This window comes from Moschus berezovskii, chromosome 25 (genome assembly GCF_049115385.1).
Source record: "Moschus berezovskii isolate FMDL1 chromosome 25, NW_MosBer_1.0, whole genome shotgun sequence".
Classification (NCBI taxonomy): domain Eukaryota; kingdom Metazoa; phylum Chordata; class Mammalia; order Artiodactyla; family Moschidae; genus Moschus; species Moschus berezovskii.
The window spans coordinates 2538868-2601618 of record NC_142484.1 but is presented as its reverse complement, the minus strand read 5'-3'; the positions used below and the strand labels follow the sequence as shown (position 1 = coordinate 2601618).

The 62751-nt window shown below is 53.9% G+C and overlaps 1 protein-coding gene across 2 annotated transcripts; it reads left to right on the top strand.

The window, feature by feature from the left end:
* Positions 1–8606: 8606 nt before the first annotated feature.
* NAP1L4 (nucleosome assembly protein 1 like 4) lies at positions 8607–56936 on the top strand. 2 transcript variants are annotated; one of them, XM_055415256.2, is made up of 15 exons: positions 8607–8741; positions 26876–26906; positions 27075–27133; positions 29290–29389; positions 34762–34903; positions 35138–35224; positions 36556–36687; positions 40622–40693; positions 44380–44519; positions 45589–45734; positions 47951–47973; positions 48307–48426; positions 50742–50771; positions 51168–51224; positions 55929–56936. In XM_055415256.2, the coding sequence occupies exons 1-15, from the start codon at positions 8651–8653 to the stop codon at positions 55965–55967; spliced, it is 1269 nt and encodes a 422-aa protein (XP_055271231.1). In that variant the 5' UTR covers positions 8607–8650; the 3' UTR covers positions 55968–56936. The 2 variants fall into 2 exon arrangements, with proteins under 2 accessions (XP_055271231.1, XP_055271230.2); XM_055415255.2 differs by lacking the exon at positions 8607–8741 and adding an exon at positions 52912–52949.
* Positions 56937–62751: the final 5815 nt, after the last annotated feature.

Genomic DNA, 62751 nt, shown 5'->3' with positions numbered 1-62751 from the left:
GCACACCTGCTGGGGCCGGGGGCCGGGGTGGGGGCTGACTAGAAAGGGCAGCAGGAGGGGTCTTCACGGTGGCGGGCGGTCTGGACCCCTCACCCCTCTGCCGCGGTGGTGGCTGCAGGAATCCACGCCCGAGGCCCTGTGCCCCCAGGGCTGGTCTCCAGGCGCTGATCTTGGGTGACATGTAAGCATTAGGAAATCACATGGAGGGCTCAGGGACCCTTCTGCTGCAGCTTCCTGGAGCCTCTTACTAATTCAAAGTCAAAAGCCTCAGCAGCCTCCCCCGGTCCAGCCTGGGAAGACCTGGGCACTGAAAAGAAGGAGCCGTTGAAATCCGGTGTCCACATTTGCCCTCTAGGGCACAGAAGACCAAGACGCCATGTCTGTCACACTGGAGGGGACATCTGGCCCGCAAAGTTGGTTTTCCTAAATGGGTGGCAGGATTAAACATCGCCGTCCCCCATGGACACTGCGCTTCAGGGCCCCCAGTGGCCACACTGTAAGGGGCAGCGGGCCAAGTGGATGGAGCAGAAGTGGACGGAACAGGGCAGTTGGACAGCCTCCATTCCCGGGCCCTGAGTGCGGCCCCGACTCAGGCCAGGGCCATCGGACACCGAGAGATTCCCCGAAAAGTTGGGAGCTGACGGTTCTCAACGATGGTGGAGCGTCATCCTGCGGGTGGCGGGGAGGTGACGGGGACCAGGAAAGGTGCGCCCGTCACAACGCCGAGCTCTGCCATCACCCCTCCCTGCATCTCTCAGTCTCCGCATCCCCGAGAGGGCCACGTGGGCCTGAGGGGTCCCCTGCGGGGAGAGCCCGGCTCAGCTGCACAGAGAGGTCTTGCCGCTGAGAACACAGTCAGCACTTAGGGAGGCTTCCGGACCCGTGCCGCCCAGGCAGACCCGGCTCAGACGTAGCTGAGGCCACACACGCACCGCCTCCAGTCCCCGGGGTGAGGCCCCTGCCCCTCCTGGAGCGGGGCGTCCGCCTCACGTCCTGCTCGCAGGCTGCACGGGGGAGCCAGGCGCAGGCAGGCAGGCGGTGCCCACGGAGGCGGCCGCACTCCTCCAGGAGGCGGGCCCGGGAAGCGCCGGCACCTCCAGCGCGCGGACCTTGACGGTGCCGAGCAGACCCGCCGCGGAGACCTCCGGGCACGTGCACGTGTGGACCGCGCGGGGCGTGACCGAGGGATCCTCAGTTCTGTTAGCGCGACCGTGCGGGCCGTGTCCTCGTGTCTTGGTTTACGACGGCGCCGTGTGAGGTCTGTCACGGATCGTCTTCAGCCGACACAGCAGATGAAGCCAATCAAGCACAGGCTCCTGGTCACATCTGAGCGACCGGGCATCTGTCCCCGAGGTCATCCTCTCTACCTTCCTGCGTTCCAGACTCTTCACGATCCGATATTCTTTGTAACATGCTGCCAGGGAACCCTCTCGTCTTTATTTATTTGCTTATTTTTTTGGCCGTGGCCGCACAGCATGCAGAGTCTTAGGTCCCTGACCACGGACTGAACCCATGCCCCCTGCATTGGAAGCATGGAGTCTTCACCACTGGACCGCCAGTGAGGTCCTTCACCCTCTTGTCTTTAGTGGAGAACATGAACCCTGCCCCGCAGCTGCAAAGGATGGGGTGGGGAGTGGGGGGAGCTGGCCTCGGCCAGGGTGCCTGCAGGGGGTGTGGGAGGCCCCAGGAGTTTCCCCACCCCACTGCTGCCTGGTCAGGACAGTCCTTGCTGTCCCCTTTGCATTTGGCTTTTATACCCTCACAAGCCACAGCAGAACCTTCTGGAACAAGATGGGGTGAAAAACTTTTTAATTTGGAAAATATCGATTCACCAATAAAATTTTCTCGTGTATGAAACCTTCAGCTTTAAGAGCCAGAATTGTCTTTCCGCATGGGTGTGTGCTCATCTGCTTCGTCACGTCCGACTCTGCGACTTTGTGGACCACAGCCCGCAGGCTCCTCTGTCCACAGGATTCCCCAGCAAGAACACTGGAGTGGGTTGCCATGCCCTCTTCCAGGGGATCTTCCCAACCTAGGGATCGAGCCCGCATGTCTCCCGTCTCTCGCACTGGCACCTGGGCTCTTTACCCCTGGCTCCACCGAGGAGATCGAGCCCGCATGTCTCCCGTCTCTTGCACTGGCACCTGGGCTCTTTACCCCTGGCTCCACCGGGGAAATCGAGCCCGCATGTCTCCCGTCTCTCACCTGGGCTCTTTACCCCTGGCTCCACCGGGGACACCCAGTCTTCCTGCTTCTCCCCAAGGAGAAATCTTTCACGTTTTCATTATTAAAAAAAAAAGTACAAATTCACAATTTAAAAATCAAATCATGGGACTTCCCTGGTGGTTCAGTGGTTAAGAATATGCCTTAATGCCAGGGGACGCGGGTTGGATCCCTGGCCAGGGAACCACGAGCCCGCGTCCTGCAGGGCGGCTGAGACCAGGACAGAACTCCTGAGGCTGCGCAGCACAACTGTAGAACCGATGCACCGCGACCGAAACCTGGCACGGCCGGATGGTCTTAAAAAACCAGATCGTGCAGAAAACCACCAGAATAAGATCGCGACCGAGTGTCTCCTCAAGGCCATTTCTGAGTGAGCTTGTAACACTTTGGGGACAAACTCCTGGCTTTCCCTCTGAGGGTGTGCGTTTACAGACACACCCCTCTCTCTGCATGGACTAGACGGGATGTTTTCTGATGTCAGCATACTGTGATTTTCCACTTCCTCCGCGTGCCCACGTGTCTGTGTCACGAGGGCATCGTGACCTGGGTGCCACCACCCTGGGGAGGCGCATGGGTGCTTCTGGGGACCTGTGCACCCTCTCCTACCAGCCCTGGGGGCTGTTCACTGAGCAGCGGCCCCCAAGAGGCGAGGGCCAGGGTCCGCTCCAGGGCCAGGTTGCTTAATTTAAATCCGTCTGTGGCTGTAATGTGGGGAGTGGGGCAGAAAATGCAGTCAGAGTGCAGGCAGGTGAGGATGGCTGCCTGATCTCACGAGAGACGTGAAGAGACCTGGTGCAGTCTCCAAAGGGCTGCTGCGGACAAGGCCAGCTGCAGGGGGTTCTGGTTCTTGCTTCTGTTGGGAAGTCCAAGACCCAGTGCCCAAGATCTGAGACGTCAGACCCAGGCAGGGGGCTTGGGATGGCAAGGCTGGCATCGCTCTGAGCCCAACATCTGCCCATCATGCCCACGGGCAGATGGGGACACGGCATGCTGCCTGGCCCAGCGAGCACCCCGGGGCACCGACCCAGGCTCACCTCCCAGTGGGACTCCCAGGCGCTATCTTTAGGGCCATGAGCCACCCTGAGCTATTTGCAGGTCCTGGAATGCAGCTGGGGTCATCAGAACAGACACTTGAACAAAATGTTTTCATATATTAATACCTTGCCTGCATTGAACTGTATCCCCTAGCATCACAGAACGTTAGTACTCAAAGGTTATCCGAAAGATCACTCACCTCCTTCAGTAGATGAGGAAACTACTGTCCAAGAAGGTGGAAGTCTTTCTCAAGATCATAAATCCAGGACAGGCTGACTCTGGATGGTTCACGATTTACAGGGAACAGAAGTCCCAATGTCAGCAGGGAGGACAAAAGTTTGGGGCCTCCCTGGTAACTCAGAAGGCAAAGAATCAGCCTGCAATGCAGGAGACTTGGGTTTCATCCCTGGGTCAGGAAGAACCCCTGGAGGAGTAAATGGCTTCCACTCTAGTATTCTTGCCTGGAGAATCCTATGGACAGAGGATCCTCCTGGGCTACAGTCCATAGGGTCGCACAGAGTTGGACAAAACTGAGCGACTTAACACTTTGAGGACAAAAGTTACACTGGACAGGACTTAAAATCACTCCTAATTGGAGAAGGCAATGGCAACCCACTCCAGTCCTCTTGCCTGGAGAATCCCATGGACAGAGGAGCCTGGTAGGCTATAGTCCATGGGGTCGCTAAGAGTTGGACACAACTTTGTGACTTCACTTTCACTTTTCACTTTCATGCATTGGAGAAGGAAATGGCAACCCACTCCAGTATTCTTGACTGGAGAATTCCAGGGACAGAGGAGCCTGTTGGGCTGCCGTCTATGGGGTCGCACAGAGTCGGACACGACTGACGCGACTTTGCAGCAGCAGCAACATGCAATATAGACACACAGCATCCCCATGTGAGTCCCAACAGAACATTTTCATCTAATAAGGAAACGCTGCTTTTTCTTCCATTGAATCCCAGATAAAACTATTGGCTTGTTTTTAAGGGACTAAGTTGCATGGGGGAATGGGGAGACAGAATAAGAAATACCTTTGACTGAAGGGACTTACACACACACACACTCACCCCTGGGTTGTGGGGAAGCAGCATTGATACGATCTTTGGATGTAAAAAGGGATTTGGCTAGCCCACCTTTCTTTTATACTTGTACTTGTCTCCTAGTTGTGTGCTTTTTTTTAAGGTGTTATGTGGGCCATTTTTTTTAAATACTAAATTTGTATAATACTGCTCCTGTTTTATGTTTTGGATTTTTGGCTGTGAGGCAGGTGGGAGCAAAGCTCCCTGACCAGGGCTTGAACCTGCCCCCTCTGTGGTGGAAGACGAAGTTGTAACCACTGGACCACTGGGGAGGTCTGTGATTTCCACTTTAATGTATTAATATCACATACAAGTTGCACAGTCCTTGTTGAGCTTGGTAATCTCTCTTATTGTCCCTGCTGTAGTTGATTCTGCTGATTATGTTATCAGTAAGTCTTCCCCTTAACCAAAAGCAGCCACAGCAAAACCAGGATCAACAGAAACGCCACACCCTAGGCTGTGCAAGAGTCTGAGCCAAAGAAGGAACTACTCATCAGACCTAAGATTTGGATAGTCATTTACACTTAACTGTATTCTGAGGGTATTGTGTTTGTTCCAAGGTAGCTCAGAAAGCTTTAAAAGTGCCCTTGGGGAAGTGGGAAAAACAATCTCATTGCAACAAGAGTATACACAGGGACTTCTCTGGTGGTGTGATGGACAAGTCCGCCGGCCACGGCAGGGGACGCGGTTCGAGCTACTGAGGGGGTGTGTGACAACTACTGAACCGGAGCCCTAGGGCCCACGAGCTACAGCTGCTGAAGACTGCCTGCCCTAGAGCCTGTGCTCCACAAGAGGAGCCACCGCAGCGAGAAACCTTCACCCTGCAATGAAGAGCAGCCACTGCTCACTGCAGCTCGAGCAAGCCTGTACACAGCAACCGAGGCCCAGCACGACCAACAATAAGTAACATTTAAAACAAGAATACATATACAGATGTGAAACAGGGAGATAGGGGATCTGGAAAACTGTGATGGTCCTCGCCTCTGGTAGCTGAAAATACAGAAACTATCTGCAAGAATAAGGGCACGAAAAGTCAGCACAAAGAACCCTTTAAATTCAATCATGATTTACTTTCCAAAACGGAATAGACTCAACTCCTAGCAGTTTTGCTTCTTAAGTGACATGGCCTCAAGAAAGCCAGTTCGCCGCCTCCTGTGGATTTATCCGTTACCTCCTACAGACGCTGCTGCTGCTGCTAAGTCACATCAGTCGTGTCCAACTCTGTGTGACCCCATAGACAGAAGCCCACCAGGCTCCCCCGTCCCTGGGATTCTCCAGGCAAGAACACTGGAGTGGGTTGCCATTTCCTTCTCCAATGTGTGAAAGTGAAAAGTGAAAGTGCAGTCGCTCAGTCATGTCCGACCCTTAGCGACCCCACGGACTGCAGCCTACCAGGCTCCTCCGTCCATGGGATTTTCCAGGCAGGGGACGCGAGAGACCCGGGTTCCATTCCTGGGTCAAGAAGATACCCTGGAGAAGGAAATGGCAACCTGCTCCAGTATTCTTGCCTGAGAAATTTCATGGACAGAGGAGCCTGGTGGGCTACAATCCACGGGGTCACAGAGTCGGAGGTGACTGAACACACATGCACGAATTGTATTTCTGAACTTGAGTAGGGATAATTTGAACTGTTTGGTCATATGTTAAGAGTACTGGAGTGGCTTGCCATTGCCTACAGACGCTACACCATGTTAATACAACTCTTTACTTCAGCAGTGACGACAGCAAGTTGGGTGTCCATCCTAGCACCTAAAACTCTGGACTAAAGTGTCCTAAGTAAAAAGTCATTAAAAAAAAAAAGTTTCATGTAAAGTTACCCAGGGACCCTAATGCAGAAGTAGTATTTGAATTCTTTAGACACAAATGCAGCAAAACGTGTCAGTAACTAAGTTGCATCCTTTGTAATTCTTTCGATTTTTTGTCTTTATATTTCAAAACAAAGTCCTTTGTTTAGCTTGTGAGCATAGTAATTAGATAATGTTTCAGATATCATTTTTGGAGCACAGGACTAAATAGCTAATGTATTATAAGGGACTGCTATGAGGGTACTGTTTTCCTAACTGGCTCAGTGGTAAAGTCCACCTGTCAATGCAGGAGACACAAGAGACCCGGGTTCCATTCCTGGGTCGAGAAGATACCCTGGAGAAGGAAATGGCAACCTGCTCCAGTATTCTTGCCTGAGAAATTTCATGGACAGAGGAGCCTGGTGGGCTACAATCCACGGGGTCACAGAGTCGGAGGTGACTGAACACACATGCACGAATTGTATTTCTGAACTTGAGTAGGGATAATTTGAACTGTTTGGTCATATGTTAAATAAAATATTTTGTGCTTTTAAAAAGATTGAAATGTTACCTATCTTTGAAATAAATATTTTCTTTTTCTAAAAAAAATAATAAAAAGATTCCTGATATTACTCAATTCTTTCTCATGAGCTCTAAATATAATTCTGACTTTATTTCTCAAAACGATCTTCATCTTCTTTTACTGGAAAATGTCACTTCATCAATCCATTAGCAATTAAACTCCTGCTTTGCCTTGATTTTATTTTTTAAAGAGGATCTATGGAGACAGAGAAGGCCATGAGGTGCAGCCACAGCCCGGAGCCCCTAGAAGCTGAAAGAGGCAGGAAGGATCCTCCCCGGGAATCCCCTGGAGGGAACAACCCCGTGACACCTTGATTTCTGCCTTCCAGCCTCCAGAACTGTGAGAGAACATGACGCTGTTGTGTTTTCTAAGCCCCGCAGTTTGTGTCCCTTCGTTGTGGCAGCCACACGCAGTTGGGACAACATTCTCAGTCCTGCTGACAGAAAAGCTTTGGACAAGGTCGTCTACCTTCCCACCAATTCACTAAAGTGACCTGGAGAAGGACAGGCTGCCTCATTGCAGCCAGTGGAGCAAGGACCAGGTCCAGTGGTCAGCCCACAGCCTGCCCAACCAACTAGTGCTGCTGTGGTGGGGCGGGGGGCGCTCCACCAGCTCCCTGCCACCTGCACCGACCCCCAAACATCTGGGCAGGGCCAGACCCGGTGGCCTCGTGAGTATGAGTCTTTATTAAACAGGAGGAGAAAGACCCCCACACCCGAAAATTCTGGGGTTCTCTTCTGTTGCAGCTTAAGCTTCCTCCCCCCGCTCTGCCCCACCCTTAGCAAAAGCAAAGCAAGGTCACCGAAGAAAAGTCAGAAAAGCCAAGTAAGTCTTGGGATCCCATACCCGCTCCCAATACAGATGCAGGTCCCCGCGTTGGGGGTCACACCTGGGCACCCGCTGGCCTCCCTGTTGTTACTGACTGTATATCCTTAATAGTCCCTCCGACAGGAGCCTCTAGATGGTTTCCAACTTTTGCCCCATGAAACTGGCTCAAAGTTAGAACCTGTTTCAGGAGCAGGCTCATTCAAAGACAGGAAAGTTTCGGGACGAAAAGCACCCCTCACCCCTCACCTGAAGAGCGCGCCCAGAGGCACACTCAGAAGCCCTGGCCTCTGGCCTGTGGCCTGTGGCTTTCCGCCTGTCATCTCATCTCGCTCAAGCGCTTTTTAAGTTTTCCGGGAACTGTGTGGTGGGGAGGCTGGGGTCGGTAGCCCGAGGCCAGCGGCCCAGCCCTGCCTCTGGTCGGGGAGGTCAGCCAGGCCAGAACCAGTCTGAGACGCTGGGCACGCGGGCCTGGGCGCTGCCCTGGGAGCGCCCGTGAGTGTGCGGGGTAGGGTGGGGAAGGAAGGGGGGGCTCCACGCGCCAAGCCCTGCAGGCAGGACGGGCCTGGGGACCTGAGCGGGTAGGCCTGGGCCAGGGGATCGCGGAGGTCGGCGGGTCGGCGCGCGTTCCTGGGAGTGGAGCTCAATCCGGGGTCCCAGGGGGCGCGGGCGGAATCCGAGACTTCGCCCGAACCCCCGGGGGCTGGGCAGGGGAGAGGCGTGCGCCCGGGTCGGGGTCGGGGCTGCACAGGCCAGGGCTTGGGCGACTGGGGTGGGGCACGCGCTGCGCGGGCGCGGGGGGCGAGCGGGGCGCGGGCGGGCGCGGGGGGCGGGCGGGCGGAAGCGGCGGCGCCCGGCTGCACAGAGGGGCGCGCAGCCGCCGGCTTCCTCCACGCGGGCCCCGCGCGCTCCCGCCCCCGAGGCGGTGGACGGAGCGCGGGCGCGCGCCCGGTGACGTCACACGTCCTCGTTCGCCGGCGCGCGCGGGGCTCGGCGCCGCGTCCCCGGGGCGGCCTCCGATTGGCCGTCGCCGGCGGCGCCGAAGCGCAGCGGCCTTGCGCCGCGCCGGCCCAATAGGAGCCCGCTTTGCTGGAGGAGGGCGGTGACGGCGGGCTCGGCCAATGGGCGGCGGCGTTGCTGGCGGCCCCGGCGGCGCAGTCCCGGAGCGAGCGAAGCCCAGACGGCTGCCGCTGCTGCCGCGGGAGGCGAGAGGTGCGGCGGCGGGGGCTCGGCCGGTGGCGCTTGAGTGCGGGCGGCGCGGGGGGCCGGGGCTGGGCCGGGGCGGCGGGCGGGCGGCGGGGCCGGGCCGGGGCGGGCGGGCGCGGGGCCGGGGCGGCGGGAGCGGCGCAGGGGTCGGCGCGGCCCGGGCGCAGCCGCGCTTTGTTCCCGCGCGGCCTCCGCCGGCCCTGCGGCGCCCCGGGGCCTCCGTGTCCGGCGCCGGAGCGCTTCCCCGGGGCGGGCTGACCGCGATCGCCGCCGCCGCGGGCTCCGGGCCCGGGTGTGCCGGCGCGGCGGCTCTTGGAGCGGCCCCGGCCGTCGTCGTGGCCGGGCGGCGCCGCGAGCGGACGGGCCGGGCGGCCGTCCCCCCTGCCGGCGGGGAAGCGCGGCCGCAGCGGTGGGCCTGTCGCTGCCCGTCCGCGTTCGCCTCCCGCCCCAGGCCTCGGTTGCCCGAGTGCTGTCTGTGCGCCCGAGCGCAGGGCCGCCGCGTCGCGGTCAGACTTCGCACCGTCCGCAGCGACTCCGGGTCTGGGTCCAGCGTGCAGCCTCTGGGCCCCGAGGAAGGCGCGCCCATGCCTCCCTTGTCTGCGGGCCTGTGCTTCGTGTGCCCCCCACCTTACCTGTCCCGGTGGTTCAGGGGTGAAGAACCCGCCTGTCCGTGCAGCAGGCCCCGGTTCGATCCCTGGTCCGGAAGATCCCCCGGAGAAGGAAACGGAAACGCCCCTCCAGGTTTCTCATCTGGGAAATCCCACGGTCAGGGGGGCCTGGTGGGCCACAGTCCACGGGGCTGCAAAGAGTAGGGCACGACCGAGCCACTGAACTATACAGCAACGCTGTGAAGTGTAAGAATAGGCGCCTAAAAGTTCTCAGAATGAGTCGTTGAACTTAAAAGTTCTCTTTAAAATTGCTGTCTTGTCTGTCTTTTTTTTTTTTTAAATAACTGTTCCTCTTAAGTGATTAATAATTGTCCTACACACCAGGACCTCTGATAGTCTCCTGGCCTGCGTTGACTCATTTCAAAAGTCTAATGACTTGAGATAACCACTGTTGTTTTCCCTGTAACCACTCAGGAAGCTTGAGGCCCTGAGAGGGTTAACTAAAGTGGTGTTTCCAGGTTGACAGAACTTGAGTTAAATAAGCAAGCAGTTTTGTTTTAAATTTTTAAAAATTTATTTATTTAGGCCTGCAGGGTCTTCATTGCTGCACGAGGGCTTTCTCTAGTGAGGGGGTTGGGGGGCTTCTTCCTGCAGTGGCTTCTTTTGCTGTGGAGCTGGGGCTCTTGGGCACACGGGCTTCGGAAGTTGAGCTTCCCAGGCTCTAGAGCACAGGCTCAATAGTTGTGGCACACGGGCTTAGTTGCCTCACGACATGTGGGATCTTCCCAGACCAGGGATTGAATCCGTGTCACCTGCATTGGCAGGTGAATTCTTTACCAGTGAGCCACCTGGTAACTTTGCAGTTTCTCTGTAGAGACGATGAAAAGTTTTAATGAGAAGTTGCTTTTATCATTGCAGTGAGCCTAACTGCCGAGAAGGCAATGGCAGTCCACTCCAGTGTTCTTGCCTGGAGAATCCCAGGGACAGGGGAACCTGGTGGACTGCCATCTATGGGGTCGCATGGAGTCGGACACGACTGAAGCGACTTAGCAGCAGCAGAGCCTAACTGAAGTCTAGCTTTTGAGGATTTGAGCTGGTTGATAATTTCCACCGAATGCTAAGTGCTCTCCGTAGTAGAATCTGGAAATGATTATAGACAGTGATTAATGATAGCTAGTGGCATAAATAATATGCTAACATAAAAAAGACTTTCCAAGAAAGAAAGGTGGTGTTACGAATAGGAATATGTTTAAAAGATTGAGTGAGTGCTAAAGTGGAGGAAGGTGGCCTAAAAGTTAGTGTTATCTATTAGTGGTTAACTTGTTAAGGTAGAGTTGATAGGAGAAGAAAATGCTGGAAAATGAATTTTCTCAATTTATTAACTGCTGTTTTTCTTAACTTGTGACAGGGAAAGTTTTTTCTTTCATCTTTCGAAGGTAAAGTATTCTGAGATTTGGAAGGATTGATTGAAGACTTGGTCAATAAAAATACCGTTGCAAGACTTAATTTTCTATAGAATTATAGTGACAAAGGAAGATTGTTTTATAGATAAATTGTGACTGTTTTAAGTTTATTTAGGAAAGCTGTCACTGGAAGTTTGAGGTCTCTTCTCATGGAATGATGAGAATAATTATTCTCAGAATAGTTGTTCATAGTTACATAAAAGAATCTCAGCACTGTAGTGCTCTCTTACACCAGTTACTACTTTGTAGTCTTTTTTTGACCCATGTTACTAATTCAGAATGTCCACTGTTATATGTGCCTCTGTTTCAAATTAACATCTAAATACTTTTGTGACTTTTGCATTATTTTTGAAAATACTGCATAGAATAGTGATTGGAGAAATTGAATTCTTTGCAGTAGTTGATTTTATCACTTTTGGTTTGATAGCTTTAGTAAACCGAATTCTGGAAAGGATACTTATGTTTTAGGATTGTTGTCCTCTAAACGTGTACAGATACTGTAGTTTTGTTAATTGACCGTTTAGATTATCAGACCCTTCTGTGATGTTTTCTGTTGAGAGATTTTAATCTGAGATCATGATTTTATAGAAATAGAGGGCTTAGAGTTGGTATGTGTTCATCAGTGCATTTACAGCCTGTGAATTCTTGCTTGAATCTTTAGTTAGACTATTTCCATTAAGCTGTCAGGATTTTTACCAGCTTCTTAATATTGAAAGTGTTGTTAATTCCCGTGTCTGCAGCTTCTGGCCAACTAGGATTGAAATTGAAGTCCTTTCCTTTTTTTTTGAGCAAGTGGATAGTCTTGTAGCGTCAGGAGGTGTGACCGCAAATGGAAATGCGCACGCGGGCTGATGGAGCTCAGACTCACCGACATCTGCTTGCTTCTCTTCCTTTGCTCATCGTCCACGGTGTAAAATGGTTTAAGGGTGTTTCGGCGGTGGTGTACTTTTTGAAAGTTTGGCTAGAGAAGCAAGCGTGGTTTTTTTTGTTTTTTTAATGTGGATGGTGTCCGTGGCCTGTGGGTGGTTTGCACTCCCAAAGCCCTGAAGGGCCGTCGGCTGCATGAGCTGGGAGCACTGGTGCTCTGAGCGACGGTGTGTGTGAATCACGAGCGTGTTGAGGAGCGTGCTGGGAGAGTGGTCTGGGACTGCTGTTTGGGGACTGCTTCCTTTGTTGGTTTTTAACGGAAGAGGTGTTTAGGTGGCCAGAGTATTAGGCTGGTGCAAAAGTTATTATGGTTTAATATTAGGCTGGTGCAAAAGTAATTATGGTTTCCATTTTTAACTTTGCTGTTTGATACTGGTATGCGTTTTAAAATGTGGTAATGTTATACGTCATTTTAATGTGCATTTCTTGCTTTATGTGTTTTGCTAATGACTTATTACTTGTGGTTTATTTTACATTTCAGTTCAGTTCAGTCGCTCAGTCACATCCGACTCTTTGCGACCCCATGAATCACAGCATGCCAGGCTTCCCTGTCCATCACCAACTCCCGGAGTTCACTCAAACTCATGTCCATCGAGTCGGTGATGCCATCCAGCCATCTCATTCTCTGTCGTCCCCTTCTCTCGCCCCCAATCCCTCCCAGCATCAGAGTCTTTTCCAGTGAGTCAACTCTTCGCACGAGGTGGCCAAAGTATTGGAGTTTCAGCTTTAGCATCAGTCCTTCCAATGAACACCCAGGATTGATTTTCCCCAGAGTGGACTGGTTGGATCTCCTTGCAGTCCAAGGGACTCTCAAGAGTCTTCTCCAACACTGCAGTTCAAAAGCATCAATTCTTCAGCGATGAGCTTTCTTCACAGTCCAACTCTCACATCCATACATGACCACAGGAAAAACCGTAGCCTTGACTAGAGGGACCTTTGTTGGCAAAGTAACATCTCTGCTTTTTAATATGCTATCTAGGTTGGTCATAACTTTCCTTCCAAGGAGTAAGCGTCTTTTAATTTCATGGCTGCAATCAGCATCCGCAGTGATTTTGGAGCCAAAAAAATAAAGTTTGACACTGTTTCCCCATCTATTTCCCATGAAGTGATGGGACCAGATGCCATGATCTTTGTTTTCTGAATGTTGAGCTTCAGGCCAACCTTTTCACTCTCCTCTTTCACTTTCATCAAGAGACTTTTGAGTTCCTCTTCACTTTCTGCCATAAGGGTGGTGTCATCTGCATATCTGAGGTTATTGATATTTCTCCCAGCAATCTTGATTCCAGCTTGTGCTTCTTCCAGCTCAGCGTCTGTCATGATGTACTCTGCATATAAGTTAAATAAGCAGGGTTACAATATACAACCTTGACGTACTCCTTTTCCTATTTGGAACCAGTCTGTTGTTCCATGTCCAGTTCTAACTGTTGCTTCCTGACCTGCATACAGGTTTCTCAAGAGGCAGGTCAGGTGGTCTGGTATTCCCATCTCTTTGAGAATTTTCCAAAGTTTATTGTGATCCACACAGTCAAAGGATTTGGCATAGTCAATGAAGCAGAAATAGATGTTTTTCTGGAACTCTCTTGCTTTTTCCATGATCCAGCGGATGTTGGCAGTTTGATCTCTGATGCCTCTGCCTTTTCTAAAACCTGTTTGAACATCTGGGAGTTCACGGTTCACGTATTGCTGAAGCCTGGCTTGCAGAATTTTGAGCACGACTTAACTAGCGTGTGAGATGAGTGCAGTTGTGTGGTAGTTTGAGCATTCTTTGGCATTGCCTTTCTTTGGGATTGGAATGAAAACTGACCTTTTCCAGTCCTGTGGCCACTGCTGAGTTTTCCAAATTTGCTGTCATATTGAGTGCAGCTTTCACAGCATCATCTTTCAGAATTTGAAATAGCTCAACTGGAATTATATCACCTCCACCAGCTTTGTTTGTAGTGATGCTTCCTAAGGCCCACTTGACTTCACATGCCAAGATGTCTGGCTCTAGGTGAGTGATCACACCATCGTGATTATCTTAGCCGTGAAGATCTTTTTTGTACAGTTCTTCTGTGTATTCTTGCCACCTCTTCTTAATATCTTCTGCATTTAGACTGTAGAAATATTAGATAAAAAGCAAATTTGAGAGTTTTTTTAAAATGACTTCAAATGGGCTGTGAAGCAGCAGAGACAACTTGCAGTATCAACAGCACATCAGCAACTAGGAAGTGCTAATGAGTACAGTGCATTGGTGGCTCAAGAAGTTGTGCAGAGGACACCAGCGCCTTGAAGATGAGTGTGGTGGCTGGCTGTTGGAAGTTGGCGACTGCGGTTGAGAGCATCACTGAGGCTGTTCCTCTTGCATCTACACGGGAAGTCGCTGAAGAACCCAGCATCGCGCATACTGTAGTCATTCGGCATTGGAAGCAAATTGGGGAGGTGAAGAAGCTCGTTAAGTGGGTGCCTCTTGAGCTGGTTGCAAATCAGAAAAATCGCAATTTCGATGTGTTATCTTCTCTTGGAATGTAGCATCAACAAGCATTCTTGACCAGATTGTGATGAGATGAAAAGTGGATTTTATGCAACTGCTGGCGATGACCAGCTCAATTGGTGAACCGAGAAGAAGCTCCAGAGCACTTCCCAGAGTCAAACTCGTACCAAACAAAGGTCATGGTCACTGGTGGTCTGCTAATCCGCTACAGCTTTCTGAATCCCGATGAAACCATTACATCTGAGAAGTACACTCAGCAAATTGATGAGAGGCACCAAAAGCTGCAATGCCTACAGCTGGCATTGGTCAACAGAACGAGCCCAGTTCTTCTCCACAACAACTTCTGACTTGGTGTTACACGACCAGCACTTCAGAAGTTGAGTGAATTGGGCCACGAAGTTTTGCCTCATCCGCCATATTCACCTGACCTCCTGCCAACTGACTGCCACTTCAAACATCTGGACAGCTTTTTGCAGGGAAAGCGCTTCCACAACCAGCAGGAGGCAGAAAATGCTTTCCAAGAGTTGATTAAATCCTAAACACAGATTCTTTTACTCTGGAGAAAAACCACCTTATTTCTCGTTGGCAAAAATGAGTTGGTTGTAATAGTTCCTGTTTTGATTAGTAAAGATGTGTTTGAGCCTAGTTAGAATGATTTAAAATTCAGGATACAAAACAGCCATTACTTTTGTGCCAACCTAATGAAAGGCTGATACTGCTTACTTAGACTGCTCTGCCACTGGGGGCGTTCAGAAGTAGAAGGCAGCTGGCGCAGGGTTACTGCAGGAAGCCGCGCTCCTCCAGCTTCACTTAATTTGCTCTGTCTCCTGGCTCAGTGAACACTTGCCTTCCTAAACTGCACCTGTGATATTTTTTTTCTTGCGCACTACCCTTACTAACAGGTAGTGAAGAATTCTGTGTTAGACTGTTAATGGAGTTTTCAAGAAGTAGTTTATGATGCTGTGTATTTGTTTTTGTTTGACAGTCTTTGGTTTTCTACCCTGTCCTCTTCAGAGAAAGCAGGGGTGCTTTATGTTGTTTGCCATTGAATTTTAAATTTTCATGAGTATTTAGTAATAGAGCCAGTGTATTTCTATAGGAACAAAACTACAAAAGATCACTTCATGAACTCTGCCTTTGGATCTTGGCAATTCACTGTGTAGCCTTAATTTTCCTCTTAAAAATATACTTTGTCAGCTGTTACGAAAGGTGCTCCCATTCTGGATCTCTGGGACCTTTTTTTTTTTTTAAATTAACGATAAAGAATCTGGCTGCGATGCAGGAGACCAGCGTTTGATCCCTGGATTGGGAAATTCATCTGGAGAGGGGAATGGCAGTCCACTCAGTATTCTTGCCTGGAGAATTCCACGGGCAGAGGAGTCTGGTGAGCTGCAGTCTGTGGGTCACAAAGAGTCGGACGCAGCGGAGCGACCAACAGGAACGCGCACTGCATTTTATTCTCCTTCCCAAAAGCCTGTTCAAAAACGGGCTAAGATGATTTCTGTGTAATAGCTGTGTGGTGCGGTAGAGAGCAACTGTACGATTTAAATATGTGCACGGGTTTTAAGAAGGAAGTTGGGGATGCTGTAATTTAAAACATTAGTACTTGTTTATCCAGCTTCCCAGGTGGCTCAGTGGTAAAGAATCTGCCTGCCAATGCAAGAGATACGGGTTTGATCCCTGGGTCAGGAAGATACCCTGGAGAAGGAAATGGCAACTCAACCCACTCCGGTATTCTTGCTTGGGAAATCTCATGGACAGAGGAGCCTGGCAGGCCATAGTCCATGGCGTCACAGCAGAGTTGGACCCCGACTTAGGCAGCAAACGGCAACGACAGCCAGTGCTGTTCACCAGTTACCGCGAAGGAGCTTTCCATGGTTTGCATCTGTTTGTTCGGCCGTGAATACCATCTCTGCTAGGTAGTTTTAGGGTTCTAGATCCTGGGGTATTTTATTGAACAAAACAGATGAAAGACCTTGCCCTCATGTATTTCCACAGTGGGAGACAGTTGAGTTAGATAGGGGTCGGTGCGTTTGAAAACAGGAGTAGATGGAAGGAATCTGGACTTGGGTGTTTGCAGTTTGAAATAGAGGAGACAGTCTTACTGACAAGGTGACAAGACCTTGGATTAAGAAAACTTTGAAATGTTTGACTCATTCAGTCATATACAAAGAATTGCAGAGAAGAGAGAGTGGAGGAGGAAATGGGAGCTATAGCAATGAAGAACCACTGTGTCTCCAGTAAAAATAGACTGTTTTGGTTAAGGAAAGGAAACTTTTTTACTTTCTTTGTGAAAACTGAGGGCTTGGTCTGGAGCAAGCTTCTGAAGAGACAGTCTGCCCTTGTCTCGTGGACAGAGGTAACTTCCTGTGTGTCTTCAGAACCTGCCTAGGAGAGGCTTCGAGTGTGAAGGGTCCCTGATGTCGTGCTGTACACAGGCGACTCGTGGGCAAACTCCTCAGCAGTGGGGGCTGGTTGAGTGCAGCGGGCTGCCTGCTCCTTGTCTCCTGCCTCGTCCTGTGCTGGACCCACGATGGCTGCGTTGAGCAGGTAGATAGACCTCTGCCTTCATGGAACTTAGTCTTCAGTGGGGAGGCAGACATGGGGCACGTGTCAGCCGCTGAGTCTTGTCCGGCTCTTTGCAGCCCCACAGACTGCAGCTCACCAGGCTCCCCGGTCCTTCACTGCCTCCGGGAGTTTGCTCAAGTTCGTGTTCTTTGAGTCAGTGATGCCATCTAACCATCTCATCCTCTGTCATCCTCTTCTCCTGCCCTCAGTCTTTCCCAGTATCAGAGTCTTTTCCAAGGAGTTGTCTCTGCATCAGGTGACCAGAGTACTGGAGCTTCAGCTACATTGAATCATTTATCCGTTCTTTTAAAAAACATGCAAATAAAAAGCTTCAAACATATACAGAAGTTGTGGTTCCCCCATACATAAGTAACACTTGGCGACATAAATTAACTACTTGCCAGTTTTAGTTCATCTGTAAACATGTAATGCATATGATTTTTTAAATAATTTTTTTATCATGACAAAAGAAAAAGCGCATGTGAGATTGTCAGTCATTACACATGTTTGAAACCAGTTTGAACATAATTTTAAGACTAGTTGTATGGGTTTAGGACATGGACAGTTTTTTTTTTAATTGCTAAGAGATTACAAGTATGTTGAAGAGTCTGTTGATTTACACAGACATTTTCTGTTGTTGCAGCTATTTACATTAGTGATCTGATTGTTTACTCTAGGTGTGTTTTCACTCACCGACTGGCATAGTGAGTCCAACACAGTTAACTCCCTGAACTAAGCAGTGCAGGGACAGAGACTCTCCTGATCAGGCTCTGTACAGGGGCCAGGGTTTGTGGGTGGAGGTGTCGGGACGTCCTGGGGGTAGTATCCTGATTCCTTCTTGGAGTAGAATGGCTTCTCTGCCCTGGGCCAGAATGTGGCCCGGTAATCTTGGAGGACTGATCCGGTTCCTCCTTAGGTGGGTAGAGCAGGGTCACCAGCCCTCAGACTTTTATGTGAACCAAGTGATAGACTCTGTTGAAATTCTGGTCTTACAGAAACATATTGACTACATTTAATTTCATTTTAATCATTTAGTTATCTTATGGGAAGATATGGAGGACCTTTGATTTAAGATAAGTAATACATGTATAAACAGGTTTGGTTATGTGAGGGCTGACCATATTCCCCAGTTCACACCTTGTCTCTTGAGAGTGGTCCAGTTTTTGAAATTACGGAATTACTTTCTAACTATGGGCTAAAAGTTTTCAGTTAAAAATTAAGAATTTAAAGTTATATTGGATAATTTACAACCAAAATATTTTCCCCTATGAAAAGTTTGGGGTAAAAAAATAAGTTTAACCCATAAATAGAATTGTGACGTGTTTTATATAAATAGCAACACATTCATTTGTGTAATCATGAAAATTTGCTTGCCAATCTAGATTTAGAGTTAGAGGCTCAAGGTTTTTGTTTGACCCTGGAAGGGAAACTGAACTGCTATGTTCATTTGAAATTTTAGAATATTCTGTTGCCTGGTATTCCTTTCGTATTTCGACTTAATTGCCTTTTAAAAGTAAGAGATCCTTTTGATGAGATTTGGAACTGTGTTTTCATAAAATTAATATTAAACTCAGTATGCTAACATTTAAAACAAATGGATGGTTATATTAAACCTGCAAATTTGGTAGTTCCTTTTAACTTTCTATTTTAAGAAAGTTTTGTTAAAATAGTGGTGATGAAGCTTGACTAACTGAACTCCCGCTTGTTTGTAATACGTCATCAGGCTAGGTTATCGTTTCTTAGATAAGGGTAGCCATGTTCACACTAACCCGGTTTGTAGTTTTATGGCAAGCGATAAATAGGATCTAACAGCACATTGTAGTTGTAACAGCAGAGAGAGGCCTGGAGTCGATCGTGCAGTGGGCCCTTCTAAGGTGTTTCATCCCATCTTCAAGGCCGCCTCTCAGGTAGGCCCTGGTCATGGATGTTGAAACTGACGTTACACAGCTAGGAAATTACAGGAATGGTTTTCAAACTCAGATCAAAACCAGATTACTGTGTGTGTGCTTTGTATTCGGTGTTGAGGTCTGGGTTTGTGTTGTTTTGACCTCGAAGTAGTTTCCATTTTTTAAACTCATCATCTGGTTTGTTTTTCTTTCCTGGATTTAGCACCTCCTGGGAGTATGGGGAATGTTTTGTTGTGTTTAATTTTAACTGCTTTGTTGATGTGTCACCCGGAATAGAATCTCTGTATCAGCGTGGTGTCACGTTGGAGTGGTGGCGTCCTGTGGGGAGGTGAACCTCTTTGGCCTCTGTCCCGCAGGAGGGCGTTTGTCCATTACCAGATATTTATCGTCAGCTGCTGTTTCAGTCCTTGCGACTACCCCGTGGTGACCAGGCCGGGGGCATGGCCAGCAGGACCAGGGGAGTGTTTCACACTCCGTTTGTGGACGGGGGTGTCTTGGGGAGCTGCTGCACTGCTGGCCCCGACCCTGACTGAGCGGTGGATTGTCACCTGTTCCAGCAGTGGCTGCAGCCATGTTGAATTGAGCGGTGGGAGTGGCAGCAGGAAGTGAAGTGAGCTGTGTGGTAGGGAAAGGTCACCAGGGTCTGAATTTGAGATCTGCAAGGATTGTCATCTAAAATGCAGTCGAAGGATACAAACGGGAAAGTCGTGCTTGCGCCCTCAGGAAGATGGAAGTTAAAGACTGTGAGACGGATTTCCCGAAGTTGCCCGATTCACAGAAGATGGAGCCTTATGCCCTCACCAGCCGGCATCTGCCGACACTCTGTCCATCTTCACGCCAGTGACCTGGCTGCACGGCTCCTCACTGGATTTTCCCTTTCGCACCCTGTGCCCATAGAAGCAGCCTGCCCTCAGCCTTCAGACTCGCCTGTCGCCCACTTCAGCTTGCGTGTGCCACGTGCAGTTCCTCTGCTCTCCCAAATAAACTCGATTTCTGGTAACTTGAGCTGGCCTCAGTTTGCCTCCTTTCTTGTAGGTTGTCATTGCATGGTGTGAGCAGTGGGCTCCAGGACAGACACCCGCCAAGGAACAGCCCCTCCCGGTGAGCAGGGGCCCCAGCGAGCCCGGTGCCCTTCCTCCCCAGGCCGCCGTGACTGCGTCTGGGAAGGCTCCTCTCAGATCCCAGGCCCCTCCTTTTGGATGAGCTCTCTGACTGTGTTTGGGGACTGGGTAGGGACAGGTTGTCTGGTGAGCGCCGTTTCATTGTGAACCCAACAGCGGGATCCTGGTCATCTGAAGGCTATAAAGGTGGCCCCTTCAGGACCTCTGATGTGTTTAAGGGTCTTTCCACTTACAAGCGTGCAGATTTTTAACTAAATGGATCTGTCTTACTAAGGATGACTGAATTCCAAGGAACCTCTGATCTCCCCAAACTTGTGTTTCTCCAAACCAAGTTAGAAAACCGCCGGATGAAGCCATCCACGTGGAGTAGTTACTGTCATTGTTCTCCGGAGCCCTCTCAGTGTGATCAGGATCATAAAGTTGCCTCCTTACCAAATACTGTTTCCAAATGGAACCTGGTGAACAACAAGAGGTGGATCTGTGACAGGTCGGAGGCCTCTTCCTTGGTGTAGCTGAGGGCCTTCCTGCCCCTGCTGCTCCATCTCTGCCTCTCTGTGCTTAAGTGCTCAGTCGGGTCCGACTCTGTGAGCCCGTGGGCTGGAGCCCAGCAGGCTCCGCTGACCATGGGATTTTCCAGGCAAGAGCACTGCAGTGGGTGGCCATCTCCTCCAGTGCCTCTCTTTGCTGCCTCCTTATCGCCGCCCCCCCTTTACCCGACCTTCCTTTCTTTCCTGTCACTGAAACCTCACCAGCCAAGCCCATTAAAACTTTCCCTTTCAGAATCAGACCTGAGGATTCCCCTAAATGATAGCGCGTTTCCTGCACCGCGTGGGCAGAGGTCAGGCTTAGGGCGGCATGGACTTACCCGGGGTTACAGCGCCCTCAGACCTGGGGAGGAAGTCAGTCCTGTGTCCCCGGTTCGCCAGCCTGGCCCCTCCGGCCTCTGGCGGTCAGTCCGTGTGCTTGTCTCGGACACGCCAGGCCTCAGGCAGCCCGCTGAGCAAACCCTCAACGGTCCCTGAAGCTTAAGTGAAACCACCTCCCGGCCCTTTGATGTGAGCAAGCTGCGGTACTGCCGAAACGTGCACGGAGCCTGGGCTGGAGTGCGAGGCAGGCGTGCGCCCAGAGGCCTGCCGTGTCCGTGTACCTGTCACAGCAGGTTCCAGGTGGTTCTCGGGGGAAGTCAGGCTTCTCTGTGCTGCTGCTGAGTCCACAGAGGCTCCTAATTTCGTGTCTGTAAGCGGCCTAAGCAGAGACTTAGCCTGTTGGAGCAGCCTGTGTAGAATTGGAGACAGTGTCTTCCTTGGTCTTGTTGGTCTGGCCAGTCAGTTGGCCTGGATCCCTGAAAATGACTCCAAAGAAAGGCAGCACCGGCAGATAGAGACTTATGGCGGGTCTGGCCTCGGAGAACCCACAGCCAAACCCGCCTGTGCCGCGCCTCAGAGGACGCACGCACGGGCTGCTGCGTCCTGCCGGTGAGGAGGCAGGGGAGACAGGGCCTTCCCATGTTGGTTGGCCCAGGGCGGCTCTGTCGGTGCTCAGCAGCTCCCCCTCACAGAGGTGCGAGCGTTCCAGCAGGACCCGGTTCTGTCCCAGACTGGGCCGGGCTGGGCCGCGCACTCGTCCTTGTCGTGCCCGTTGACCTGCCAGAAAGCCGACTGCCCAGGTGGGGGGTGTGTCCAGGGCCTTGGGCAGCGAGCAGCGTTGTGACTCCCTGTTGTCCCTAACCCCACGTGCTGTTGGTGTTCATCTCTACTGGAAGCAACTTTTTCACTGTGGGCAACTTATGTAATTTTTTTTTTTTTTTTGTATTCCTGTTGATAAATGTAACTTCCTGCCTTTACTTGGGAAGGACAGTTTACCTGGACAGCCGTGCACTGGGGGCTTTACTGAGGTTCCCTTTTTCACATTTTTTTTTAAGGCGTTTAGAGAACTTGCTTTTTGGCTGTGCTGGGTCTCTGTTGCCGCTCACAGGCTTTCTCCGGTGCCCGTGGCCAGGCTTCCCCTCTTGTGGTGGTGCAGGGGCTTCATGCCACGGCAGCGTCTCTCGTGGCGCCTGGGCTCTGGGCTCGGGGACTCTGGGGCGCAGGCTCCGTGGTTACAGCCAGAGGCACCGGAGCATGGGCTCGGTGGCCGTGGTGGCAGACTGAGCTGCCTTGTGGCGTCTTCCCAGTCCAGGGATGGATCTCGTATCTCCTTCTTTGGCAGGCAGATTCCTAACCTCTGGACCACCAGGGAAGCCCTTCTCACAGGTTTTGAAGGCTTGCTTAAATGATATAGAGTTCTCTGGAGGTACCACCTTACTGCAGTATATAGATGGTTTGCTTATTTGCTCGCCCTCCCAGAATTTCCACAAAAAGACATTGTTCACCGGTTTAAAATCTTAGCCATTAAGGGATGTAAGGTCTCAGAGGAAAAACTGCAGTTTGTCCAAACACATTTGATATCGAGGACATTTAATCTCAGAGCACAGAATACACCTAGATCCTGATAGACCTCAAGGCATTTTAAACTCTCAAGACTCTTCAAGTGTCAATTACGGGGTTTCCTTTGGCTAGTGGGTTATTGTTGCAGTTGGATTCCAAACTTCTCTTTAATGACTGTGCCCCTGTATGCCTTTTTGGGTGGGGGACAGGAAGGGGGCTTCACCATGCAGTTTGCAGGATCTTAGTCCTCTGACCAGGAATCAAACCCACACCCTCTGCAGTGGAAGTGTACAGTCTTAACCACTGGACTGCCAGGGAAGTCCTTTATGCCTTTCTAAAGAGCAACAAATCTGACCTTGTTTGGGATGACCAGGATAGTTTTGTTGTTCAGCTGCTCATGTCTGACTCTTTGTGACCCCATGGACTGCAGCACATCAGGCTTCCCTGTCCATCACTATTTCCTGGAGCTTGCTCAAACTCATCTCCATTGAGTTGGTGATGCCATCCAACCATCTCATCCTGTGTCATCCCCTTCTCCTCCTGCCTTCAATCTTTCCAAGCATCAGGGTCTTTTCTAACGAGTTGGCTCTTCGCATCAGGCGGCCAAAGTATTGGAGCTTCAGCTTCAGCATCAGTCCTTCCAATGAATATTCAGGGTTCATGTCCTTTAGGATGGACTGGTTGGATCTCCTTGCAGTCTAAGGGACTCTCAAGAGTCTTCTCCAACACCAGTTAGCCTTTGAAGGAAAGTTTAATAAACCCACTGAGCCTCGGATACCCAGATTATCAGCTACCCCTTTTCCTTATTGTGAGTGAGAAGGAAGGGAATGCCCTCGGGATGTTTATCCAAAACTGACCCCTGGGTTCCTGACGCCCACAGTTAGACCCCTGGCCTGAGGATGCTGCGTGTCTGAGAGCGGTGCCTGCTGCCTCCCTCTTAGGAAAGGCTGCCGTCTTCGCATCTGACACCACTGAGGCTGTGTGGCGTTGCCCTCCGTGGCCCAGCTTTCAGCGGGCCGTGTCACCCTCTGAAGTCTTCTCTGTTTCTGCATGCGTCACTCTCAATGTGGCGGTCTCAGCCTGCTCCCCACCTTCCCTCCTCTGGTGAAGTTCCTGTGACTTGACTCGGATGGTCTCACAGTGACACGTCATAACTACTTACAAGAAATCTAAACGAGTCTTGATCTTGTCTCGTTTGCTAACTAACTAATGGCTCTTGACTGAAGCGTGAAGGTCGTGTTGACTGCATCAGGCTGCGCCCCTGGGACCTGGGTCGTTTGTGACCTCTTAAGTGTGGGCGGCTGGGTAGACAGGTTGGGAAGTCCATCCCGGTCAATGGCTTTCAGTGGGGCTCTGGCCCTGGGTGAGTCCACGGAGGCAAATGTCTGGTTTGTAGCAGCAGTCTCTCTTCTAGGTGTATGTGCAAAACAAAGTCATTTTTCCCATCTGCAGCTGCAATGTAAAGGCGTATCCTGAAGCTCAGCTGACCATGGAAACTGAACCGACCATTTCAGAGGAACATAACCCTTCTCAGTTGTTCCAGTGTTGAAGTGAGGCCATGTATCTGCTTGCCGTGGGGTGAAGCATCTGGGGGTCCTCAGCTCGGAAGGACACACAGTCCACTTGCAGCTAACGGTGCCTCTGACCTGACCGAGTGAGATGCCCACACAGGAATGCTTTCTCGGCAAGTTTGGTGAAAAGGAGGCGTGTGGAAGGGTTTTACTCTCAAATGGAGCCGAAAGTTGTGAGATGGAGATTCGTGTGGGCCTGCCCCTCAGAAAACAGTGAGGATGGTGGGACTAGTTTCAGCATTTTAAACGCGAGTTCAGCGTTTATCCAGCCAGTGAGCGTCTGCCAGGACGTCCACCAGCAGTCTCTCCCCATCCTGGAACCACGTGCTGCACGGCCCCCCATCCTGGAACCACATGCTGCACGGCCCCTGGTTGGGTTTTCCCCTCAAGCGCTCTGCCTGTTGGAGCAGCCCACCCAAGTCTGGAGCATGCTCCCCTGTAGCTCCCTTCAGCACGTGCATCCTGAGCTGCGGTTCCCCTGCTCTTCCCGGACAGACTGTTTCTGGTGACTCGAACTTGCCTCAGTTTACCTCCTGTTGTAGGAAAGGGGACCCCTTCCAGGGCCCGAAACTGGGCTCTTGTCTAACACTCGGAAATGAATTGTCCGAGGAGACACATGTGATGACAAAGCAAGAGACTTTATTGGGAAAGGGCGCCCGGGTGGAGAGCAGGAGGGTGAGGGAACCCAGGAGGGCAGCTCTGCCGCGTGGCTCGCAGTCTCGGGTTTTTTGATGGGATTAGCTTCCGGGTTGTCCTCGGCCAATCATCTGACTCAGAGTCCCTCCCGGGGGTGCACGCATCGCTCCACCAAGATTGATGCCAGCGAAAAGGATTCTGGGAGGTGGTCGGACAGCAGTGTCTCCTTTTGAGCTGTCCCGAATTCTTTCGGTTGACGGTGGCCTATTAGTCAGTGTTCCTTAGCAGGACCTCTTGTGAAGCAGCTCATGCAGATGTGACTGTGGCGCCCGGCCTGGTGGACCCCTCGCACTTCTAGATGGACAGAGACACGCGTGCCAGCCACGTGGCCTCGGGTCAGGCACCTCACCCTTCCCTTCCTCGGCATCCTCTGTGCCGTGGGGAGGCTCCTCAGTGTGTCCCTCGCCCGCCCGGATGGGGTTGGCATCAGGGGTGTGGCCTGACTGGGTGGTGACAGTGGGGCCGCGTCTGTTCAGCCGGCAGTGAGGCTGCTACAGCGGGCGCGGGTGCTGAGTGTGGGCTGCACAGGAGGTGCCGGTGCATGCATTTGTCAGGCGGTGCAGGGTTTACTTACGCAGCCGAGTGATCGTTGGTTTCAGTGAGTAAGCAGCGTGGCAGCAGGTGTCAGAATCCTTTCCTAGTCTTTGGCCCAGGAATCCTGCAGTCACAATCTCCTATTGCTGTGTGAAGAGTAACCTGGGAAGGGGGAAACCTAAACAGATGTCTTCATGTAGACACTACCAGAGGTACATACTGGGGGAAAAGGCTTTGGTATCTAATGACTGGTAAAAAGCTTAGTGTGTTAGCTTTTAACATGTTGTCATCAGACATCGTTTTGAAGGCCTGCCTGTCTGGTGTTTTGCGTTTATAGCATGTGAAACGGCAGAATATAAGCCTGGGAACGTCCTGGGTGCGGCTGTGTGCATGCAGCCGCCTGCAGGGCAGCTGAGCTGGGAAGCACGGGGACTCGGGTTTCTCTGTGGGGTGACTCTGGACTCAGCAGGAGGTGCTGGGGACCCTTGGAGAGTGTTTTTCCACTGCTGGTTTTCATTTGCTTAAATCACTTAGCTTTTTGAAGCAGATGATGTAACATTTCTGTACTGTTTTCAGTTCTTAAAATAGGTGGTAGTAGTTTAGTTGCTCAGTCGTGTCCGACTTTGCGACCCCGTGGACCCACCAGGCTCATCTGTCCCTCGGAGTTTCCAGGCAAGAATACTGGAGTGGGTCGCCATTTCTTTTTCCAGGTGATATTCCCGACCCAGGGATCGAACCCACGTCGCCTGCATTGCAGGCAGATTCTTTACCAACTGAGCTACCGAGATTTAGCATGCTTTATTTTGAAACAAGATGCAGTTAAAATAGTTGTAGCTCATAATTCCAATTGGAGCTCTTTTTCCTAACTAGGAAGGGTTATTGTTCTCTTCGACCCCGGGGCACTCATTAAGGGGTTTCTGCTTTGTTCAGATGCCCAGGAAGGAGATATCCACCAGCTGTCAACCTGAAAATGCCCCTTGGGGCCCCGGGGTGGGTGGGAGGTCGCTACTCGCAGGACTAGGGAAGCTTGATCACCAAGCCTGACCCTTTTTACCTGTGCATTTGGATAGGGTTAATATCAAGGTCTCTAAGGAGTAAGTGTCCTAGAACCCGCCTTTCGTGGGCAGACAGCCCCTGATCTGGAGGTAGTCTTCCTTTTGTGTCTCTTGTAAGAGTGGGGTCATACTGTTACATGGTAGTCTCACACAAGCACTGCATCTGCAGTGTGGAAGTCATAGATTCAGGCCCAGACGTTTTCAGATTGTGACTCTGAGGAAGTTCCTCAGCCTTTTTACGCCTGTAGCGGTGGTACCTATTTTACAGAGTGGTTCTGAGTAAGTACTAAAAGACCATCCGAAATAAATGTGCCTTGCCAGGAAAAAAAAAAAGACCATACAGAATAAACAGAATTTTAAACTTATCATGTGAGTTACAGTTTTAAAAACAATATGAACACCAGTAAATGTTTTGAATTGCTCTAAAATAATTGGCTACCATAAATAAGTGTTCTTGTTTCTAAAATTTGCTATAAACACAAGTTAAAATTGATTGTCATTATTCCGAAATCTGGTCATTTTAGTGTCAACAAGAGAAATGTTTTATGAGTGAAATGTGCTTGCACTAAAATGTATATAGTTTGTATAATTTGATGAGTTTTGACAAGTGTATGTATCCAGGTAACCAGTACCCCATTCAAGGTCTGGAACATTCCCAGCACCCCAGAGCATTCCCTCCTGCCCCTCCTTGGGAGGTCCTCATCCTCATCTCAGAAAATCACTGTTAGAAGAACACATTTGAAATGTTTTTGTTTGTGAATATTTAGTAATGTTCATTCTTTTTTAATTTGTAGGAGATAAAGACATTCAGATGGCAGATAACAGGTAAGGCAGAATGGACTCTGCTTGCTGGAGTGTACACTTCAGTTGGCGAGCCGGAGCCAAGTGTCGTGAGTTGCTCCACCTGGCGGCTCTCGTTAGATAAGAAAAATGGCCCGTGTTGTCTCTCTTGAAACTTTGTGGAGACTAATACTTTTAAATATATGATCTTAGTTTTTCAGATGGAGTTCCTTCAGATTCTTTGGAAGCTGCTAAAAATGCAAGTAATACAGGTTAGTGCTGCATGTGGGAGGGTCAGCCTCTGGGGACCTTGCATGCAGAGCAGGGGCTCCTACTCTTGAACCTTTTAGTAAAATAGAGCAAAGAATTCAAATTTGGGTTACTGTACTTCAGAGGCTTTAGCAGAGTTAGAATGATTAAAATGAAGGCCAGTGCTTCACTCAGACCCGGCAGAAGTCAGGTGACCAGCAGGCCTCAGGCTGCTGTCACCGAGCTGTGGGCTCTTCCGCCTGGGCCTTTTCTTCTGCCCACCCCCCACCCACCCCGATTATTCAGAAGCAAGTCCCAGATACCAGGAATTCCTAATGTGTTACTTTTACTCCGTTTTGTGGCCTATATATCTCTACTTGTTTCCTTCTCTGAACCATTTGAAAGTATATTGTGGATATTCTGGCTCTTTTCTTAAAACAAGTTAGTGTAAGTTTCCTAAAAGCTATTAATAGGATAAATTCACGTACCCACAATGCCATTACTGCAAGCAAGAAAGTCAGTGTTGATCCAGCGCCATTAGCTAATGTACAGTCATGTTCCTGTCTGCTGGCTTTCTCAGCAGCTTACACCACTGTCCCCCATGCCCACATCCCGGCCTGGCATCGGACCGCGTGTCGAGCTGAAGTCTGCCCCTTGTATTCTAGAATTATCCCCACCTGTTCACCCTTCTGGCCGGTACACACACAGGCTGTGGGCCCCCGTTGCCGTGGGGAAAGCCCACACTCTGGGCAGGTCTGGTGGTTCCCTCTCCGTTAGATTCAGAGTAAATGTTGGCAAGATGAGCACGTAGGCGGCCTGATCGGGTGGAAGTGCGGCTCGGTGGGGTGCTGCCGGGGGACGCAGTGTCCGCCAGTCTCTCCACTGACAGGGGCCTTGTAGTCAGCAAGCTGTCGGACACCTCGTGCTGCAGGCCTCTTGTGTTCCCTGAGACGCTCACATGGGGATTCGCACACCACTGATGGTCCTAGCTGGATCGGGGATGACCTTGGTGGTCAGCAGAGGGTGTTTTCCTGTTTCTGTCAATCTGACAGATAACACCCGTTACAGAAGCACTTCCCGCTGTCCCTTGCTAACATTGCTGTGGACTCGTGGGTTCACTTTTGATTCGGTGTTTTATTGTCTGCCATCATTGTTCTTTCCGGTGTGCAGACTGTCTGGTGGGGCCCGTGGGGGCCCCTCCCAGCTGGCGTCTGTGTCTCTGTGCTTTGTCTCCGTCCATTCGGGGTCCTCCCTGCCTTCGTGGCACAGGGGATCTTCTATGGCTCTTGAGCTTTCCTTGCCGCAGACCTGAAGTCTACATTTATGCAAGGAGCCCTGCGTCTTTTAGTGGGAGAGAGATTTAGAAACCAGAACACGCATGCTGTCGTCTGTAGGCCTTTCGGTGGCTGGAGCCAGAGCCGTGAGTGTGTCAGCGTTTGCACTCTGCGTGTGCATACAGTTCTGCATGTGCAGTTCCATGCGTTTTCCATGCACGCACAGTGCTTCGTGCTAGCCTTGGTGCTTGAGGTAAATGTTCCCAGTGAGCACCTGCTGGTGTATCAGTTTGCCATCGTCACCATCTTACAAAAGGGTGGCCGGTGCTCTAGGTCTGTGCATCCTTTCGAATCAGGGGAGGACATGCACAGTGTCGCTGAGGGTCGGTTCAGTGCAGAGTGTGCACCGTGAGCCAGGGCTGTGCCGGTTCCCAGGCGGGCTGGTGGCCCTCAGGGCCCTCTGTTCATGGGGTCAGCACCGAGTGCGTGTGACTGGTGGCTGTGTCCTCGCTGGGGGGTGGCGGCTTCCGCCGCTCGGTGAGGAGCAGGACCCTCAGGTGCCCTGTGTAGATTGGTAACCATCCACTTGGGTGACTAACGTGGGTTACGCCTCTGAAAATAAGTATTTTTGACACTTCTCGCTTTTCGTTCTCACAGTTTTGTGTGCCATGGTATTTTGTTTAGCTGCTCAGTTGTGTCTGACCTTTTGTAACCCCATGGACTGTCACTTGCCAGGCTCTTCTGTCCATGGGATTTCCCAGGCAAGAATACTGGACTGGGTAGCCATTTCCTTCTCCAAATAAGTATTTTTGGAAAAAATGTCTTTTACTGTTGGCTGTTGTGTGGTGGGTATATGTTATGTTTTTTTGGCTTTGTCTTTTTTTTTTTTTTTTAACTCTTAACAGAAAAGCTCACAGATCAGGTGATGCAGAATCCTCAAGTTTTGGCAGCTTTGCAGGAACGACTTGACAGTGTCTCCCACACTCCTTCAAGCTACATCGAGACGTAAGTATGCCCTGAACAAGACTTGATGCAACTTTAAGAAACAAAGAAAGAAAGCTCTTTGGGTTCTTTAGATTAGCAATAAGTATGTTTTCATTCAGCAGACCTTGCCTGCTGTGAGAGCAGGCCCTGAGGTTCCAGAGATGGGTGCGGGGTTGAAGCCTGGCAGAGGACACAGGCCTGTGGTGAGGGTGGTGGGGCGGGGCGGGCTCCCTGGACTATCCTGGGGCCTCGAGAGGACTTCACCTGTGCAGGGAGGGCCGGAGGGAGGCCCAGGGAACCTGTCCTGCCTGCTTGGCCCCGCCAGCCTGTGGCACCAGGCTTGCTCACTTGGGCAAGCCCTGTCCCGGGTGTGTGAGGACGCCCACACTTGGGGCCTTTGGACGCCCTTCTTAGGGCAGGGCTGGGCCTCAGTGTGTCCACCCTCTCACGGGTGCACCCGCGCAGAACGGGGTGATGTCACAGGGAGGGCACGCTGGGGGTCTGCTCTGCCCAGAGAGAGGGTATTCCGGGAGATGAGCTCGAGGGCTGGGCTCTGTGAGGGGCTGCAGACTGGATCGGTGTGTGTGTGGTGGTAGTGGGTGACCTGAGGGTGAGCGGGGGAAACAAGAACGTTGGTTTCTCCTTTCCCGCTGCAGACACTGGGCACTTGGGGGCGTTGGCTGCGAGGAGATGGGAGCGGCAGGAGGGTCGTGGGGCAGAACTAGTCCCACGTTGCACTCTGTGTGACGTGCCTGTCATGGGGAGGAGAAGGCTGGGCAGTTGCTGCCACTGTTTGGAGGCGAGCTGGGAGGGTGTCAAGTGCAGTTGGCTTAGAGTGCCCTGTTATCTTTACTGCATTAAGTGGACTTGAAAGTTCCACAGTGAACTCCTAAGCTGTATGATTAACGCAGAAGGGAAGTGCAGGTGTTGACGTGTCTGGTGTCGTCACATTCCTGCCCTGCCTCCTCTGGTCGTCTTGCTCGGTCGCTGTGGCTGGGAGCCTTGGGTGCAGCACCTCTGTCCATGCTGCACTTGCCGTGGGTATGGTTGTCCCAAGACTGGGCCCTCTGTGATCGAGGCTGTCCCAGGACTCTTGGCCCTCCGTGTCTGCAGATTCAGCCAACGGAGGATCAGACATATTGGGGGGCAGAATTTTTCCAGGAAGTTGCAGAGAGTGGAACTGTTTACACAGCATTCACATTGTACTTGCAGTACACGGAAGGACGTGCTTAGGTTATGTGTGCACACCTGCCCTTCTATACCTGAGGGGCTTGTGTGGATCTTGCTGTCCACCGGCCCCCTTGTGGCCGCACTTGCTGAGCAGTGCTGTGCTGAGCCGCCTGCACTGTGCGCTGTTAGACTGGCGCCTGCCCCGCCCTCGAGGGGCCTTGGGACAGGACCCAGGTCCACCGTGGGGACGGCGTGCAGCTCTCAAGGCCCCGGGAGTCTGCTGTTTTTCCCAGGTTGTGACGAAGGGCTTTGGGGTAAAGATAATTTTGATGGATTTAAAATGTTTTTTTTTCTCTTATGATTTATAAAAGTAAGGCATACAAATGAACATACTTTTCAGAAGGTGAAAAGTACCGAAGGGCTGCGGAGCACGTCGTCTGCGGCTCCGGGCTGGCCCGCGGGCCGTGTCCCTGCTGCCTCTGGCTCCTCCTCTGCTGTGTTGGTAGCAGCGCTGATTCTCTGAGGACACGCTGTGCACTGGCCCTGTTTCCATCCTGCTCGTCTTCTCCCTGTTCCCAGTCTTTAACTTTTACATCAGAGGTCATCCAGTCCATAAATATTTGGTTGTTTTCTGAGACTAAATTCTGAGAAGTTGAGGCAAAGGATATTTCAAGGTTCTCATTTGCTCTTAAGAAAGATGGGTCAGTAAGAGGGCCTCTGCCCTCAGCTTCATCAGACCTGGGAAGTTTTGTTTTTAATTGCCAGTTTGATTAAGAAAAGATAGCAGTTTTGTTTTAATTTCCATTTTGCTATTAATTTATCTTCAGCTGTGTGCAAGCTCTCTCTAGTTACGGGGAGCGGGGGCTTCTCCTGTCGACGCAGGCTTGGTAGTTGTGGCGCATGGACTAGGTTGCCAGTGGCATGTGGGATCTTCCAGACCAGGGATCGAACCCGAGTCCCCAGCATTGGAAGGTAGGGTCTTAACCACCGGACCACCAGCAAAGTCCAAGATAGCAATTCTTTTAAATTTAAATTCTTTTGGATATTTTGTGAGATGGGCCTTTCTTCCATGTTTGATTATTTGTGTTAGGTTGGCAAAAAAAAGTTCGCTTTCTTCCTGTAAGATAGTTCTGCGAGTGATGGTGGTTGTTTGTTGCTCAGCCGTGTCTGACTCTTTGCAACCCCACGGACCGCAGCACTCCAGGTTTCTGTGTCCCTCACCGTCTTCTGGAGCCTGCTCAAACTCATGTCCATGGAGTCGGTGATGCTGTCCAACCGTCTCATCCTCTCTCGCCCCCTTCTCCTCCTGCCCTCAGTATTGTGCAGCACCAAGATCTTTTCTAGTGAGTTGGTTCTTCACATCAGGTCACCCAGGTATTGGAGTTTCAGCTTCAGCATCAGTCGTTTCAATGAATATTCAGGGTTGATTTCTTTTAGGATTGACTAGTTTGATCTCCTTGCTGTCCAAGGGAAGAAGACTCTCAAGAGTTTTCTCCAACACCACAGTTCAAAAGCATCAATTCTTTGGTGCTCAACCTTCTTTGTGGTCCAGCTCTCACACCCATACATGACTGCTGGAAAAACCATAGCTTTGACTGGATATGGACCTTTGTGGGCAAAGTAATGTCTTTGCTCTTTAATACTCTGTCTAGGTTTGTCAGAGGTTTCCTTCCAAAGAGCAAGCGTCTTTTAATTTCATGGCTATATCACCATCCACAATGATTTTGGAGCCCAAGGAGAAAACGTCTGTCACTGTTTCCGTTGTTTCCCCATTAGTTTGCTATGAAGTGATGGGACCAGATGCCGTGATCTTAGTTTTTGAATATTGAGTTTTAAGGCAGCTTTTTCACTCTCTTTCACCTTCATCAAGAGGCTCTTTAGTTCCTCTTCGATTTCTGCCATAAGGGTGGTGTCATCTGCATGTCTGAGGTTATTGATATTTCTCCCGGCAATCTTGATTCCAGCTTGAGATTCATCCAGCCTGGAATTTCGCATGATGTACTCTGCATATAAGTTAAATAAGCAGGGTGACAATATACGGCCTTGACGTACTCCTTTCCCAATTTGGAACCAGTCCGTTGTTCTATGTCTGGTTCTAACTATTGCTTTTTGACCTACTTACAGATGTCTCCAGAGGCAGGTAAGGTGGACTGGTATTACTATCTCTTGAGGAATTTTCCAGTTTGTTGTGATCCACAGAGTCAAAGGCTTTGGCATAGTCAATAAAGCAGAATTAGATGTTTTTTCTGGAGCTCTCTTGCTTTTTCAGTGATCTAGCGGATGGTGGCAGTTTGATCTCTGCCTTTTCTAAATCCAGCTTGAACATCTGGAAGTTCTTGGGTCATGTACTGTTGAAGCCTGGCTTGGAGAATTTTGAGCATGACTTTGCTAGCGTGTGCGGTGGTTTGAACATTCTCTGTCAGAAACACAAAAGAACTTGTGCAGTATGTGGAGAGGCTGCTGCGACTGGTCAGACGCATCGGAAGTGGTTTCGCGCTGAGGCTTCTTGCTGGGTGATGCTCTGGGGTCGGGTGGACCAGCTGAAATCGATGGTGATCAAACTGAGACGTTAACTGATAACAGTCAGCGTTACACTCTGCGGGAGACAGAGTGTGTCAAAGTATCCAAAACAAGCATTGACAGTCATTTGCACGAGTTTGGTTATGTTAATCACTTTGATATTTAGGTTCCACATAAGTTAAGTGAAAAAAACCTTGACCGTGTTTTTGCATGTGATTCTCTGCTTAAACTTAAGTGGGCTTCCCTTGTAGCTCAGTCGATAAAGAACCTGCCTGCAGTACAGGAGACCTGGGTTCGATCCCTGGGTTGGGAAGATCCCCTGGAGAAGGAAATGGCAACCCACTCCAGTATCCTTGCCTGGAGAATCTCATGGACAGAGGAGCCTGGTGGGCTGTAGTCCGTGGGGTCGCAAAGAGTCGGGCACGACTGAGCAACTCACACTTCCTTACCTCACTCGACTTAAACGTGGGAGAGTGTTTCGTTTTTAAAATAAATTGATGGACGATGAGAAGTGGATACTGTACAAGGATGTGAAATGGGGGAGATCGTGGGGCAAGTGACGTGAACCCTCACCAGCCACTCCACAGACCAGTCTTCACCCAGAGAAGGCGACGCAGTGCATATGGGGGATGGAGCTCTGTTACGAGCTCCTTCTGGAAAACCAAGCAATTAATTCCAACGAGTACTGCTCCCAGTTAGACCAACTGACAGCAGCTCTTGACTGCTAGCATCCAGGATTAGTCAGCAGCAAGCATATCCTCCTTTGTCAGGATAATGCAGGACCATATGTTTCCTTGATGGCCAGGCAGAGGCTTAGCTAGGACGTTGTGGTTCACCTGCCGTATCCACCAGACCTCGCACCTTCTGATTTCCACTTATTGTGGTCTTTACAAAATTCTTTTAATGGAAAAAAATTTCACTTCCCTGGAAGACTGTAAAAGGCACTTGGAACAGTTCTTTTGGCGCAAAAAAATAAAAAGCAGCTTCCCTCGTGGCACAGTCATAAAGACTCTGCCTGCCAAAGCAGGAGATACGGGTTTGATCCCTGATCCGGGAAGATCCCACACGCCTCGGAGCACTAAGCCCACACGACCCAACTCTCGCACCTGTGCTCAGAGCCCAGGAGCCTCGGCTGCTGAGTCCTGACGCTGCGACTGCTGAAGCCTGTGCTCAGCAGCGGGAGAAGCTGCGACCTGAGGGGCGAGCACACTGCAACTCGGCGGCAGCATCTGCTCGGCAGCCAGAGAAGAGTGAGCACGGCGACGGAGAGGCAGCAGGGCAGTCAGTAAACACGTGGAGCTGTGAAGGGGCCGAGAAACGGCGGAGTTCTGGCAGCAGGACAGACAGTGAATACATGGAGCTATGAAGGGGCCAAAAAACGGCGCAGTCAGTAAACACGTGGAGCTGTGAAGGGGCCGAGAAACGGCAGAGTTCTGGCAGCAGGACAGACGCTGAACACACTGTCAGTGAAACGTTTGATGAAAACGAAGCGTGGCTCTTATATTCACTAAAAAGCGATGGGACTGTTTGGTCAGTCCAGTATTTTTGTGACTTGTCTTTTCAGCTTCCCCTCCCCGACCACTGGCTCTCGGTGGGGCTGGGTGTCTGTTCTCGATGATTTTCAGCAGCTCTGTTTCGTGGTGGGGATGTTGATTTTCTGCATGCTTACTGCGCCGTCATCTGGGTTTGTTTTCCCTTTCTAGTTTACCCAAAGCAGTAAAAAGAAGAATCAACGCATTGAAGCAGCTCCAGGTGAAATGTGCGCATATAGAAGCCAAGTTCTATGAAGAAGTTCATGACCTAGAGAGAAAGTATGCAGCCTTATACCAGCCTCTCTTTGACAAGGTCAGGACGCCGTTAGTGAGTTTTAGTAGTGTGTTTCAGATCTTTCTCCAGGAAAGACATCCAGAAATACCCGGGGATCTCTGAATGTCTTTCCTTAAGCCTCAAAACTTAGCATCTTAAATACACGCTATAAAAGTGTCCAGTTTTCAGTCTTTTCATTCACATTATTTACAGGTTCATTGTCTTAACTCTCGAGTTTCTGAATAATTGTAAGATCTTGTGTTTCACTCTTAGAGAAGGGAATTCATCACTGGTGATGTTGAGCCAACAGACGCAGAATCTGAATGGCACAGTGAAAATGAAGAGGAGGACAAATTGGCCGTAAGTTTTTTCTTCACGAGCGCCACTGGTGCTCTGTTTTAATGCCGCTGCAGATAAGACGGCCTTGGGTGGTGATCTCGTGGTTAGGACTTGGGGCTCTCACCACCACGGCCCGATTCCAGTCCTGGTCTGGGGACCTGAGACCCCAAGCTGTGCAGTTCAGTGGGGGACAGGTAAAAGAAGAAATTAGACGGTTTTCTTCTGCGCAGCGGAGAGCTCCAACAGCAGGCATGGCTGTACCCTTAGGGTGAATGTTTGGATTTCTTCAGGACGGTGAAACACGGTGGCTTGCAAGTCTGGCATCTGACTGGCTCTGTCAGTTACCAGACACAGTCCCCCTTCTCGGCCGTCTGGGGCAGCCTGCACGTAGTACAGACCATCTGGGGAGGTGAAGGAGGCAGAGACCACAAGGGGAGAGCACACCTGTGCCAAGGGGGGCAGGTACTGGAGGCAGGGCTGCGGTGGGCGGAGCATGCAGGAGCTCAGAGCTGGCACAGTGGCCCTGGTGCGTCTCACCACTAGACGCTGGAAGATGCTCCTCAGGCGGTGTGCCCTGACCCCCACCTGCCGGCAGCCTTCTCCTGGTGCTGGCGATGGGCGCCAGTCCAGTGCTGTGGGCGCCAGTCCAGTGCTGTGGGCGTCCCAGCGCGACACGGGAGCTCTGCCACCTGATTTGGAAGGGGGTTTGTACATAGTTTCACCCAAACCGTGTGCGTTTGGGAGTGGTCTCTCCCCCGTAGTGCACACATTCGGGAGGCTTTGGAGTCTGCTGTTTGTGGGCGCCGTATGTCTCTCTGATTGTTTGCAAACATGGCGAGGCTGCTGTAGCTGCCGCTGTGCCTGTGGATGGTGTGCGTCAGGTCTTCACTGTGGGAGGAGAATCTGGCTCTGCTAGCTTGAAGGCCCCTGTCATCATCGCCCTGAGAGGCATGCATCAGGGCTGTGAGGTAGCCTTGGGCGTGCAGTGTGGAGGGCATTTCTGTTGTGGAGGTCCTGGAGTGTCCTCTGTTGGTGATTGTCCCGGGTGGGTGGCGAGCCAGCGCTGGGCAGCCTCTCCCCATCGGGGACCTGCGCCAGTCCCCAGCTCTGCTCCACATGGTCTAGAATTATACTGAAGAATTACATCCAGGTATGGATGCCTGAAAAGCTTTGTTCCTCCAAGACATTAGAGAGTGATAGCACAGTGGTCCTGGAGATGCAGATTCAAAGACAAGGAGTTTGACAGAGGTTTTAATGGGATTCTGAAACTATATTCTGTATTAAATAAGCCACTGCAAAATCTGTAAACTTGTTGTTTTATAGTATTCTATTTTGCATCTTTGTATTTGTAGGGAGATATGAAAAATAAAGCAGTCATAGCAGAAAAAGAAGCAGCAGCTGCAGAAGAGCCAAACCCCAAAGGCATTCCGGAGTTCTGGTTTACCATTTTCAGAAATGTGGACATGCTGAGTGAGCTGGTACAGGTAGGCACAGTCCCACTTATCAGGCGAACTGTTTGTGAACTCTCAGCAGGTGGTGGTGGAAAGGCCTCTTCTGTGGCCACAGCTTGGAGGGGGAATCAGCCAGGGCCCCCGGCACCCTTGTGCTATGGTCCCCTGGGAAGGCCTGCCTCGCGGAACTTCTGCCGAGCCCTAGGTAGCTTTGCTGTTTGTGGCAGCCTCGCCCCAGGAAGAGAATGAACAGATTCCAGAGCCTTCCCCGCCTCGCGTGATGTGGACACGAGGGAAGCGTGGGGACGAGGGGCCCGGGTGGATGCGCTGGTCCTGTGGGGTCCAGTGTGCACGCGCGCGTCTGCGTAGTGACACACAGGCATGCGCTGCCTTAGTCTTGTCTTGTGATTGAGTTTTGAAAGTTGAAATGGCCTGTCATGCAGTCTTGCTAATTGTACAAGTATTTAACAAGTTGCTATTATTCTTCTAATAATTTTCCTTGAAAAAGTTTTTTTTTTTCCTTCGATGGCAATGGCTAAGCGGTCTTTTGTCTTGCTTTATGGAGCTTTCTATAGTGAAACTTAAAAGGTAACAGATGTGACATTCCCTGAGGTGAGTTTCCAGAATTCAAAAATTAGTACTTCTCGGAAGTCCACAGAGAGGGTGGGCTTTGCATTTGGTTCAGGTGGGTCGGCACAGTGCGTTCACACTGGAGCATGTGGCCATGTCGGGCGTGCAGACGGCTCCCGCTGCTGCAGCTCCTGTGCGATTCCAGGGCGGTGGTCGTTGCGGTTCAGAAACGTGCTGCGTCGCTGCCTCCGCCGGCCTTGTCTGTCGCCTGTCTGGGAGCCAGAGCCTGAGAAGGCCTGGCAGGAATGCGCCCCTGCTCTCTGTCCAGACTAGGGGAAGTTTCAGATGCATGTGTTAGAGTAGCCCTTGTGTTCTTCTTTTTTTCTTAACATGTATATTTTGTTGCAGTGTAGTTGACTTACAGTGTTTCAGGTGGGTCGCCTGGTGATTCAGTGACATACACACAGTTTCCATCACAGGTTATTACAAGATAATGACTGTAGTTCCCTGTGGTGTACAGTAAACCTTTGTTGCTTGTTGCGTATCTATTTTTTAAAAATTAAAAATCTAACATTCTATTCAGACTAAGTCAAACAAGTGGAAGCAAAATGTCATAAATTTTTCTGGCAGGCAAAAATTTGTAAGTTTTCTTATATATATATATATATATATATAAAAATAATACATGCTGTTACAAATATGTACACTAAAGCTTTTCTACTATGCTTGATAAAGACTTGAGAAAGAACATCAAAAAAAAGAGATGGAGAAATTGGAAAACATAAATGAAATGAAATAGAGGAAGTGAAACCAAATTAGATGAAAGATCATACAGTCCAGTTGTTTTTAAGCATGACTGCTCGTTCTAAACATAGCTGGGGCTTTGAAGGATAAAAGCAATACCTGGGCATTTGTATTTTTCAGAGATTCCAAGATTACTGTGATACACATCTGGTTTATAGGTTTTCACAGGTGATGGCAGGCTTTTCTGTTACATGGTGATACAGGATTCTATTATTTTTCGGTTGACCAGTCATGATACAATGATATTAAATGAGTAATAGTTACAAAATAACAATAGCGAAAGATGTTTATCAGTTTTCACAATCAATAGCCAGACAAAAAAATAAAACTAATTACAATTGCTTGCCATAATGGGAACATGATTAACCTAACAATATAAAATAATTCCTTACAATTTGGGGGGTCGCGCAGAGGGATGTGGTCAGTGGAGAGGCATACATGAAACACTGTGCAGCCAAGCAAAAGTTAAGAAACTTCAGCACCAAACCAGCTTTAGAACAGAAGCTGGAAGAACTTCTCCAGCAGGAAGCACAGGCTTACGTGTTCTTATCGAGCTTCGCTTCCATCGGAAAAGATGTGGTTTAAGAATAGTAGACCATTAGGGATTCCTGGTGGCCCAGTGGTTAGGACTTCATGCTTTCACTGCTGGGCCCAGGTTTGATCCCTGGTTGGAAACTGAGATCCTGTAATCCAAGTGGTGTGGTCCAAAAAGAGAAAAGGAAGAGAGAATACTGGATCGTGCTTTTAAAAGAATGCCATGAGCCAGAAATTTATTGAAGAAATCGAGTAGTGCATGCTGGAACCAGGTCCTCGCTCCTGACTGTGTGTTAGCGGCTCCCGGGTGACGTTTTAAACAAAGCAGCAGCAGCAGCAGCAGTGCCTCCCCACCCCAGTCGGTGAGAGTCTGCGGTGCTCGGAGAGGCTCAGGAGATTCTGATGTGTCTTTGTGACTTTGAAACTCATGCGGAGCAGCTTTAAATCAGCCCTCAAGTAGCTTCCGCTGCCGGCCCTTAGTTTTGGAGCTGCTCATTTAGGCCAACGTTCTTGGCTCTCTAGTGTTAATACATGGCTGGTTGAGGAAGTGAAGACCATCCTGGTTGTTTCACTGATGTGGGACAGTACCGTGGGTACTGCTGATCTCACTGTGAGGAGGGAGATGCCCGTGCATTCCTGTGGGGCCTTGTTTTCTGCTTCTGGAATTTGGAGTTGGCATCTCACGTGATGTGGCCTCTAAGACCTGTGTTGAGCTTACCTTTTGTCCAGAAACTTGCACGGCGCCTTTGTTGCTGCTGCTGGTGGTGTTCTGTGCAGGTCTCGGGGACATTGTACGTTTGGCTCCAGCACCCTGCAGTGCCGTGAACGTAGCATTAAAGTGAGTCGTGTGGATTTTCGGTTTCCCAGTGAATAGTAAAAGTCGGGTTTACGCTGTATTATAATCTGTAAGTAGGCAGTAGCGTTACGTCTAAAAAACGTATATTTCTGTTGTTGTTCAGTCACTCAGTCGTGTCTGACTCTTTGTGACCCCATGGACTGCAGCACGCCAGGCCTCCCTGTCCATCACTGTGTCCCGGAATTGCTCAAAGTCATGTCCATTGACAAAAATGTACATATCTTAATTTAAAAATACTTTATTGCTAAAAAATGCTAACCGTTATCTGACAACCCAGGGTTAACAGAAGCCTTCGATTTGCGAAACAAAACCCAAAATATCTGTGAAGTGTGTTAAACGAGGTCTGCCTATGATGTGGAGAGAACTTATACTTGGGAAGTTGGTAGTTTTCAGGCATAATGGGGTCGCGAAGAGTCCGACACGACTGAGCGACTTCACTTTCACGCATTGGAGAAGGAAATGGCAACCCACTCCAGTGTTCCTGCCTGGAGAATCCCAGGGACGGGGGAGCCTGGTGGGCTGCCGTCTATGGGCTCACACAGAGTTGGACACGACTGAAGTGACTTAGCAGCAGCAGGCTTGATGAGCCTCAGGAAATCCTTTAGACTTCTGGGCTGAAGAAGTGACTGTTTTACAAATAAAGCACCTTTCCTTAGTATGTGGTCTCTGGGTTTCAGGTCTTGTAGTTTTTTTTTCCCTGAGTTGTTCTCAGCAGGCGTGGTAGGCTTGTGCGTTTGCAGAGCGATGACTTGTGAAGAGCTGTCGTTAGGTGCTCTCTTGTAGCGCCTGTCACTTAGGTCTCAGACGCGCTTTGCAAGTGGTCTTGACTGTGAGTGGCTGGATCCTTACTACCTTGTGCGCTGAGGGGGAAATGGCTGCCCAGCTCAGCAGCTTGTCCAGTTGTTTCTTCTGAGCCTGTCCCTTTGGGGATGTGAGGACCATCAGTCTGCACTGACAGCTGGGGGTGGTGTGAGAAGCCGGCAGGGCTCCTGCCCCGTGGCAGACTCCCACAGCCCCTCCCTGTGGCCACCCCGAGGCTGGTGGTGAGTGAACGTTGGGGTGGCTTCTGGGGAGTGACAAGGACAGAATTTCTGCAGGGCTAATGATCCAGAGTCCAGGGGAAGGTGAGCAGTGACTCAGTGGGAACGGGGCTGTTGTCTTCTGCCACTCACCAGGACCTTCTTTTTTTCTCTTTGTGATTAGGAGTACGATGAGCCAATCTTGAAACACCTGCAGGATATAAAAGTGAAATTTTCTGACCCTGGACAGCCTATGGTGAGTACTGACTGGTGTCAGAGGGTCAGGGCCCTGAGGGTGACGAGCTAGGAGCCGGCGAGCAATGCGCCCGCCTGCTGGGTGCCTCGGTGGCACACCCACTCAGTCTCCCGCTTCGCTCCGCAGTGCGCGGGCCGGCTGGTGACTCGCCCAGAGGCAGCTCAGGCTCCCCACTGCTCAGCGGCAGGTGCAGCCATCAGGGCCTGGGTGGGCCTCCTGGCCGGGGTGCTCACTGCGCCGTGCTCTGCTTTCTGAGCTGGTTTATTCCTCTGTCCTGGGGGCTGGTGTCTCCCTTCTCTCCGGTGTTTCCCAGGTTTTTGAGGATAGCATGCATACAGAACTGGTCACAGAGGGTGGCGGGTACGTCCTCAAGTACAGGCCGCACTTTAGCAGAGATCCTTGGGGCTGGGGGAGGCCAGCACCCTTGGTTTTGAGAGCGACTCGCGTGGATATGATGGAGAGGCGTTCCTTTGCTCCTTGATGTGCTCCCCAGAATACTTGCTTCTGGGGCTGCGCGCCAGTGAGTGAGCCTGCCGGCCCTGTTCTCTGCAGCAGTCTCAGCACAAGGCTGCCTGCACTGCAGCCTCTGAGAGCGCTGTTCCAACCTGCGGTCCGTCTGTGCCCAGCGGGACCCATGCCAGCACCACAGCAGCTGCAGCACCACCTGCTGCCCGCCTGCCTGCGGCTCTGCGTTTCAGGTCTTGGCAACACGGTGCCTGCGGACCGCAGGGCTTGTCCCCTTTCCTGTCGAGTAGGTGGCCTGCGGGGCCACACACCTGTCTGTCCCTTCCCTGCTGGCTCCACCCTGGAAGGATGTTCAGACACCCCTCTGCAGGTGGGGTGGGGGTGCCAGCTGGAGTGCTGCCTGCGCACGGTTTGGGGGCCCTTCTGGTGGCGAGGGAACCCCCTCTTTCCCGCCACGCCCCACTCATCGCAGGGCCGTCCCCTGTGGCTCCCTTCCCAGGTGGCACTCTTCACCCGGGTGAGGCTCGGCCCCGCGCCCCTAGAGGCTCCTGTGGCAGTGAGCTGAGTGCGCTGCGGTGGGTGAATCTTCGTCCCCTGGGGTGGCGGGGGTGTGCGTGCGTGCGTATATATGTGATGTGATGATTCCTGCCTTCCTCAGCGCGTCTGTCTTAGCTCCCCAGTGGATACTGCAGTGGACTGCCATTCGCTCCTTCAGGGGACCTTCCTGACTTCAGGGATCAGACTCGGGTCTCTTGCTCTCCTGCACTGGCGGGCGGGCTCTTCACCGCTGTGCCGCCTGGACGCCCATGGCACACATGCCCCCTTGAGCCTCCCTCCCACCCACACCCCCAGCTTGCTCTCAACTGGACAGAGGCCTAGGGAGAGAAGGGGAGGTAGGAAGATGTGAAGGAAGGAAGTAACTCCCTTGGCTTGGAGAGATGACATGAGTGAGGTGTCAGTTCAGCAGTAGGGGGTGATGAAGGTCAGCGGGACAGAGCTGTTGGTTAGTCCAGCCCAGTCCCCAGGGTGGCCCGTCCACACCTGTGGTCACGACCCTCAGCAGTTCTGAAGGAAGAGCGTATGCTGACGGAGCCCAGCGTGGAGATGGGTTTCTGGGGGACAGGTCAGGAGAGGCCTGGGGAGGGATCCCACTGACGGACTCACGCCCGCAGCTGCCTTTTTGTCTTGTGCCAAAAGTTTGACTTTAGTTTTAGATTCAAAGGATTCAACAACAAAACAAACCTCTTGTTACACACAATTTCAATTTTATATAGAAGGTTATTTGATTTAATTTAATACACAATCATTAAAAGAAAAGAATAGAAACGATAGAAGTAACCGTGCGTGTATTACCAGATTGGGCCAGCAGCCTGCATCCAGACTCCAGCAGGCTGGGGTGCCGATTAGGAAAGGGTCCCGGGTGGTGCGTTTGCCCTGTGGGAGATCCTTCAAATGGGAGTTTTGGGGATTCCTGTTTACAAACCGATATCATGATCAGTTTGCACAGAAAGGTAGCTCTGGTTTCACTCTAACTTTCGCAGTGCTGTTTATTTCATCTCTAAGATCTGTTAGGCCATGACGGGCTTGGTAGGCCTCCAGGGACTTAGATTCCAGGACCCAGTCCCTTCCTTATCTCAGATGCCACCTGACTTGCTTGTGCTTGCAGGAGATGCAGGTTTGATCCCTGGGTCGGGAAGATCCCCTGGAGGAGGGCATTGCAACCCACTCTGGTATTCTTGCCTGGAGAATCTCGTGGACAAGAGGAGCCTGGGGACTCCATTCCGTAGGGTCACAGAGAGTCGGACGTGACTGAGTGTGCATGGTTTTTCCCATCTGTTTGCTTCATCTTGTGCGTCATAAGACTTCTTAGACCCCGAGGGGCTGGCCAGGCCTCTGGGAGCTTAAGAGATTCCAGGACTCACTCCTTTTCTTATCTAGAGTGCCAGTTGACTCGCTGTGCTCGCGGGCCCGCCTGGAATCCAGGCAGGTCACGAGCAGGTCAGAGCCCCACTCCCCCGCTTCTGAAGCCTGAACAGGACGTTTCTCCGTCTGAGTCTCCCTGGTGCTGTCCTGACTGCACTGTGGTTTCGCGGAGCTGCGGCTCGTGCTGGCCGACCTCCCTTCTCTGGCGCCTGGTCTCGGGCCGCTTGTGTCTGCCTCCCAGGCCTTCGTGGCCCTTCTCTTCCTCCTCCCCTTAGTTTGCCTAAATTACTTTCCCAGCTGATGGTTGTACCCTTGGAATAAAAATGGGAAGAGCTAACATTTAACTGGTAATGCCTGTGACCCCAGCTGCCTTCTGACTGCTGCCGCAGAGTAATCCTCGGGTGACCTCATGGAGAGAGGGGCTTGTGATGCCATGTTACAGGCGAGGAACCAAAAGCACAGGGAAGTTGAGTGACTTCCCAGAATCTGTCAGCACTGACGGACAGAGGCCGTCCAGGCCCAGCGTGAGTCCTTTGGGCTGTCTGTGGTTCACTGAGCCCTGGGGAAGCAGGGCTGAGGGGAATGTCTGCACACGCTGCTGCTCCTGGCCAGGTGTCCTTCTATGGAGTTCCAGAGTGTTCCATTTTGTTAACTTTTGGTATTGTCAAATTGCCCTTTGCAGTACCCTTGTTTCCCAAAATGCTGGCCAGTGCTGCGTTGCTGGGATTTTTCACCCAGAGAGGGGGCATCTCATTTTCTGTTTGTTTTGTTCTGTGGGCACGCATGTCTTCTTTGTTGCCATTTGATTTGTTCCCACTGCTTTGTACCCCCTCTGTCTGTTGAGCGCTTTGTGAGTGAAGGGTGAGCGCGTCCGTGGTGGGTCTTAGAAGGTTTCTCTGCCCACGTGGAGTCTTGGCGCTTTCACTGTGGGGCCGGGAAGCAACTGCTCTGCCCGAGAGGCATGGAGCAGGAGCTGGGCTGCAGCTGGCCTCCCCCCTCCAGACCCCTGCCTGCTGTGACGCGGGGGCGGGGTCCCGGGCAGTGGGTCCACGTGCCACAGGTCCACACGCCCACATGTGCACTCAGGGTGGTGGGGGTTTCCCCAGCCTGGCCTGGGCTCTAACTTTGGGCTGGTGGTTTTGCAGTAAAGACATTCTTGTTACATGGCCACACCTCCTGAGCTCTTCAGTGTTTTGCCTTAGGGAGCTAGGTTCCAACAGGTACTGTGTGGTTCATAAAATCTGTCCCCAGTTATCTGTAAATTTTAACTGGTGTTGACCCTGAGGTTTTTTTTCCAGTCTTTTGTATTAGAGTTCCACTTTGAACCCAACGACTACTTTACCAATTCAGTCCTGACAAAAACGTACAAGATGAAGTCAGAGCCAGACAAGGCTGATCCATTTTCCTTTGAAGGCCCTGAAATTGTTGACTGTGACGGGTAAGAAAAATGCCGTTTAGCTTCTTTTTCTGAAACACTAACAGGAGATGGTTTGAAAACGTCACAAGTAAGGTGAAAGTTAAGAATAAAGCAAGAAGCCTTTTATCTGTTTAAAAACCCAGCAGACAGAGATGGAAATCAATGAAAGAATCTTTTCCATTTGGGGATATGACGGCTGGTGCTGGGACGTGTGTCCTGTTCCCTGGGCCAGCGTGTAGGGTGGTGGCCCAGTTTCCCCAATTTAATGCGGGCCTTGGGATCCTCAGTCTCTCAGAGTGACGCAGAGACCATGGAACTAGTCAGCTCCTCTTGGCAGGGCCCTGGTGAGTGAGCGGCTGGGTTAGTGCAGGGCCACATGAGCACGTGTGGTCTCGGGACCCAGCACCTCAGTACTGTGGTCTTTGGATCACCAAGGAGAGCAGCTTAGAACACGTCCTCTTGGTTGGTTTGGGACAGTTTGGGAAATCATTTTATTCTTGATTGAAGCCATTACTGGCTGAACCAAGGACTCACCCTGACGAATTTCTCTGTGTAAGTGAGTATACAGAGCTTGATTGAAATGCTGCTGGACTCGGATGGTCAGAATGCTTTAGAAAGAGTGTTGCCCAGGCCCAGGCCACCGAGTGAGGAGCCTTCCTCTCCGCACACTTCTCTATCAGCCAGGGTGACTCAGAGGTCAGCCCCACCGAGGCCCGCGCAGCACTCCTGGAGGCCAGACGTCCTTCATCAGCCATCGGTGTTTGCAGTGGCCGGTGTGCTTTCCCCAGCTAGTCCCACTTACTTAGTTTCCTTGAGACCTTGAGTGCCTGAGTGGGGGGCTTCCTGTGCGCTGTGGGTTCTGTAAAGGGGCAGCAGTGACAAGCTGCTGACCAGGCGTGGTCATGGGAAGGACCTGGCGGGACCCTACAGAGTGTCCGTGGGGCGGCTTGGGCCCGCCTGCGCCCAGGGCCTCCGCCGCCTCGAGGACGGCCTAGGGCCCGCTCGCAGGTGCTTACGTCAAGTGTCCGGTGACACACCGAGCTGTGGCCTGCCTGCCGGGCACACGGTGACCACGGTCTTACCCATGCAGGTGTACCATTGACTGGAAGAAAGGAAAGAACGTAACCGTCAAAACCATCAAGAAGAAGCAGAAACATAAGGGCCGAGGCACCGTGAGGACAATCAGCAAGCAAGTCCCCAACGACTCCTTCTTCAACTTCTTCAGCCCGCCGAGCGGTGAGCGGGCGCGCTGCGGCTCCGGCGTGGGTGCCGCGGAGTGGCGCTGACCGTCGGCGTGTCCGGTCCCGGCCCTCTGCCGGGCACAGTGCTGTGGGTTGCCCTGCCAGCTGCGGCTGTCCTGGTGGGTCCAGGCTGCCTGTCCCAGCAGGAAGCCCCCAGGCAGCCCTCAGCCCCGGGGAGGGGGCCGCGGGGCTGCTCTCACATGCGCACAGCTTGCAGGCCGTCCACCCACCTCTCTCTGAGTGGGGCGTGGTTTTCTCGGTGTGGAGCACGAGGCGGTTGGGCGTTGTGTGTTGTGACAAACGTGGGCTTCGGGCAGAGTCAGGGCTGGGCAGCAGCCTCTGCTCCCCTCCCCCAACGCCAAACCCGAAACGGGACTCGGAGGGCTGCGAGCACAGGTATTTCCCGTGACTTCCTACTCCCGAGAATTCAGCAGCCAGACCTGCTGGCAGCTCTCAAATACGGATGTGCAGGGAGGACGCTGTATGTTCCCCGAAGCCGCTGCGGGGACGGCAGCCCTGCGTCGGGAGACGGCGGCCCTCCGGGCTGTTTGTGGAGGTCGCCCAGTGCCGTCACTGGGCTCTGACCCTGAGCCGCGTGTCAGGCTGCCCATCCCCATTCAGTCCCTTGTTTTTCACTGTTGTGGCTGTTGTCTTGGTTTGTTTTTGAGCCTGAAAGGTCCCAGGTTGTGTCAGTTTAGGGGATAAGATCAGCTGTAAACCTGATTCTTAGATTTCCTTGTTTGGAAAGATCCCTTTCTGAGCCTCGCCTGGGAATGTTGGAGGTTTCTTGTGTGAACTCACTGTGAAGAAGAGGGGCTTTGAACCCTAAATTCATTGAGTCTCTTGGACTTCCGGATAATCAATAGCAATTAAGATGGAATTAAGTGGACTTGAGGATTTGCGGGGAGCGTAGCTGGTTCAGAAACTGTGTTGTGTGGTTCAGTCGGTCAGTCGTGTCCAACTCTTTTCAACCCCATGGACCGCAGCACGCCAGGCATCCCTGTCCTCCACTATCTCCCGGAGCTTGCTCAGAGTCATGTGCATCGAGTCGGTGATGCTGGCCAATTTCACCCTCTGCCGTCCCCTTCTCCTGCCTCGTGTTGTGGCTGCACAGGTCTGAAGTGTATCAGTCGCGGAACTGCCTGTCTGGCGTGGGGGAGGTTAGGGCGTGTCGCTGTTTTGAGTCACACATCAGGTGATGTGCTGTGTCACAGTGGGTAGAGGGTGACTGGGGAAGGATGCTGGGGCGGCCGAGGAAAACATCAAAATTAAGAACACGATTCTTCAGATGGAGGAAGCTTAGCATTGCTAGTCCAACGCCCCCTTAGTGTTAGTCCTCAAAACTGGTCCAAAAGTCGGTGAGCAAGCCCTTGTGATTGCTGCCCCCAAGGCCAGAGTCCCAGAACCTGCATCTCGCTTGCACATGAGGTTGGGGGGCCACCCTGGGGGTGGGGCTCACACTCCACCGGGGCCCAGAAGGCAAGTGCCCCTCGCTGGGCTGGCTCCACAGGGATAGACCTCACGGCAGTGGGGTGCCGGGAAGATAGGGGACAGTGTGTGCCCAGCAGAGGAGACTCACTCACCACGTGAACATCACTGGGCCCTGCTGGGCATGGGTTCGGGCCCACTCCTCTGTCGTGCTCGGCTCTGTGATGGGCTGTCCTGGCGTTTGGCACTGGAGGCTCTGGCTCAGCTTCAGTGCGGGGTGTGGGGTGCTGCCACCACCATCGTCAATGCTGGCACCCCGCCCACCGGGAGTCATCCTGGGAGGGACGGTCAGCACTGTCCCCCCTTCTCTTTTGCAAACAAGCAGAAGTAGAGCCCCAGCCTAGCTGAGGTGCAGCGCCTCAGTGCCGTGAGGGTGTCAAGGGGCTTCGAGCTCCCTGTTTTCTGCTGACTCATCACACGGAGTCCGCGAGCTGAAGCGCCGCCTGAGGCGCAGACTTATCGAGCCCCACAGTCGGCCCCGCTGCGGCTGGTGACGCCCCAGCCCGCCGCGAGCTCTCTTCCGAAAGGGGCCGTCTCCAGCTGGGCCTGGGAGGGGCTGGGAGGCCCTGGGCAGCTGCAGTCTGCGGTGGGAGGAGCAGCTGGGGGGCATCCCGCTTTGGCGATTTCTGGGGCACCATGTTGCTTATCTGTCAGCCTAGCGTCCCGCGTGGGCTTTAGAAAGGTTTGGTCATCTGTGTAATCAGATGTTTTCTTTTTTTCTAGCATCAGGGGATGGAGAATCACTGGTAAGATTTGCGTTGTCAAGAGTCTATTCTGTTAAGGCCCTTTCCCGAGTCGTGCGCTGCTTCCTTTTTAACCCGTTCCTGCTCCCCTAAAAACCAGGGGTGAACCTGTGTCTGTTGCACCGTGGTGTGCGACAGGCGCGTGCTCTGCAGGTGGGCGTCAGGGGCAGGCGTGTCCTGCAACCTGTGCCCAGCACTTAACTGCCTCTCCTGCAGTATGGCAGCGCCAGCGCTGGGCGCCTTTAAGCCAGGTCCCAGGCAGTGGGGTGGGGTCTGGGTGAGAGAAAGTGACATTTACCCTGTGGAAACAGGTAAGCACTGAGCTTCCCCTCCCAGGATGAAGACTCCGAGTTCACGTTAGCCTCCGACTTTGAGATCGGACACTTCTTCCGTGAGCGGATCGTGCCGCGTGCCGTGCTCTACTTCACGGGGGAGGCCATCGAGGATGACGACAACGTAGGTGGCCCGGGGGGCGGGGGTGGCCTGGGGGGCCCGTGCGGCGGGCGGCACGCTCTGGAGCCTGGGGAGAAGGCGTGGCCGAGGTGTCTTGGAGCAGAGCACCAAGGTGCAGTGACGCCTTTCAGGGTGCCCTCTGACGACCCACGGGCTCACTGCTGCGTGTGAGGTGTGTGGCTGGGGTGACCTCCAGACGTAGGGACTGTCATTCAGCGCCATGTGGCGACAGAGCCGAGTCATGCTGGCATGTGGCATATTGACTCCAGAGAGAGAACCCACACTCCACAGGAAGACAGCCCCCTGGGCCAGCCCCTTCCCTTCGCCTTGGAGGAGCTAGCCTCTCACAGTCAGAGTTTGGGAGTGGGGCCCCTGAGCCTGCCTGGCCAGCTGTCCCTGAGCCGTCACCCAAGACCGTTCTCCGTCGTGACCACGGCCCGGGGTGCCGCCAGCCTTCTTGCTGTGTGGAGAGGAAGTTTTGCCCTGTAGCGTGTTACTGGGAGTGGTTCCGTTGATGTTACTCCCTTGTGTTGAGCACTCTGGGGTTTCCTTTCTGGTGAGGTCTGTGGGGGCTTCTGGCCGAGCGGCAGAAGCCAGGCGTCTGCGCTGCTCAGCACCCTCCGTTGTGCTGCAGTCCTCGGAGCGGCGAGCGTGGGTCAGCCCAGGTGTGTGGCTGCATCGTCTTAAGAGACTAGTGGGCTTCTCAGGTGCAGTCTGCCCACCCTCAGGAATCCAGGAACACGGACACACGCAGCATGGCGTATCTGGGGATCGTCGCTCAAACTTTAGGAAGCGCTGGTTGTATGGATTCTGGACTGAGGCCATCCAGTAGCACCTTCTCCAGTGAGGGCGCCGTCCTGCACTCTGTCGACTGCGGCAGGGCTGGCAGTACACGATGCTGGACGGTGTGAGATGCGGCCACTGAGGAGCCAGGGGACTGGAGTTATCTAACGTGGCCAAGAAAGGTCTAGTGGCTGCACACTGGAAACCCCCGGTGCCCGAGGGGCCCACAGGGCTTCTGATGGTCACGTGCCCACCGTTGTAAACACCTAATTCTGCAGCGCGTGTGTTTATTCGCTCACAGTCAGGGCAGCGAGTCCTGGCGACATCTGTGTCTGTAATCACTCCTAATACCTTCAGCCACACACCACAGGCTCACGGTGTGGTCCAGGGGCTCACTCAGCCTATAGGCCTGGAGCCCCAGTTCTGCAGGTTCCGGTGTCTGCGCTGGGGCTGATGTAACCACTCCAGCTACTCTTCCAGCTCCTGACCGAGGAAGCACAGCGGTGTGGGGACAGGTGTGCGGGCCCCAGTGTCAGCGCAGCTCGGAGCAGCACGGGGCTGGGTGTCGTATCGGGTGGTGTGCACGCAGGTGTTTGGGTTTTGTCTTCCACGCTCGCGTGGTCACCTTGCTCGGAGCCTTGGCTCTGCCAGAATTTGAGGTGCCCACACAGAGCTCTCAGAGGACGGTCCAGGGTGAAACGGTGCCCGTGGAGCCTCAGGAAACCAGCACGTGAGCCTGTGCAAGGCTGGTTCCCTTGGGACCTGGATGCTGCAGCGGGAGTCTCACGGGCCACCCAGCACTGGCAGAGGCTGCTCGGGACACAGGTTAGGAAGGAGTGCGCGACGTCCCCACCCCGCTGCTGCTCGGGCCAGGGGGCTCTGCTGAGTGCCTTTGAGCTGTTGCTGAGGACTATGGGAGGGGGGCTCCAGGAAGAAAGGTCGTGAGAGAAAGCCAGCTCCACCTGCAGGTGCCTTGTTGATAGGATTGAGGTTCATGTCGCTTTGTTTGCTTCTGGGAGCAGCCTGATATTTGGGACTCGGCTGGGAGCCTGACCAGCAATATCTTGGACACACGAGGGGTTGGATCCAGACGTTCTTTCCACTACACTGTTGGCGTTTCTCCTGGCGTATTTCTTGCAGCGGACTTTAAACACCAGGTTTTATTACATTCCTAGATACAGATTAACAATCTCCCCTTGTCTGAGATGTAGAATGACACTGAGCATCTTGTGTGCAATAAAACCATGCGGCTGGTTTGCTTAGATCGGCCTATTTCCCGGTTGGACGTGGGTGAAGCTGACCGGCTCCTTCTGTGCCCCACCCCCACCTGTAGTCTTTGTTTAGGGCGGTTTTCAGATACCTGGTGTCCCTCGAACATGGCAGGACCCAGCAGGAAGCTGGCTTCTGCTCAGAGGCCAGACCACAGCCCACTCTCTTCAAGCCTGACCACGGTGAACACGGGGCAGGGGCTGTATGTGGACCGGGTTGCCGCTGCGTTTTATAAAAACGTAAAAACCTCTTTCCTTCCTTTTCAGTTTGAAGAAGGTGAGGAAGGGGAAGAGGAGGTAAGACCTGGCTCGCGTGAGACGTCCCCCCCCTGAGGCGGTCCTCGGCCCTCTCTCCTGAGTGATGGGCCGTGGGGTCTAACAGCCACGATGCACTCGTCTTGTGGGGGCCTTCCCCGGAGGCCCTCAACCCTGGCGAACACTCTCTCAGACGTGGCGGATGGGTGGCAGTGGCGAGCTGGACCCTGCAGTTGGCTTTGAAAGCGCATCTTAGAAAATAACCGTTTAACAAACAAAGTCCACTTGTTCAGCAGTGTGTTTACTTCAGCGTCATCTGTGAGAAAAGTGTCCGAAGGAGGGATTTGGTCGAGTGTGGGTGGTAATGAGTGTAGCCGATTTCCTTGTGAATCAGAGTAGCCTTGTCTGTTCAACTCGTTCTCCCTCCTTTTGATGCAGGAGTTAGAAGGTGACGAGGAAGCAGAAGATGACGATGATGCTGAAATTAACCCCAAGGTGAGTTGTCGGGAATTCCTGCACCTGTGTCTGCTACACTTCTGAGCTTTTAAAACACATTTCTAGCTTTGAGCCGGGCTGTTATGAACATGTGCCTGTCATTCTCTAATTAGAAAAGTTAGAATTGTACCAGAAATATACTCGGATGACGAGCTGTTTAGATACCTGATAAATAATCTGAGTGTTAACTGGCCTCCAGCTCTTACTCAGCCTGTGTCTTCTCTATGTAAACTCACTCGGGAGGGCAGCTTTCCGTTCCTTGTCTTCATGACGTCGTTGGCAGCATGGATAACCCTTTTTGTTGTGTGTTTGTTTTTGGAAAAGGTACAGAGATGGAGCTTGGTTTGTCTTGGCGACTAGAATAAAGGAGCAGCAGGCATAATTTTACAGCTGTAACTGGACCGAGACTAGTGAGGAGATACATTGCAGTAGCTTAGATAATGTGAAATAAACTCGGAAGCTTTGCAAAAACCAACAAAGAGACAACGGGTGAGGCTGAGTGGCAGCCCAGTGATCTCACACGGAAGTGAGGTCTAACCCACCGTCTCAGACGAGCTCACATCAAGAGCTTGCCACTGACACGTATTTTAAATGCAGAACTGTTTCAGCGCTGTTCTAAAGCTGTCTTGAGAACTACTCTTGTGTGCTCACGTGAGATTTATGGCTCACCTGCCTCTGTGGACCGAGGGTGTCACAGTCCGTCAGAAGCCCAGCTGTAATCGGTGCTGTGGACCCTGTCTCTGAGTCGACGTTGTTGTTTGTTTCCCCTGCTCGGGCCCGAGGCTGGCCGTATGTAGCCGGGTCTGAGCGCTCTGTGGCACCAGCTGTGTCTGCGAGTGCACGCTCCCAGGGGTGCTTCCTTCTGGGGGAGGGTGTGAGTGCGTTTATCACCTCAGCGTCCCGTGTAGGTACTGCTCTGGGCATGGGCATGGACACATTCCTCTTTTCTAAGCCAGCCAGTCCCTTTTACGGTGGAACCGTACATGCCAGGGCCCCGAGTGCCTTGCCCTTTGCCGTCAGGTGAGGAGCCGTGTCCTGCCCGTGCCCAGGTGTATGTGCCTGGCTGTCCTGCGGCCCTTGGGGGCCTGAGGCACACGTTCACAGTGCGATTCCAGGCCAGAGGCAGAGGGCCCGCCTGCCGCCCGTCCCCCGCGGTGCTGAGGCTGCCCACCCCTCCTGCCCTGTCGTCTCTCCCGTCGGCGTCTGCTGCTTCTCCTCGGGGCCAGGCCTCCTGTCCTCTCTCACGTGTGGGCCTTCTAGAAGAGCAGCCTCGCCTGGTGACCACAGAAGGAGGGGGCAGCCCGCACTAACCCTTCGTGAGGGCTTCAGTGTGTTTTGTTCATTGGGAGCGGGCGAGAAGGGACCGCGGGCCCGTGGTGTGAGGGTCTGCTGTCAACCAGGCTGAGGGGTCCAGTCTGGCCTCTGGGGCCGTGATGGGATGCTGCTGTCCCTTGGTGCTTCTCCTCAGAGGACTCTCAAGTCGGTCTGCCACGGACAGAGGCCAGTTCCGCAGAGAGGCTGTCTGGGTATTACAGGTGCAGGTCTGAGAGAGGTTTCCCGTCTCAGGGTTGGTGTCTTGCAGCCCTTTTGTGCCGTGAGAAACTGTGGCTCTTTCCTCGTGTTTGATTTTGTGCATTTCATTTTTTTCTTATGCTGATGGTTCCTTTCCATTTTTTTCCCCATTTAGGTGTAATTTTTGTCTGTTAATCATTCGTGCGTTTCTAGGTAAGGTGGAATTCCATTCACTCATATCTTCCAAACTTGTGGTCTGTGTCTGTAACAATGCCACGTTGTGACTGGTAGCGTGTCCAGGGATGCTCGGCACGTGCGGGGCTGGACAGGGCTCTCTGAGGGCAGGGGTCTGCCGTGTGCACCTTGAAAACCAGCCGACAGAAACCACGTCGGGTTCCTGCCGACCAAGCGCAGTGTTTGTTGTGGCCAGCCAGGCTGTGGTGATGTCCCTGGTGTGGCATCTCTGTTGACAGTGGGGCTGCCCCCCCCACCCCAAGTAAGAGGACAGAACAAGGGTCTGGGACCAGAGTGCCCGGGCTCCCGCAGGGCCAGCCTGCTCCCCTCAACGTGTGTCTGTCTCTCGCTCATGCTTCTTAAGCTCAGGTGTCGTGCAGACCGGCAGGGAGCAAAGGGTGGGCTTTCATGTGCCACTGCGTGCTGTCTCGGGAGCTGCTGGCGCCAGCGTCCCGTGGGCGTTGGTGAGTGCTGCAGAGGTTGCGAGGTGTGTGCGGCTCGAGTAAGAGAACTGGCTCCAGACTGAGGCCGTCCGCCCTGTCCCCTGGGGGGTCCCCTCCTCGTGGCTCTGCCTGTGTCAGGAGTCCCCCCCACGGACGCCGTTGTTGGCTCCTGTGGGAAAGGGAGGGAGGTGCGAACAGGAGACCTGTGTGAAGCCGGGGTGGCAGTGTTGGCATCTAGGCGGGAGCAGGGCTCTCCAGACTGCGCTGATGAGGGGGCTCCCGGAAGAGCAGAGCTGTGTCTGCACCTCCGAGCGGGGGCGGGTGTCTGTCTGCGTCCCCTCCCTGCACTCGGGCGGGCTGGCTTCCTTAGAAAACCAAGGCAGGCGGGCGGACGGCGGCTGCAGAGACTGGCAGGGCACAGCCACCCTGGGCCCCGTCTGAGCGTCAGAGCAGTTGCGTCAGGTCCTGTCTCCTTGCTCTTGGCCCCTGCTGCCCATGTTGTCTAAGGGGTGTCGTCGGCTGTTGGGTCCGAGGCCCCCTGCTCCCCGCCCCCAGCCGGGGAGGCGGGGCGTCTGTCTCCTGGTCCAGAGCCCCTGTGGAGGAGGCTGCTCCCAGGACTGGGCTACCAGCGCTGAGGCTGGGGCGGGTCGGGGGGGGCCTTATCCTGGGCCTCTTGGGCAGTTGCTGTCTGTGAAGACCTTTCTGCTAATCGCCCCCGGCTGGCAGGGGGTTGACTGTCTCGTCCCTTGATGACTGGGCTTCTGACAGCTCGTGATGTGAGGGCAGGGGTTCCTGCAGATCGTGTTGGCCCTCACAGGCCGGATCCCGGTGTCTTGTTGACAGAGTTCACTTGCGGGACTGCAGGGCTGTGTCAGTGCTCCAGCCTGGAAGTTGCGTCCATGTGGACACTGGCCCGGGGTGGGGCTGTGCTTGGTGTTTGGGAGGCAGCGTGCCACAGGTGGCCCCGCTCCCCCGCCTGGTGAGCTCCCCTCCGCCTCCCCCACTGCCACCCCCACCACCCGTCCTGGCCTTGGGACAACCAGTTCCCTCCAGCGGCTGCAGCCCCCGAGGCGAACAGTTGGTGATGCGTGCTCGTGGTAGAGAAGGTGTGGCCCCGGAGCCGGCACGCTGAGTTGCATGCTATTCCATGGGACACGGCATTGTCTGTCCGCTGTGTCCATTCACCTGGAGGGACGTGGTGCCACTTCCCGGTCCCAAGCCTCCTGCCTGGGCCTCCCAGCCCAGCCCACGACGCCCCACACGGTTCCACCCCCTCAGCCTCAGCTCTCCATCCTGGAGACACGCGTCTCCCCTTGTCCATAGACGGCTGCATGCTGCTGCCCTGGCCCGGAGCACCTCTGCACACCCAGTGAGTCTGGCACCAGCCTCTGAGCCCCGTGGCCACGTGTCTGGGCTGCCTCCAGGCCCTCTTTGAGATGACAATTTGAATTAGGTCTCTTTCAAGTAGAACTTCTCGTCGGGGTGCTCGCTCTGGGCCCAGGCTCCTGGTGGTATTCCTGAGGAGTGTGTGATGAGATGCTGTTAGCCCAGTGCTGGGTGGCCCCGGGGCCAGGCCTGGGGCGAGCGTCCCCCTGGGCCCTGCGCTCGTGCAGTTGTGCGTGCGGGGCTCGTTGTTCCGACTCTGTGCAGCCTTTACCCGCAGTCTCTCTGCCCCGCGAGTGGGTTCCTGCAGGCTGGTGGCCCGGCTGGTGAGTCCTCAGCGCAGCTTGTGTTTTCCCAGATGTTTCTTTCACGCTGCGTGGTGCCGGTTTTTCTTAGACTCTGTGGACATGCCAGGTTAGATTCAGAGTAGTTTGTCATCTTCCCGCCGGGAATCACGGGTTCCTGTTGCGTAAATCAGCGGCTTGGAAGTGTTAGTAAAATCGTGGTCTGCCTCTGAGGCTCTTGTGGTCTCCACACAGAATACATGGGGTTGCTGCACAGGCTGAAACGCTGTGAGCTGTTCTCCACTAGGTTATAGTCAGTGAGTCTGCTCCGGGGAGCGGTCTCCCCCTCCCCTCTGCTGGAAGGCTCACGTGCCCGCTGTGGGGCTCCTGGGAGGGTTGGGCTCTGTCTGTGGAGCTCTTAGAGGCCCCTCATCCACTGTCATGGCCGTGTCCCCGTCAGTAAGCGGAGCTCTGAGGCCTGCTCTTGGCAGGTGTGCTCCAGGCAGGGCCCTGAAGCCTGGTCCATCCATGCTGCCCCAGAGCAGGGGCCTTCCAGCTGGGGACGGGGCACTGCTCTGTTTAATTACTCTGTGCCACTGAAGGACCTCCCCTCACCCTGAGATCCTCCTTCTGACAGTTAGGATGTCTTTAAACAAGAAAAGGCAGCCCCACTGTGCCCTTGTTTCTGGGAGGTTAGCTTATTTTTTTGTACTATTTTCAAAGTGTATGTTAGCGACCAGTGTTTTAGTAAGAACGAGTGAAGTATTGAGTCTGTTTTTGTTGTTGGATGGAGACGCCTGCTGACGGGTTGCCGGGTTCTCTACAGTCTTGTTTTTTCTCGTTGACAGAAGGAGCCCAGCCAGCCCTCGGAGTGCAAGCAGCAGTGAGGCGCCCGCGTGGACACTGCTCCTGCCTAACTTGTTTTCAAGTGCATGATTTTCACTTTAACTTCTCCTTTTACTTTATTATTTTGCTTAACCTGTACAGTGGCAGCTCAGATGCATTTCAGAGATAGGAGGTTTAATTCCAGCACCCTCTACGGCCTCGGGCACAGCTCAGTGGACTCACCCAGCCCTGCCTTGGGGAGGGCCCTGCAGCTCGCATTGGGGGATCACTGGACGCCAGTGGCACACGTCCAGGGGTGTGGTTCCAGGGCATCTAGAACTCGTTCACCCCTCCCTCCATCAGACAGGATTTGTTTTGTTTGCAGACGCCCACACACTGTCTCCAGTTCCGGCAGCGCCAGCGTGGGTAGGCGCCCTTCTCACACTGCTCTTTCTTTAGTTTTATTTTCCTCAGGACTGACCCTGAGGTTTCAGCTTTTGTGGTTCATCTCGTATTTATTTTATCTTTCACGCTGGTGACGGCTTGGGGGCGTGCACTGTCGCTTGTCGTTCAAGTTTCTGAGACCCTGTGGGGACCAGACACCCGGTGCCCTGAGCCGGAGGTGCTGGTCAGGCTGCAGACCCCGCGGAAGCTGCTGCTCCCTCAGGACACACGGACCATACTTGGCCTTGGGGGTGGGGCTGGGGCTGTGGGCAGAGCCCCAGTTTGCCAGGCTTCACAGGGAGGGGCTCCGGCCGGGCAGCACGGCTTTCTTCCGTAGCGACACGTCTTGCTTTCTCGTGCTCCCATTTCTTGGCCCCATGCTCATTTTGTTTTAAAAGCCCTGGATTCCCAGCGACCTATCCTTGGTAGCGTGTGGGTTTTGAGTGTGTGACCTCTGGCCCGGGGAGTTCAGGCTGTGGCCAGGCTGTAGAGTGCTCAGCCTTACTTAACAATACATTTGTAACTGAATACAGTGTTTTCAATTTGTACAGAATAGTTAGAATATTCTATTAAAGTTGTGAACCATGGACCCCGCGTGTGTGTGTCTTCCTTGCGGGCGCGGGCGCGTGGGGCTGCAGGACGCCAGTGTCTGGGCGCTGGGTGTGGGCAGATCAGGACTCCCGCACGCCTGGGCCTCGTTTGTTCCCGAGGGGCACGTCCCTGTCGGTGGGTTGCGGTCCCCACCCAGCCCCCAGCAGTCGTTTCTTTGCTGGTTTGCGCCCTCTAGGTTGGAAGGCTCCAGAAGGAATGCCTCCTGAGGGAGGGCCGTGTGCCGTCGGCTGCTTTTCTGGGGTTTCCTCCCGCCCCCTTCTCAGGAGCAGGAGCTCTGCCCGGAAAAGCCGCTCCGGCGTGAGGGCCGCATCTCCCCAGGCTTGTCTGGCTTGCGGTGTTTGCTCCGCCACCCCGGAAGCGCGCGCTGCCCGGGCCCCTTGCTCCAGCTCCGCAGCTGGGACACTGCCGGTGGCGAGGTCGCAGCGCCCGGAGAGGGAGGAGGCGCCAGGGCAGGCAAGCAGGTGGCTGGCCGCCCCTGTGCACACAGGAGTCCAGCTCACCCGACGCCTGCCTGCCTGCGGGGTTGTCGTCTACTGAGAGCGGCCAGAAAGCGGAGGGCGCTGGTGGGCATGAGGGAGGGTGGGAACCGCGGAGCATGGCTGAGGGGTGCGCACGTGTTCAGGGACGACTGTAGAGCTGGAAGGTCTTGACTGAAGTGTCTGGGCGGCCAAGCCTCAGACCCTGCAGCAGTGGGCGGTGGGGACCCTTGCCCGTGCCCTCCCCAGAGGCCATCAAGGAGAGGCTGCCTTGTTCCCACCCACACGCAGCCAGTACCCCATTCTTGGAGGGTGCGTGAGGCCCCCACACCCCTGCCCTGTCCCATCAGGAGCCCCCACTCCAGGCCGGCTGCTGTCACCACTGCCCTGGGGCACTCCGTGACTCGTTGGCGACAGAAGAGTGGACAGGGTGGTGGTGCAGGGCACTGTGCCCAGGGGACCTGCAGGAGGCGAGTGGACAGTGTGGTGCTGCGGGCGCCGTATCTCGCTGCCGCTGGTCCCTCTCCCACTGTCCTCACCAGCGGGCGATGGACCCTAGTTCACGCCCGAAGCAGCGGCTCCGCCCTGAGCACGGAAGGATGCTGGGCGAGTCAGGCACGCAGCTGCTCTTCAGTACGTTGATGGGCAGTAGTGAGCATTTGGCAGGTTGGTGGGAGGAGAGCCAGAGGAAACGGTTAGGTTTTCTGCCCAGCACCTTGTAGGCTTCAGGAGAGGAGGTGCATGTCACCTGGGTCCGAGTCTGTGGACATCATTCGTGGTTTGAGATGGCCACAGGGTGGGGCGGCCCCTCACTCAACCCCAGGAGACGGGTTGAGTCCCCTCCCATGGCGAACTCTTGGCCACAAAGGACCAGGGCACCTGCCTGCCCATGGGAAGCATCATCTGGGGTGTGTTGGGAGGAACAGAACCTATGTGGTGGACACACGTGTGAGTGCACGCCGGTGCATGGGAGCGCCTGTGTGTGGGTGCCCAGTCATCCCATGTGGAGGCTCCCAACTCAACAGGAGGCTGGACAGAGGTGCTGCAGACAAGGAGGAGCACTGGGACGGCCACTTTCTGCGTCCCCTCTGGGGACCTGTGCTGGCACGGGCAGACGAGGTGGCTTTACCTCAGGACAGTCGGGATCGAGGGCGGCACATTGAGGTTACTCAATGCGTCACTGGGCTTTGTTTCCCCTGTGGGGTAGGAAAAGTGGGCAAGGGTGCCCGGTGCTGGGGCCCCAGGCTGCCGCTCGGCTGTTCTGGGTACACTTGGCAACGCTGCCACGCGGAGCCCTGCAGCTGTGCCCTCCCCACCGAGCACTGGGGCTCTTGACCCCACAGCCACGGCCCCTCAGGGGCCCCCAGGTTCGGTCAGGCCTTGCCATTGGAGCTGGAAGGTCACAGAGCATCCAGTAGTTTTGCCCAGGGCCATCAGCCTGGAGGCAGTGGGGTGGTGGCACTCGTGGTGGCCTGGCCAGAGTGCCCGGCTCTGCCTGGAGCTGCAGCTGCCTGGGCCCAGCGCTGCCGGTGCGGACAGGTTCCCGCCTCTGGCCCCTGACTGCCACAGGCCAGGTAGAGCTTTGGTGGCCCTGGCACCCCACCCCGCCTTCACGACGCTCCTCAGGAGCCCCCTCCCTCCTGTGGTCTTTGCTGTGAGGCTCCCCAGGCCCCCCGCGCTCTGTTGCAGGCCACAGGGCCTGGTTCCCTGCCTCCCTCAGGGCCTGCGCCTCGTCTGTCACCATGTCCTCAAAACCGAGGGGTGGACTCCGGGTCCAGCAGCCACTCTGCCCCCTTCTCCGCCAGCCTCGACATCCCAGCTTCTGGGAGACACGCGGCCCAGTGCCCAGGCCTTAGAGGGCAGGAGCCCCCAGCTGCAGGTGGCAGCAGTGGCCATGCACCCCACAGGGGGCGACCCTTGACAACAGGAGCCCAACGACACGGGGATCTCAGAGGTGTCACCTGAGTGGGTGGGACCTGGGACATGTGTGCACACTTGTAGAGTGCACTTTTGTCACGTGGGGAGGTGTGGTTGTACACTTCCCTGTAGCTGAGTTTTCACAGGCCCCACAGATGGGGGTGGTTCCACCTAAAATTCTGGTGTAGCTTTTATGGGTTAGGGGTTTTGGTCCCAGGGCCTGGCGTGGGCACCAGACCTCCCAGCCCCTGTGTCACCCTCGTGGCCAGCCTGCCGTGTCCGTTCACGGCCTCCACTCTGGGTCAGGGGCCCCACAGAGACCTGCCTCACATTTTCCAGGGTCCAGCTGTCCCCCCAGGCCCATGGGTTCCCCCTTCAGTCCAGGCCATGACAGGGCCAAGCTGACAACCCAGTGGTTCCTGCTCCCTGAACTCTTCCCAGCCAGGGGGGCGGGGGTGGGTAGGCTTGCCCTGGAGGTGGGCGACTAGGCTGGACAGAGGGGGAGGGTGGAGCCTTGGCGCCCTGACCTCTGGCCTACCGTCTGCTCAGTCTTTCCTCCCTACTTCCCCTTTCTGCTTCCAAGCGCCCAGTGGGCCGGGCAACGCTGGCTGGGCTGCAGAGGCCCGGTGGTACAGGGACCACCTCCAGCTGCACCGCCAGCCAGGCCCCTGGTGGAAGCAGGCGCTGTGCTGGGGGCCAGGCCCTGCAGGAGGGCACTGTCCCGAGCATGGGTGACCCTTGTCTAACGGCCGCCGCACCAGACTCGGGCCCCTGCCTCCAAGCCCTTGTGAGCAGCTTCCTTCCTGTGGGGGCAGATGTCCCCCGGGCTCCAGGCTCAGAGGGCAGGGCCATGTGGGCAGCGGGAGCCCATGACCCCAGACTCAGCCGTCCTCCCACTCCCCCCAGAGTCGCTGGCAGGCAGTCCCTGACAGCAGGAGCTCTGGGACCCCTCCTGGCCTGGGCAGGCCTCTGAAATCGCCCTGATGCTCTAGACACCTAGGCCTCCTCCAACCCTCCTCACAGCCCCCGCAGCCTGTCTATGGATTCCCACCAGGTGCTGGCCCTGGAGACCTCCGTGAGCCCTGCCTCCTCGGGCCACCGGGAAGGTGAGGCCCGGCTACACTCCGAGGCCAAGGCACCATGGTGCACCTGGGTGGGGCCCCCGCCCGCCCCAAGGTGTCACTGCTGGCCCAGTCATCGGCCCGTCTGGCCGCACCGACAGCTCGGGGAGGTGGCCAGATGTGACTTTCCACGACAAGCTGACAGCCCAGCCGGGATCCACGCTTGTGGGGCCTGTGGATCTCACACAGGCCACGAACAGCCTCTGTGGTCTCCTTCCCTGGGGGCTCCCCAGGGCCCCTCCTGCAGTTGAGCGTGCCCACCTGGCCGCGGCCTGCCCAGGTCTTGGTTCTGCATCTGGGGCCTGAGGGGACCCATCATTTCCTGCCCTGGAGGTTCAGGGAGAGGAAGTCACGGTGCAAGGCCAAACCGCCTCCTTCCCAGACCCTGGGTACAGGACTGGCTGCCCACACCGCTTCCCCAGAGCCTGCGGGATCAGAGCCCTGGGCCTCCGTGGGGCTGGGGCATCCTCCTGGGGACAGAGGCTCCTGGGGGCGGTGCTGGGCCTCCGCGAGGCTGGGGCATCCTGGGGACAGAGGCTCCTGGGGGCAGCGCTGGGCCTCCGTGAGGCTGGGGCGTCCTGGGGACAGAGGCTCCTGGGGGCGGCGCTGGGCGTCCGCGAGGCTGGGGCATCCTCCTGGGGACAGAGGCTCCTAGGGGCGGCGCTGGGCCTCCTCGAGGCTGGGGCATCCTCCTGGGGACAGAGGCTCCTGGGGGCGGCGCTGGGCCTCTGCGAGGCTGGGGCATCCTCCTGGGGACAGAGGCTCCTGGGGGCAGCGCTGGGCCTCCGCGAGGCTGGGGTGTCCTGGGGACAGAGGACTCTGGGGACAGAGGCTCCTGGGGGCGGTGCTGGGCCTCCGCGAGGCTGGGGTGTCCTCCTGGGGACAGAGGCTCCTGGGGCTGGCGCTGGGCTTCCGCGAGGCTGGGGCATCCTCCTGGGGACAGAGGCTTCTGGGGGCGGCGCTGGGCCTCTGCGAGGCTGGGGCATCCTGGGAACAGAGGCTCCTGGGGACGGCGCTTTGCGTCTGCGAGGCTGGGGCATCCTCCTGCCTCAGGAGGTACCAGGGCGGGGTCAGGGCCGATGGCTGCAGAAAAGGGTAGGTGGGCAGGAGGCAGGGGAGTGGGTCAGGACCCTGGTCCTCAAAGCGGGAGGCACGAGGGGACACCTGAGAGCATGAGGTGCCTGGGCTGGTCTGAGGGGGCCCGAGGACTCAGGGCAGGGTGCCCGGCCCCTTAGCAGCTCATGGGTGGGGGCCAAGATGGGGCTGGTGGTTGGCAGGGGCCTCGTGCAGAGAGCTGCCCGAGACTGCAGTGCCCAGCGAGAGGCCAATGGGCCAAAGAAAGCTGAGCCTCCACCCAGAGGAGGGGCTGAGGGGACCCCCTAGCCAGGTCCCTCCCCACTGCTGCTCCCCTGTCAGCCGCCTCCTGGGGCAGCCCAGGCCCCTCGGAACGTCCCAAGCCTGCTCTCCTCGCCTCTGGCTCCCCTCCTGGGCAGGAAGTATTTACTTCCAGACCACGAGGGGCTCTGTCTCCTTGTCCACACCTGCGGAGAGCCAGGTGATGTGGAGAACCCCTGCTCACCTTGAGAATCCAGCTCAGAGTCACCGGTGGCCTCAGCACCCGTGGTCAGCTGATGACCCCATAGCTCTGTCTCACACGGGCTCTCATCTGCCAGCCACCTGGCTGCAGGCCTAGGGGAGGGCGGGGGAGACCCCCTGGGGGCTGTGTCAGTGTCCTGGGGCGGCTGTCACAAACGACCACAAAGTGAATGCTGTTCTCTTGAGGCTCTGGAGACCAGAAGTCCCGGATTAAGGTGGTGGTGGGGCCACATCCCCTGCCAAGGTGCTATGGGAGGGTCCTCCCGCCCCCTCAGTACTTGAACTGAGGACTTACAGATGTACAGGTTGGGTTTCAAAGAGGCAGAGGAACCAGACGTCAAATTGCCAACATCCATTAGATCATCGAAAAAGCAAGAGAGTTCCAGGAAAACATCTACTTCTGCTTTATTGACTACGCCAAAGCCTTTGACTGTGTGGATCAAAACAAACTGGAAAATTCTTAACAAGATGGGAATACAGACCACCGTCTGTCTCCTGAGAAACCTGTATGTGGGTCAAGAAGCAACACCTAGAATTGGACATGGTACAACGGCCTGGTTCACAATCGGGAGAGGAGTATGACAAGGCTGTATGTTGTCACCCTGCTTATTTAACTTATATGCAGAGTGAAGTATTAGTTGCATAGGCATGTCCAACTCTTTGCAACCCCATGGGCTGTA

Excerpts from the sequence above, each read along its gene's own strand:
- NAP1L4 (XM_055415256.2), top strand. The coding sequence starts at position 8,651 with ATGGGCGGCGGCGTTGCTGGCGGCCCCGGCGGCGCAGTCCCGGAGCGA. Across the intron at positions 8,742-26,875 it reads GCTGCCGCGGGAGGCGAGAG|GAGATAAAGACATTCAGATG; the intron begins GTGCGGCGGCGG and ends TTTAATTTGTAG. Across the intron at positions 47,974-48,306 it reads CAGGGGATGGAGAATCACTG|GATGAAGACTCCGAGTTCAC; the intron begins GTAAGATTTGCG and ends TTCCCCTCCCAG.